The 63,721-nt window shown below is 64.5% G+C and overlaps 3 protein-coding genes across 48 annotated transcripts; 1 reads left to right on the top strand and 2 right to left on the bottom strand.

The window, feature by feature from the left end:
- TNNT3 (troponin T3, fast skeletal type) lies at window positions 6,611–25,650 on the bottom strand. Of its 42 annotated transcripts, XM_021081696.1 has the most exons (18): window positions 24,037–24,114; window positions 21,143–21,175; window positions 21,029–21,042; window positions 20,615–20,632; window positions 19,288–19,305; window positions 19,092–19,133; window positions 17,850–17,870; window positions 17,631–17,645; window positions 14,987–15,005; window positions 12,062–12,107; window positions 11,044–11,160; window positions 10,867–10,944; window positions 10,501–10,614; window positions 10,314–10,423; window positions 10,144–10,234; window positions 9,184–9,224; window positions 8,550–8,590; window positions 6,611–7,140 (listed from the first exon to the last, which is right to left on the bottom strand). In XM_021081696.1, exons 2-18 carry the CDS (start codon window positions 21,157–21,159, stop codon window positions 6,626–6,628), a joined length of 1,317 nt encoding a protein of 438 aa, XP_020937355.1. In that variant the 5' UTR covers window positions 21,160–21,175; window positions 24,037–24,114; the 3' UTR covers window positions 6,611–6,625.
- LOC110259216 (proline-rich protein 33-like) lies at window positions 25,795–31,552 on the top strand. Its single transcript, XM_021082606.1, has 2 exons — window positions 25,795–26,041; window positions 29,221–31,552. The coding sequence occupies exon 2, from the start codon at window positions 30,076–30,078 to the stop codon at window positions 30,613–30,615; it is 540 nt and encodes a 179-aa protein (XP_020938265.1). The 5' UTR covers window positions 25,795–26,041; window positions 29,221–30,075; the 3' UTR covers window positions 30,616–31,552.
- LSP1 (lymphocyte-specific protein 1) lies at window positions 27,585–61,519 on the bottom strand. Of its 5 annotated transcripts, none has more exons than XM_021082603.1 (11): window positions 61,295–61,519; window positions 37,865–38,002; window positions 36,602–36,763; window positions 34,771–34,945; window positions 34,358–34,447; window positions 34,099–34,142; window positions 33,890–33,971; window positions 32,604–32,738; window positions 32,231–32,308; window positions 32,016–32,118; window positions 27,585–28,193 (listed from the first exon to the last, which is right to left on the bottom strand). In XM_021082603.1, the coding sequence occupies exons 1-10, from the start codon at window positions 61,360–61,362 to the stop codon at window positions 32,029–32,031; spliced, it is 1,062 nt and encodes a 353-aa protein (XP_020938262.1). In that variant the 5' UTR covers window positions 61,363–61,519; the 3' UTR covers window positions 27,585–28,193; window positions 32,016–32,028. The 5 variants fall into 5 exon arrangements, with proteins under 5 accessions (XP_020938262.1, XP_020938259.1, XP_020938263.1 ...); XM_021082600.1 differs by having other exon boundaries at window positions 36,254–36,763; window positions 61,295–61,432; XM_021082604.1 differs by lacking the exon at window positions 61,295–61,519 and adding an exon at window positions 50,447–50,891.

The raw sequence follows: 63,721 nt of genomic DNA, 5'->3' as shown, positions 1-63,721 counted from the left end.
CTGCACCCCGAAGCCTGTGCAGGCTGGAGGGGACATCATTTGAAGGACCCTCTCTGACCCAGCAGGCAGGACCCTCACCTGGCACTCTTAACCAGCCCCTGTGCAGGGAAACCGAAGGGAATCGACTCCTGAATTCACATTTCCCAAATCTGAAAAGGGCCTCTGCATGGGATGGTCTATAGCGAGGACTGGTGGCCTCAAACTCACCTAGAAACGACCATCACACCTGGACGAGAAGAAGACAACAGCGGAGAGAGATGACCAACAATCCAGACCAGGTCTTTAAGACCCTTCTACGCACGCAGGTGTGCTGTTCACCCAAGGTCTCTCTCCCTGTCCAAAGGGAAAGGTACTGTTTTTGCGATACTTTGGCCCCATTGTTCAGGATGGAAAGAAAACTCTTTGATAAAGTTAAGCCACAAAATATAGCAATTGGGGATGTTCTAACCACCTGTTGCCTCTGTCATCAAATTCCTCGGTCAACACAAGATTGATGGAGGTCCCTCCGAATACCTGTCACCGACTTTTCAGATGTTCCTGATGTTACCACTCACCTAGACCAACTCCCTCTGGCCTAAGCTTTCAGGTTCAAATTCTTCAGCCTAGGAATGTGTTCCTCTACGGCCTGACATTCTTCTCTGTCCAAGCACAACTTGCCCTAGGACCCCACCCCACCCTGCTCTGTCCCTTACTTAATTAACACATGTCTTAAGGAGAAAAACACAAGTAAATTATCCCAGCTGCTCCGTGTCGAATAACACGCAGGTGGCTTTGGGGAAGGCTGCAGGAGAAATGACCCATGGCATAATATGTCTTAACCAAACTTCCAATTAATGAGGCCACCAATGAGAACACTCTGGGAGGGAACCCTCCGCTCCCCCAGGTTTTGTCTTCATGTGTCGGGTTGGAACGGATCTGTCTTCCCGAGGGCGGGCACATTAATGTTTTAGCACCTGGCAAGTAGATTTATGCTTACTGGGCCATTGTGTTACCCCACCGTCGGAACACAAGGAAAGAGATGGAGCTCCTTTCTCTCCCCAAGACAGAGTTGAGAGGCCCATGTCAGCAGGATGCCAACATACCTGGGGACAAACTCTCAGCAATCTCACTTCCTAGTGCAGGCGTCGATGCGAACAGAGAGATGATCAGAAATCTATCAGCAACTGGTGGCCAAATAGCTGAGGGGGCTGCAAAAAGCAGACACCCCTAAACTCAGCCCGTGTCGTGTGAGATAACAGGGTTACCTTAGATTTTCTGCCAGCTAAACAAGGAAGTATTTGTGGTACTGCTCACACTACTCATTGCACTTACCTCTGGAGGAGTCGGGACTCATCTAAAAAGAATTGCCCAAAAGGCAAGTTAGTTATGAAAAGTGAGAAAAACCGACCCTTTAAATGACCTGTTTAGTTGACACTCTTCAGGAATAAGCAATTTCTTCCACTCTGCTTTAACAGATGATTATTTTTTTCGGAACATGTGTTTATCATTCTTCTCCTAGCTATCAATCTACTCTTGACGTGTATTACTGCTTGCTCTACGTCTACTGCTACAAGCACATGTACAGTGTTTGTGCGAATTCTGTGTTGCTCATCAAACGTAGAGCCTGTGAAACATTTCTCTGTTCACATACCTCTGTGCTTGTTCATGATGTCTGATTAGTTTCCACCCAACCCGGATAACTAGGCAAATCGCTGTACACATGTAAACAAACAAACAAACCAAGGAGGCCTAGGGCAGAGGGACAAGATGGGCCCAGGGCAGAGAGCAACAACCTTGGCGTCAAGGGACACATATTTTGACCATCCACACTTTCCCCACAACCAAAGGGGTGGCATGAGGGCAGAAAGTTTCACATATTCAGATATGGGGAAATCATTCCAGCTTATACGTGAACTAAGTTGAATTTTATGCGAAGAAAAACAGCCTGTCTGTGGCCTACAAAACAGACATTGCACCTCTGCTTTAATCGTTGAAGAAAAGGGCGTATCGACCGAAGGAAAGAATGTCCAGGTCGACGATAAAGATCAATGCCTCCTCTTCTGGGGGCGCCCAGGCTGGTCCTCCGGTGATGATAAGACTCCCTTCGCAGACGCCAAGCCATCCCGAATCACTGTGGACGTGCTCATCAGTGTTTTCTCAGACCTTGAAGGAATGTCTCCCTGACTTGTTGGATGGTCTCTGTTCTGACAAGACGTAAAACCATGCTGAAAACCATGCTTGTCCAGAGCAGATCCTCGGAGTCATCTGAGGACAGCCATCTGAGAGGCTGTCTTCTGGGCTATCACCCTTACTTTGGCTCACATAAGCTATTCCTATTGCAGATTGCTTGAGTGTTTCTGCCAAGGTAATAACTGGGCAGCTGTTCCTTAGACACCGAGTGTTCCGTATCCATGAACTTTCCATCCAGTCACATCAGCAGCCTATGATGCCCATTGCCCTGGTCAAGTATCACTCACGGCCCTTTTCTTGTTCCATCACTCCCTCTGCATCTACTAGCTGCATTCTTCTGTAAAGACGAACTTTCCTTTCCCCCACTGACATCTGTAACCTGCTCACGTCACGGGTCTAAACTGCCCCTGTGGTGGCTCAAGTTTGTTTTCCCACTGCCACGGTCACAGTCACTCAGGTTCTCTTCGCCGTGAACTGACTTCCACTTCCCTGCTCACGTGCTTGCTTTCCTAATGGTCTCCGAAAATTTCTCATGCAGCTCTCCTTGGTGTCTAAGAGGGATTGGTTCCAGGAGCCTGTAGAGACAACAATCCAGGGTTGCTTATGTCTCTTATATAACACAGTGAAGAGTTTGCATATAACTTGTGCACATGCTTCTGTACACTTCAAAAAACTCTGCATTTTAAAAAAATACCTAATACAGTGCAAATGCTATGCATGTACTTGTGAATATGACGTCAGTTCTACATGAGTAGCAGCTGGCTTGCAGCAAAGGCAAGTTTTGCCTCTGAGGACCTCTTGGAAATTTTTTCAAGTGTTTTCAAGACTCATGTGTGGAGGGCCAACGGTACACACGGAATACTAATTCTTCATCAGTGATGTGTCTTACAAATATCTCCTCCCAAGAGACGGCTTGCATTTTCACGTGTGGCGACTTCTGATGCAGAGAAGTTTAATTTTTAAAAGATTGTATTCTGGTTGAATTTGATGCATCTTTTCTTTTATGATGTGTGGTGTGTATGCCTGGTTTAAGAACTTTTCCACGATAGAAGAGCGTTCTAATTCCTCTTCTAGTTTTTTTTTTTTTTTTTTTTTTTTTTTTCCTGAAAATCTAAGTATCCTCATTTTCAGGTTTCGGTCTTTAAACGACTGTGAATTGATTTGGTGGATGTGAAGGAGGACAGCACTTTGATTTGATTTTACCCTCAGTGGATACGCAGCTGTTTCAGCTGTAAAAGAATGTCGCCCAAGTTCTACCTACAACACGCCCTGAAAGGAATTCAGCACAAAGATCAGGAATGAGGCCCTCTGTGTTCTGGGAAAACAGGCAGAACAGGCCCTCAGATGGGTAGATGTTTTCAGGAGAAAATTTATGAACCCGGATTCTTGCTCTTCCCATACTTAGAAAAGCACTAAAATCATTAACCGAGATACCTGCTCCTCGTGACCAGCAGCTACTTTCCACTGAGCCGTGGGCTTGATTACACGTATCCCTTCACCCAAATCGTGTACATACACGATATACCCCACACCTCTTTGGAGCAGCTCCTCAGCACTGTCTGGGGGGCTGTCTCCCAGGCCAGCGTCCTTAGTAAGACCCCAATAAAAGGGACACTCCCAGCGCTCAAGCTGTGCATCTTCACGGCAGCCCACCCAGTCCACTCTTTCCCCTGCTATTCCTGGCACCTTGTCTGCCCCCCACATCCAGTCCCCCTGGGTGTGGGGCTTCACTCTCCTTTCTGTGTCCATCTAGGAGCTCGCATCCCAGCGGCTTAGACGCTGGCTCACACGGGAGGGTGGCGGGTAGGACAGATCCCCAACGTCTGTCTGTCTTCCAATACTCAGGCCCCTTTCCTTCCACGGGAATTTTAGAATCAGTGTCAGTTTGCATGTGAACCCATATTAGAGTGTGGGTGAGTGGCCTGGATTCGCGGATTGGTTCAGAGAGAATTCGCAGCCTCCTGTGGGGCACCGTTACCTCTCCAGTGATGTATGTAGATCTTCCACCATCGTTTTCAATAAAAGGATGTTGTGCTCTCTAGTTATCTTGCCTCCCTCTCGTTAGATTTATTCTTATCATAGGTTTTTTTACGTTTCTGTTGTAAATGGCATCTTTGAGCACGTCTCCTCACTTTCTTTCTCGTGCTCACACGCACCCGTCCTCCCTCTTATTAATTCTACAGGTTGAGAACTGCAGATTTTTCTGGGTTTCCTTATAGGCAATTATTCGGTTGGGAATAAAGGCAGTTTCTTTTAAGGGGCTAGTAGGCAAGAGACCAGGGAAGCTGACAAACCTTTACTCTTGATCTGAAAGATAACTTTCTAACCTTTCCCTCTTGGGATGACGCTTGCTGGAGGATTTTGAAAGATGCCTTTCTCAGGTGGAGAAACATGCCTTCTAGTCTCTGCTCACTAAGAATTCGTGGACTCTGTTCTGTGTCATCCAATCCCCCACCTTTAAACTCTGTGTCATGAATCACCGCTCCACTCGGTTTTCTAACAGGAAACTCCTTTGCACTAGATAGAACCCCCCGCCCCCAAAGAGTCCTGATGGGGGAACTTAAAAATCTTAGTATTTGGCGGGAGGGAGATGTTTAGTGGCTGGCTCAACATCTTTGAATGAACTGTCTGTTCAAGTTTCATACTTGAATGCGGTAATCCGCTTCCCCTGGACCCTGGGCCTCTTATCTGGCTTTCCCGAGCTTGCCGTGGCGTTGTCTGGGCTGCACCCTTACGGCTAATTCCATCTCTGCCGCAGTCCGGTGTTCTCTTTCCATTTCAAGGCAGCTAGCGCCTCCTCCCTTTCCTACCTGGTTTTCATGCCAGATGTCGGACTGTTTCAACATCCTTTTGAAGAACCAGTTTTTCACTTTGCTCCTCTCCCCTGTTAATTGCGGCTTCCTTTATGTCATCGTCTAATTCTCTTTTCCTAAGTACCCCGTGCTCCTCTTTCCCTCTGTTTTAGGTTTCTGTTCTTTTTCTACCACTCATCCTTCCTCTTCTTCCTCTTTTGTCTTCTCCTCCTCCGCCGCTTCCTTCTTCTCCTCCTCCTTCTCCTTCTCTTTCTCCCTCTTCTTCTTTTTGGCTGTGCCATGCCATGCAGAAGGTCCTGGGGCCGAGGATTCAGCCTGTGACCTGCGCCACAGCAGTGACGACGCTGGCTCTTAACCGCCCGCCCGCCAAGGAAGTCCTCCTCTCACTTCGTGAATCGGATGTTCAACGTGCTAGCAACCTGCCCCTTCCCCTTTCTGATGTGCGCGTTCGGGCCCCGGAGTTTCCCTGAGGTCTTGGGGCCTGAGTTCGGCCTGTGATGACGTGTTACCCCTCGGCGGCGCCTCCCGCCTCCCACCCCGGTCTCCGCCGAGGTCCCTCAACCACCTCGGGCTGAGAAGCTCCCTGCCTTGGGTCCCGGCGGGGCGGCAGAGGGCTGACCATGGGCTGGGACAGTCCTACGCGAGTTTGAAACTTGCTCTAGATCCGCATCTCCGTGCAGCCTCTTCTGCGATGCTTCTCACGCACCCTCTAGTTTGGAGGCGCCATGTTCTCCCGTCAGCCTGACGGCTCTGTTGGAGTCTCAAGTGTCTGTCCCGCTGCCTTTGTCTCTCCTGACCGACCTGTGACCACGAGACTTGCTCGAAAGTCGCCCAGACCTGCTCACTCCCTGCGTCTCCCCCGGTTGAGATTCAGCTCCCCTTGCCCCGCATCTGCCCCATCCTGATGGGAGAATCCCCCCCCACGTGTGCTCACGGCCTCTCCCCAGGGTGGCTTTCATCCCGACGGCTCCGTGCGGAGGGGCGGTGCTGGGAGCCACAGACCCCACCATCCGTTACGTGAGGGGTGCATCCTGGAACCCCTGCAGGAAAGCGTGTGCGCTGGGCTCAGAGTATTTACACCAACTGCAAACAGCTGTGCCACACGGGGTGGGGTGCAGGCATCTGTATGGATGTTTGTGGGGTGGGGGTATGTGAGAGGGCACAGGCCCTTGCGGCGTGGGGTGCCCACCGTGTGTGCGCATGTGCCGTCGGGGTCCGTGACCTTGTTGTCGCCCCCCCCAACCGTGGCAGACCAAACGGGGCTGGTCCCTACCTCCCCCCAGCTCTGCCGAGCCCTCCCGGGGGGCGGCTGCCGACTCGGGCGGCTTCCTCTGTGGATACTTGGCTGTGCGAGGCTCTATGTCTTGATCCAATTTTTGTGATTTATATTTTCCGTAATTCTGTTTGGTCAGGACTTGCAGACTTGCTACAGAGCGAGCACTGTGTTCTGGTATAATATAGAAAGAGCAGTCTGTGTGTGCTGGGCGGCTCTCTGGAACGTGCTTGTCCGCCCCTTTCCTGGGGCTGCGTGCACCCCTCCTGCTTCTGCCCCATTTCGGGGGGACGATTGTAAAGTGTCCCACTGTGCCTGGGCCTCCTCCCGGGCCCCCTGCAAAGGCCAAGCTCTTCTGCCCAAGCCGGCTTCAGAGCCGACCCGGGGCGGGGGCTGCTCCTGGGAGCCTCGACCCCGGCCAAGGTGGAGGGCTCAGTGGCATGTGGGCTTGTTGGATGGGGGCAGAAGGTTCGAGGGGTGAAAAGTTCCAGCGACAGAAGGGGAAGCCGCACGCAGAGCCGGCGGGGAGCCGGGGCCTGGCACCCGTGGCCCAGTAGAGCCACAGCCCGGGAGTCTCTGGACCTGACCCCCGGATGGGCGCCCAGTGGCCCCCGGGCTCCCAAGCTGCAGAGCAGCCACCGTGATGCTTCTGCCCTCGGGCAGCCGTCAGAGCCCCTCCCACCCAATGAGCCAGCACACATGTGGTAGAGGGGAGTCTGGTAGCTTTATTCACAGACCCCAGAAGGTGGGGAGCGAGGATAGAGACGCAGGGCTGCCGGGGCCAGATGCCACCGTGTGGGTCTCTGCCTCTGGGAATCTCTTCAGCCACGTTACTTCCACCTTCCGCCAACCTTGCCCTTGGGCGTCGTCCCGGCCTTCTTGCTGCTGTAAATGGGAAGCGAGTCGGTCTTGAGCCGGAGGCTGTCCGGGATCCTGGCCCCAAGGCCTTTGAACCTGAGTGGGCTGTGGGGAGGGCGAAGGCCCGGCCCCAGAAGCCCCGGCACACCCAGCTCCCATCCAGCAGCCATGACTCACCTGTACCTGCCCAACCGGGCTCGGGTGGCTTAGTGCCCAGGCAGTTAGTAAGCTTAAGGAGGGGCTGGGGGGGCCTGGTCCCCCCACCCCTACCCCACTGGGCGCAGGCGGCAGCGAGACCGCAGGACCTGAGCCTGCCAGCCGGCCGGGAAACCACCCTGAAGGCAGCTCTCTTCCCAGCTACTTTGTCTCGTGTCTGCTGCAGGGGAAGCTGGGCAGGGGGCTATTCTGGGCCCTTCCTCCAGGTCGTCAGTCCCAGCCCAATGGACTCGGGGCCCAGGAGGCCTCTATCCTGCTCTGGAGTTTCAGCCCCTTGGCCACTGGTTAGAATGGAACCCTAAGAGGTGGTGGCTTCAGGAGCCTGCCCCGCCTCTGAGGCCCTGTGCAGGCCAGTGAGCCAGGCAAGAGCTGGGTGCAGAGTTAGGGTGAGGGGCTCAGAGCTCTCTTGGGACAATTTTGGGCTGGAATAGGCCCTGCAGCTCCCCAGGCCTGGTGCGGGGGGCCATGGCCTACGTCCCTCAGCAGGAGCCAGCTGAGGCCCTGCCAGCCACACACACACACCCACACACGCATGCACACACGCACAACTGGCTGAATAGCCTGCTCCCAAAGGGGCCTGCAGAAACTCCTGCCCTGCACAGCGGAGCCCAGGAGGAGGGTGTCCCCTTCGCCAGCCCCGACTACCCTCCACGGAGGGTGTGCCAGCCCAGCCCACCAGGCTCGGAGACAAATTCCCAGAGCGGGTGGCCCCTGGGCACAGGCTCTCCGGGCCTCTTCCAGCAGCTGCTGCAGGGAGCCCCGGGGACCCTCAGAGGGCAGCCTACGGCAGACCCTTCGCTGCCCTGAGGAACTGTGATGTTCACCCAGTGATGTCACAGGGGCTGGGGACAAAACCCCGCCTCCCGACTCCTCTCCCTGGTCCCCTTTGAGGTGACATGGTGCTGGGACGTCCAGGAACCAAGACTGGCTTTGCTAGGCCACTCTAAAGGCAGCGCTGGCGCCCTCGCAGAGGCCCCCCCACCCCTCGAAACCTGCCGTCCTCCTGGGCTCTGGGCGGGGGTGAAAGGAGGCTGCGGGTCCAGGGCTGCAGGGCCCCCACACGCTGGCCCACGCGGCCGGCCGGTTAGTCTGGTTACTGCTCTGCTGAGGGCCGGCTGCCACCGGCACAGGCTAAGGTCGCCGGGCCCCTGGTGGGGTGGTGGCGGCCGACCCTTGGGGCCTTGTGCCCTGCACAGAGCAAGGGACACGGGGCTACTCACTGCTTCTGGGCCTGGTCGATGCGGCTTCTGAGGTTGATGATCTGCAAACGACACAGACGACTTACCTGCCGCGACCGCGCAGGACCAGGCTGGGTGGCGGGCGGCCTCCCGCGCCGCCGGCCCCTCAGCAGCCTTGGCGGGCTTGGTCCTCTTACTGTGTCCCGGATCCTCCGGGCACGTCCTCTGACTCCCTCGTGGTGGCCTGAGCCTGAGACCTGGGCTATGACACACAGCAGCCCTGGAGCTGGCCACTTACCTTCCTGCCTGCGCGGGGTGTGGGGCAGGGGGCACGGCGGAGGGGAGGCTTAGTACTCAGAGCCCCTGCCTCTGGTGGCCCCTGAGCTCAGAGCCCGCAGCCTCTGGCTCCCTGGCCCAGCTGCTCCCGCCTGCTGCCTGCCGGGGAGGCCAGGGAAGGCCAGGCCTGGCCCTCGCTGCCCACAAGGACAGCAGGTCAGCCTCAGAAGTCGCCGGCTGCGGGCAGGGGGGAGGAGGCGGGCGGGAGGAGAGGAGGGGGCCTCCGTGGGCTCCGTGCCCCCGGCCGCCGACACCCGCAACGACCCAGGTGTTCGCCATGCGAGAGGCCCACCGTGCGTGAACACTCAAGCCCGGTCCACGGTGGACTCTGGCTACTTACAACTTGGCTAGCATCTCCACTCTGGCCCGGACGTTCATGATCTAGAAAGACCAAGACGGTTACGGGGCTGGTGGGTGAGGCGGAGGCTCAGACGCCCTGGCCTGCACTGCGCTAGCCTGGGCCGGGGCCCTGCTGGGTCCCCTAACTCCCGGGGACCCTCCGGGGGCCGTGCACGGGTGTGTCAGGAGGCGGCGCGCCCTTGGCTCAACCCATGGACACAGTGGGGACGTCTGGCTCTGGGCCGTCAGGCTGCTTAGGGGGCCGGCCCTCCCAGGGCGCAACCGGCAGAGAGCAGTCCTGCCAGCTGTGTGGCCCTGCTGGCCGGCGGGTGCCCCTGGCGGCAGCCAGTCCTCCCTCAGTTATGGGAAATGGAGACGCAGAAGGACCAGGCAACTCGCCCTCGGGCCCCTGAGGAGGCATCAGGATTCACGCGGCTGTCGCACTGCTTGCCGGCACCCTCCGACTCGCTGGCCCGTAGGGGAAGCTGGAGGAGGCGCCCTGGGAGCAGAAAGTCCCTCCCCAGGGACCCTGGAGCAGCAGGAAGTGTGGGCACCACGCCTTTGCGTTGGCAAGGCAGGAGCGGGCCAGGTTTCAACAGGCCGATGAGTCCCCAGGACTGGCACCCACACCCCCAGGCTGGGGAGGACCCCCAGGGACAGAGTCTGCCCAGGGCTCTCGGACATCCCCGGCGCCCACCCCAGAGTGGGCATGGCCGGGGTGGGTGGGCAGAGCGGGCTCTGGGGAGGAACTTAGGGCCACTGGGTGGGTTCAGGACTCACACGGGCCTTCTAGGGCCCTGAGGACACTGGCCCGTGGCGCCCTCCCGCCGGCCCCGGGGCGGGGCTGAGGGGGAGGCCAGCCTGGAGGAGGCCCCGGCATGTTCCCGGCAGGCGGTGGGGGTCCCAGGGGCCTGGGGTGGGGGACCCCACTGGCAGGCGAGGCAGGAGGTGCCCCACTCACGTCGTATTTCTGGCGCTTCAGCTTCTCCCCGTACTCGAACTTGTCAATCTCCAGCTGGTACAGGGCGTCCCAGAGCTCCTTGGCCTTGTCCCTGGGGCCACAGAGGAGGTTGGGGGACGGGCCCGGGAGCAGCCAGCGCCCCCCCCCCGGGGGGGGGGCGGGGGCCTCACCTCAGCTTGTCCTCACTGAGGTGGTCGATGTTGAGGGGCTTCCTCCGCTCGGCCAGCACCTTCTTCTTCATCTCCCGGGCCGTCTGCTTCTTGCCTCGCTTCTGATCGGCCTGAGGGGACACAGCGGAGGGCGTCGCGCCAGCAGCCTGGGCCGTGGGGGGGCGGGGGGCCCGCAGCCCGCGCTCACCTTGGCCAGGTAGCTGCTGTAGTTGGCGCCCATGGAGGACAGCGCCTTCTTTTTCTTCAGGTCGTCCTCCGCCCTTCTCTTGGCTTCCTCCTCCTCCCGCCGGGCCTTCTCCTCCTGTGGAGACCCCCCCCCCGCCCCCGCGAGGCCTCAGGGATGCCCTGTCCCCTTCGGGGCCTGCCGGGCTTTGGCCCCTTCTGGAGGGTCCACGTCCTGGTTGGGTCTGCCCTCCCGCAGGGGTTCTGAGGGCCTGGGGCCCCGAGCCTGTGGCCCTGGGGACTGGCCAAGGTCAAGGGAGGGTCAGGAGAGGGAGGCCTGGGCCCCTGGAGTTTCTGGGGCTCAGGGTGGGGGGGTGGGCGCCGGCCTCACCGCCAGCCTGTTCTGGCGCTCCCGCTCCTTCTCAGCCCGGATCCTCTGCTGCTCGGCTCTCTCGGCACGGCGCTTCTCCTGTGGAGAGGGGGGGAAGCGGGTCAGCCTGGCCTTGCCAAGCCTGGCTGCCCCTACCAGTGCCCAGCAGCGCCCCCTCACCCAGGACTAGGGACTCACGATTCTCTCCTTGAGAGCGACCAGCTCCTCTTCCTCCTTCTTCCGAGCCTCGAAGTGGCTGTCGATGAGGGCCTGCAGCTCCATAAGGTCCTTATTCTGGCGCTTCTTCTGGATGTCCTGTGGGGGTGGGGGGACAGGCCCATCAAGCCCACCCTTCCTCTTGAACCCATTCCTCCTCAGGCTGCTGGCCCGCCTGTGCACCAGCAGGGAGCCCTCAGTTGAGTTGCTGCCTTTCTGGGGGCCAGGGGCTGCCTACTTCCTCAGCAGAAGGGCAGGAATGGCCCCCTAACCCCGGCCCTGGGTGAGTCCAGGCCATGCACAGCCCTGAGGTCGGTCGTCAGCACCCCTGGGATAGACCGGCTCTGATGTGGCCTTGTTGTCGTGCTCAGAGAAGCCCCACATGGGCCGGGCAGAGAAGAAACTGGGGGGCGAGACTGTGTCTTGAACATGGGTGAGTGGGTGAGTGGAGAAAGGGGGGGAGGAACAAAGTGAGGGGTGATGGATGGAGAAAAGGGTGCCTGTGTGGATGGATGGATGGATGGATGGATGGGTGGGTGGGTGGATGGATGGGTGGATGGATGGATGGGTGGGTGGGTGGATGATGGATGGGTGGATGGGTGGGTGGATGGATGGATGGACAGATGGGTGGGTGGATGGATGGGTGGATGGATGGATGGTTGGATAGGGTGGATAAGCAGGTGGAGAGAGGAAAACACAGAGGGTGGGTGCACAGATGGGTGGGTGGGTAGGTGGGTGGAGGAAAGCAGGGGTGCACGATGAGTGGGTGGGTATCTGGATGAGGGGTGGAGAGACAGGCGGAATGAATGGGGGAGGAGGGAGACAGATATCATTACTGGAGGAGCCCCCTGTGGTCCAGGAATGAATGAAAGCAGAATGCCTGGAACCAGGAAGCCCCACCTTGGGCTGCTCTGGAGGGGGCGGCCCTCTCAGGCTTAGTCTGGGGCCTGAAGGCGGGGGCTGGGGGGAGACCGCATAGGCCTGGGTCCCGTCAACTCACATCAAAGTCGACTTTCTCCCCTTCCGGGATCTTAGGAGCAGTGAGTCTGAAGCAGAGAGAGAGAGAGAGGCTCATGAGTGGGGGCACATGGGGATCCCACCGGGAGGGCTGGCCTGACCCCACCTGGCCTGGCCCTGAGCTGGCCCTCCAACCCTCTCGCCCTGGCACCAGTCTGAGAGTACATGGCCTGAACTTTGTTCCTGTCAGATGCATGACCCACTGTCCCCAAAGTGGCTTGACACCAGGAGAAGGTGTCAACCTCTTAGCACCCCTCTGTCTTGCAACTTCTGGACCTCACGAGGGCTGTTGCCCACCCATCTGTCCAGGAAGGGTAGCCTTGCCTTCCATCTCCGACAAATAAACACATGTGGCCAGGTCACACCAGAAGGCAGGGGGGTGACCGCAGGCCCCCCAGGGCCTTTGGCCTCTGCGGGCAGGAACAGCCATCTCGGATGACACTTTGCATTTCCCTGGCTCTGCTTTGATCTTTCTTTCTGGGGACCCAGAGGAAGGGGGCTGCACAGAGAGCAGCGTGAAGAAGAAACGAGACCCCTCCACCACCACCCCGCTGCCGCCGCCCATCTGGCTACAACAGCCACGGTCCCGCGCCCTCCCTCAGGACATCCCAGATGGAGCAAAGAGTTAAATCAACAACAACAATGTCTTAGAACAAGAAGAAAGCGGAGTTGAACGTGGACCAGGATGCTGGCGCGGGAAAGGGTTTTCTAAGCTCGGAAGGTCCTGAGCAGGGAGCGATGCGGCCAGATGACTCCATGCAAATGAAAAACTTATGTATGTGGAAAAAGGCACAACGTGAAGGGGGGAGAAAACCAGACTAGAAAAATATTTTCAGCAAATACAGAGAAGACTTATATCCTTATGCAAACCGATGATTAAAAAAACACAGAGACGCCTCCGCCGTTAGATAAATGGGCAAAGGGCATAAACCAGCAGCCCCCAGGAAGAAAGACCGGCAGTCAACACACGCGGGAAAGGCTCCCAAGCCATCAAAGGAATGCGAAGGCAAACAAGCCAGCGAGGCCATTTCTCATCCCTCTGTCAGTGGCCGCGATGTGCAGGCACGTCGCGGTCCCCGGCCATGCGGTGTGGAGACCGCGCTGGCGGCCCTCGTGGAAGCCGTTTGGCAGAGGCTGTCAAAAACCCTTAAGAATGCTCCCACTCTTTGACCCAGTAATTCCAGTTCTGGGAATGCGGCCTAAGGAAATAACCCGAAAGGCAGAAAATGCTTTCCACCAAGCATTATTTATGACAGTAAAATATTGGGGGGAGCCTTAATATCCTGCACTAGAGGAATGGTTAGGAAAATTAGGGTTTGTCCGATTGATGGAATATTATGTGGCCATTCAAAATATTTAAGAAGACTATGTAAAAACATGGAAAAATACTTAGGAACAGCGCTGCATTTCAAAAAAGCAGAATTCAAGGCTGTATAGACAGTACGATGTTTGAAAAACAGCTCAGCGTTTCAATCTTTTTTTTTTTTTTTTTCCGAGCCCTATGCATGGAAAAAGGGTAGGAAGAAATAAGCCTTTTTATTTCTCTCTACTCTTTTCCGCAGTCTGGCTGGCGGGGTGGGGGAGTTAGAGATGACTTTTTTTTTTTTTTTTTGGTTGGACTTTTATGTATTTTCCAAATTTTCTTTAATGAGGTGTTTTATTTTCATAATGAAAACACAAACATTTTTTTTAAACTAGAAAATATCTTGTGACCCGGCAGCTTTCTTTAAAATTGCTGAAAAATAAAGTCCCGGAGTCGGAAGGTGCTGGCTAACCCTCCGTCTATTTCCAGGCTTCTTCTGAGAATCCCTAGCGCTTCCCTCCGAGGGGGCAAAGCTGGACGTGCGCTGATGAGGCGTCTGGCTCTGTGGAGCTGAGGCAGCGCGAATGCCCCCCCCCCGGGGTGGGGGGCCCTGTGCTGGAACTCATCAGAAACAGAAAAGGCGGGACAGTCGGAATATGGCAAAAAAAATCCCTCAGGGAGTTCCCGTCGTGGCGCAGTGGTTAACGAATCCGACTAGGAACCATGAGGTTGCGGGTTCGGTCCCTGCCCTTGCTCAGTGGGTTAAGGATATGGCATGGCCGTGAGCTATGGTGTAGGTCGCAGATGCAGCTTGGATCTGGTGTTGCTGTGGCTGTGGTGTCGGCTGGCGGCTACAGCTCGGATTAGACCCCTAGCCTGGGAACCTCCATATGCCACAGAAGCAGCCCAAGAAAAGGCAAAAAGATGAAAAAAAAAAAAAAAAAATCCCTCACTTCCTCCTGAGTGGGTCAGATGAGGGAATGGGGCCCTTTGGAACTCCTGGGGCTCAGATGCCCTGGCACCGGGAAGGATCGGGGCTCGGGTCAAGGTTCTGTTCTGAAGTGGGTTTCGGGGTGAGACCCTCCCTCCCGTGGCCCCACTCCCACCTGTTTCGCACAGAGGGCCTGGGGGCTCCCTGGGCCTCCCTCTCTCTGCCCCGTCTCCCCACCTTCCCAACGTCCTTTCTCTACCCTTGGCCTCCTCCTGCAGGAAGCCCTCCTGGCCTGCACTGGATGGGCTGGGGCGGAGCCATGCCTGCCTGGACCCCAGAGTCATCTCTGTGCAGCCCCGGGGTAAAGCAGCAGGTGGTCTCTGACCCCACCTGGGGGGCTCTGGCTGCCCCTGTCACCCCATCGCACCACGTGCCTCATCAGAAGCTGGACTCTTGAACACCACAGCGAGGAGTGAGAAACGGCCGCTGTTTTGCAGGGGTCTGGGTCCCCGGGACCAACATGCTGCCTTCCTGTGGGGAGTGGTTCCCCCGGTGGACCCCACCCATTGAGACTGCCCTCTCAGTGTCTCCAAGCGTGGACTCCAGGCCTTGCCCTCTCACCCAGCGCCCGCCTGCCCACCAGGCATCCAGCCTTGCCCCCAGCCCATACTTACTTGGGTCTCGGCTTCTCCTCTGGGCAGCACAGCGCCGACGTGGGGAGGGGAGAGAGGCCAGGTGAGACGCCCGCTCCGGCCAGGATGGCCGCCTGCCCCTCCAGCGGAGCCCACCACCCACCCCTTCCCACCTGCCAGGGGCAAGAGGGTCTTGTCTGTGCTCCGGCCCACATGGGGCCAGGGGCCAGGAGGAAATGGAGACCAGAAGTCCAGCAGCCTCAGGGCCAAGGGGCAGGAGAGGAGGGAGGGGCAAAGACTGGGGCAGGGGAGTGTCCCCCTGCCCACTGACCCCCCCCGCCCCGGCGTCAGGCAGAAGCTGGGAGCGGGCAGTGCCAAGACCCACCGCGGAGCCTGCGCGAAGCAGCAAGGCCTGGGCCTTGGAGGCCTTGTGCGGGAGATGAGGAGGACAGACAGGTGGACGGGCGGCCACGGGAGAGGGATGAGAGCCCTGGAGACAGACCCCGGCAGGCCGGCCCTCTCATCTCAGGACGGTCCGGACACGGCCTGGAGCACTGCGAGCGGCCAGGGGCCCGGCCTTACCTGCCTCGTCCTCCTCCTCCTCCTCCTCCGCGTCTTCGGGGCATAAGCACACATGCAAGAGAAAAGCCAGCGAGGCTGCAGGGGAGCGTTGGGGGCGTGAGATGGGGCCACGGATGTGGGGCTGGGCGGGGGCCACCAGCCGAGGGACGCAGCTCGACCCCTCCTCCCCTGGCCGAGGGATGGCCGGGAAGCCACTGGGGACCCCAGCTGAAGGCCAGAGGATTTCTGTCTGGGGAGGAACTGGAGGGGCTGCGGGACCAGGAGGCCCCCCGGGGCTGGGGAGCCAGGAGGGCCTGTGGGTGCTAGTGGCGGGCTTCTTCAAGGCTTCCCCTGGGAGCAGGCAGTTCTGGGGACCTGAGACAGGGCTGGCCGATGACAGGTGGCCTGCGCAGGCTGCAGCTTCAGACCCGAGACCCCGCCCGCCTGGGCCAAGCGGGCCTCCCCTCTTGTGGGGGCTGCTCCCTCTGACTCTCCCAGCCTTCCTGGGCCCTGGACACAGCCCAGGGTGTGCAGCAGGCCTGGCAGTGCCTCGGCCCATCCCTCAGTGCCTGCTTGGGGCCCTGTGGTGGCGACGACAGGGCCGTCCACGTGCGAGGCCCTCGGCCGGTCTGAACCACGAGCGCCCCCACCCACCCTTGGGCTCACCCCAGGCCATCGGGGTGGGGAGGGCTCTTGGCAGGGTCTCCCCTCTGTCCTAAGCACCCCCAACAAGGGCTGCTTGGGTTTCAGGGGGGCCGGCCAGCTCCCCGGCACACGGTGGGGGCAGTCTGTGTGGGAGATGGAGGGGTGGGCGCTGTGGGCGTAGGTGCCCAGGAAGAGCGGGGGCAGGGCGGGGGCAGCGCCGCGGGCACAGGGGCCATGCGGTGAAGCTCCCGCAGGCAGCAGGCAAGTGGGCAGTGGCCTGGCATCCCCACCCTGTCTGCCTGTCTATCTGTCTGTCTGTCGGCCTCAGGGCTGGATCCAGGGCCACCTAAAGCCCTGGCCCGGACTCAGGTTCCTGTGAGGCCCGGTCCCCGGCGTCCACCCAGCATGTCCCTTCGGGCGAGACCAAAGTGGCCTCACTGAGGCCAGTGAAGGGGGGTCCTCTGGGGGCCACGCTCGGGATTCAGGCCCAGCCCCGAGGCCCCCCTGAAGCCCCTCAAGGCATGTGGATGCGAGGCCCTGACTGGAGCCTACAGCTCCCCCCCGCCCCAGAATGGCAGCAGCCCCGCTGTGCTGCGCGGAGGGCAGGCCCGCCGGGGGCACCACATGCTTGGGTGTGGCCAGCTCCAGCCCAGGCACGGGGGATTGCCCGGACCTGACAGAGTGCTGGTTGGCACGCAAGGCCCCTGGCTGTTCCGGGTCCCTGACGTGCCCACCTGGGCCTCAGCCTGACGCTCTGCTTCACCCCACTGGCCTCTCCAGCCCCCTCCTTCCCCCTCCCCCCACCCACTGGCTTTCTGGGGCAGAGAGGGGGCCACCCGCCCTGCCTCTGCTCTGCTCTCCACCCCGCCCTGCTGGATCCAGAGGGTCCCAGTGGACCCCAGCACAGCCTCTCAAGGCCTGCACCCTTCTCGGGCTCTACTCGACTCTGCAATTAGCCTCAAGGCTGGTGACCCTGTCTTCTGCCGGGAGCCCAGGAAGGGCCTTGTCCCCTCGTTCTGAGTGCTCGGCCCATACCCTGAGCCAGACTCCAGGCCTTTGCTGTCCCCAGACTGTCCCTAGCCGGTCCCCACCCTGTCCCTAACCTGTCCCTAGCCGGTCCCCACCCTGTTCCTAACCTGTCCCAGCCTGTCCCTAACCTGTCCAAGCCTGTCCCTAACCTGTCCCAGCCTGTCCCTACCCTGTCTCTAACCTGTCCCAGCCTGTCCCTAACCTGTCTCCAGCCTGTCCCCAGCCTGTTCCTAACCTGTCCCTAGCTGGTCCCCACCCTGTCTCTAACCTGTCCCAGCCTGTCCCTAACCTGTCCCCATCCTATCCCCAACCCGTCCCTAGCCTGTCTCCAGCCTGTCCCCAGTCTGTCCCCAGCCTGTCCCCAGCCCACAGGAACAGCGGCGAGTCATGCCAGCTGGGAGCAGGAAGCAGCGGCGTTCAGGCCGTGGGACGGGGCTGGGGGCCCGCGTACCTTCTTGAACTTCCTCTGCAGAAGCAGCACCGTGGGGGGAGGGGGAGAGAGAACCAGCCGTGAACTTGGGGCTGAGATGGGGGAGGCAGCAGGCCAGCAGAACACGCCGTGAGTGGGTTACGCGGGCCCTCTTGTTCCTTCTCAGCCAGGCTGCGGCTCACACTCACACTCACCACGTGTGCACACGCGCCCACACGAGACTGAAGTCATGGCACATACCTGGTTCATGAACTTCATGGACTAAGGAGGGCCATGGAACAAGAGGCAATGCCCAGGTCAGAGGTCAAAGGAGAAGGGATCCGAGGTTAATGGAAACAGCACGTCGCCACGGGCGGGTCAGTGGCCAGGCCGAGGGGTGGGCAGCGTGCGGGGAGTGAGCAAGACATGGTCAATGTCGGCCGGGGCAGCGTCCCCAGGCCTGTCCCTGCCTCGCACACAGGCTCTCCGGCCCAGGTCTTCCGTCCTGAGGCTCGTGCTGGTCTTGGGGCGCCAGGGTCCTGCCTTCCTCTGCTGCCTCCCGCTTGCCGGCTTCTTTGCCCCCCTCCAGGACTCCACGTGGCCCGGCGGGGTGGCCCGCGGGGCCTGGAGGGACAGGGCCTGTAGCCCAGGACTCGTGGCCCAGCCCCAGAGTGGGGGACACGCTGGCTTCTCTTCCTGGCCTGCGACCCCGGGCGCCAGCCCTCAGCTGCTCCGACCGCTGCTCCGAGCCTGGCCTTCTCCCCTCCCGCCGTCTACCCGGACCCCACGGGGGCAAGCTGGGGGGGGACTGGGAGGTGACGAGGACTCAGCTGGGGGCTGACGGGCCTGGCTGGGAGCACAGGCTGCAGGGGCTGTTCCACCGTCGCCCCTCGATCCCCTGAGGTCTGGTCTGGGGCCCCACCCGACCCTGCCGAGGCGTCGAGCACCTCGGGGCTTTTACCCACCCTGGGGTGGACGGCTGGCTCAGCAATGTCCCTGGGGACAGCTGGGTCAACATCCAGTCCAGCAGCCCCCCACTGACCCCCTCCCTGTGCTGGGGGGTGGGGACCCCTATCTGCAGCCCAGCCCCCCACTGACCCCCTCCCTGTGCTGGGGGTGGGGACCCCTATCTGCAGCCCAGCCCCCCACTGACCCCCTCCCTGTGCTGGGGGGTGGGGACCCCTATCTGCAGCCCAGCCCCCCACTGACCCCCTCCCTGTGCTGGGGGGTGGGGACCCCTATCTGCAGCCCAGCCCCCCACTGACCCCCTCCCTGTGCTGGGGGGTGGGGACCCCTATCTGCAGCCCAGCCCCTGTAGGGGTGGGTGCTGGCCCTCGAGGAGGCCCTCTCTGGTCAAGCATTGGCCACGGTTAGTGGGTTACGTTGGGGCCACATGGGGGGCCCCTTGGCTGGCTGGCACCCCACTGGCCCATCCTCCCCCACCCGGCGTGCCCAGCCAGCCCCGGGCCCCACATGGGCACCAGAAGTCCTGTGCCCTCATACCTTCTTCATGGACCTCATGGACTTCTGCAGGCGGGGGGGGCGCTGGGTGCGCGGGAGGCGGGAGGAGAGACAAGAGGTTAGTTGGGAGCACACACTGCACGTCCTTAGACGGGGTGGGGGCACGGGGCACCGGGAGGCTCTGTGGAGTCAGAGGGCTGGCCCGGGGTCCTGGGCCGGGGTCCCGGACCCCACTTACCTTCCTCCTGGGCCTCTTCTGAGGTGGCAGCCAAGGGAGCAGTAGGGAGGGAACGAAGACACACGTTAGGCTTAGAGGTTGGGGCTAGGAGTGGCAGGAAGGGGGCCCCTCGGGGGCAGAGGCAGCGGGCAGCCCAGGGACCAGGGGAGACTGGCCCTGCAGAGCCAGCCTGTAGGACCTGGGGCGGCTCGGGCCTGGGTGCTGCCTCTGCAGCAACTCGGCCAGGTCCTGGGGGCTCAGCCTGATGGGAGGCTCCCCTGACGGCAGGCTCTGTGCAGGGAGGGGCTCCCTAAGTCTGACTCTGAAGGTGACGGAGGTGAGGACAGAGGCCTTGTCCGTGGGTGACATAGAGGCCCAGCAGGAGGACATTGCGGGGACCCGCCCGGGCCACCACCTGCCCCAGGGAAGGGTGGCTCCTGGGACCAGATTTCCCGCCCCTCAGAAAGGAGTTATTCCACATTTTCAGCAGAAAGACATGTCTTGCTCACGTTGTTAGGGTAGCCAAGTGTTTTCAAAATATTGTCAAAACCTAGTGCTTAGAATGCCCCCAGGAGAGCCCTGCCGGCTGAGGTCTCCAGGCAGATGGCAGGGAACAGCCTGTGCCGCCTTCCAGGTAGGCTCCCACGCCTGCAGGCACGACCCCCAGCCTCCCACAGCCCCCAGGGGCCACGGAGGGGCCTCCAGACCCCCGAGGGTGACAGCTCCAACAGGAAGGGGGCGGGGGTGAGGATGAGAGACACACAGACGCAAGATACGGAGAGACACAGAGACCCAGAGAGAGACAGAGACACAGAAACAGAGACACAGAAAGGCAGAGACAGAGAGACTGAGAGACAGAGTGACAGAGAGAGGGAGACAGAGACACAGAGAGAGACACACAGAGACACAGAGAGAGACAGAGACACAGAGAGCAAGAGACAGAGACACAGAAAGGCCGAGACAGAGAGACAGACAGAGAGAGACAGACAGATGCAGGCAGGGCTCACACACCCAATCTTGTTATTGATGAGGTGAGAGTTTTCACGCCCAAACCCCAGCTTACGACACACACCACTGGACACACGATGAGACTATTATGTATAAATGATACATAATAAGACAAAAGTGTTAGTGCGGGATTAGTGAGTGTTTTCTATTAATCGACTAACGAGGTGGACCGTTAGGGGTGATGGCAACGGATTAATGAGGAGGAGGTGGACGTTAATTGGCGAGCCCCGGGGGGGCCTGAGGCCTGGGGGGCCAGGCTGGACGTGCGGCGCGGGGTGGGGGAGGGTGGCTTGGGGGAGCCCTGGGGCACAAGGGCACTTTCGGGGGCAGCCACAGTTACCTTCCTCCTCGTACTCTTCTGCAAGGGGGTAGAACAGAGGGAGGAGCAGTTAGAGGCCCCAGGGGCAGCCTGGAAGGGGAGGAGGTGGCGCCCCATCCCAGGCCGGGAGGAAGAAGGGGTTCTGGCGGTGACACGGCTTGCGGGGAGGGCGCGGATGCCCAGGTCCTGCCATGGGGTGCACAGCCTGCTGCCAGGCTGGGTGGTGGAGGGCGGGTGCGGACGGTCCTGGGCTCGGGGACCCGTCCTCGGAGGAGGGGCGTGGGGCAGGAGCAGGAAGCTCATCTACGGAGGGGTCCGTCGGTCTGGATGCAGCTCCCAGCGGGCCCCCAGGAGAGGTGCTGGCAGCAGCGGGAGGGCCTCCCACCTGGGTTTGCTGCCCAGAGGCTGATGCAGAGACGGGGCCTTCACACTTACCCTCGACGTGTTCTCTGTGGGGGAGAGAGGGGGTTAGGGGCTTTCTCTCAGCGGCTCCTCTGGCCTCTGAGCACGGCTGAGGTCCGGGGGGCACGGTGCGGGGCGGGTACTCACACTTCCTCGTCCGACATGGTGGGTGGATGGTCTCTGCGGGGAGGGGGGAGACCAGGACAGACTCAGGAGCAGCCCTGGCCGGGGTGCGGGGGGGCGCTGGGCTGGGGGGGTGCGGGCGCGTGGAGCTGGGCTGAGAGGGGCCGAGCGTGGACACGCCCGAGGGCCGGCTCTTGCCTTGGGTGGGCCCCGCCGCACAGGGGGCCTCCTCATCAGGCTGCCTCGTTTCCTCCACGGCTCCAGCCCCCACCAGCCCTCCTCGCCCCAGATCTGATCCCACTCGGCCCCCTCCCTGCCCTGGCTCCGGCCTGGGCCTTGGAAGCCGGGCCGGGAAGCTGGAAGGTCGAGGCGGGGCCGCCAGCCTCTCTAGAGCGTTCCCCAGGAGGGTCGTCCAGAAACACAGGCCGTCCAGGCCGCTCTGGACCCTGGAGCCGTCCTGCTGACGTTGCTCCAAGCCTCCGTCCTGGTGGTCTCTGCCCCTGGGCCTCGGGGCGGGGCGGGGGGAGGCTCGGGACGGGGAGGGGGGCTTCCCTCCTCTGACGGATGGTCTCCTGTGAGCACCCAGGTCCTCTTGTGGGGGTGCCCAGCGGTCCCCTCTGAAAAGGCTTCTTCCAGAATCCCAAGCGCACACGCGCCGTCCTCCCCCTCCCCCGACCCATCGGACGGTGGACGGAGCCCTAGCTCGGGGCGGGGTCTGGGCTGCTTCTCTGTGTGGTGCCCCCCGCGCCCCCGCCCCCCGTGCCCCTGCGAGGTGCTGGGCCCTGTGGATGCTCGCACTTTGTCGCCGTCTGTGGGGAAGCTCCGTGCCTGGGCCTGGCCGCACGTGTCCAGGCGTGGCTGACGCCGGGCCAGCGGCTCAAGCACTGCGATGCGTGAGCTGGCCACCGTGCCTGAGGCGGCCGGTGCCTGGGAAGGCTCCGAGCAGCTGCGTCAGAATGTGGGCCAGGGCTGGAAACGCAGAGCTCAGGACAAGAGGCTACAGCTCACTTGAAGACAATAGTTATGGCCCCTCCTGGGAGCTTTGCGTAAGAAAAACACAAGTTCATCACCTAAAGATGCATTCACGTCGCATTGCTAAGGTGGGAACAGTTTTCCGAAGCCTCTGTCAAGAATGTTAATTTTCCCAGAGCAATTTAAGCTCCGTGCAAAATTAAGCAACGGATCTCTGCTGACCCCTCCGGGAAGCCAAGCAGCCCGTTCCCATCCTAAACTCTCTCCCTGCGCCGCTGCTGCCCCCCCCCCAAGTTACAGCCTCCTGCTGGTCTGTAGTCGGGGTCTCCTGTCCCGTGCGTGGCCCAGACCCTCCTGGTGGGCCTGCCCCTGGACCCTGGCTCCCGACCCACCCCGCCCAGGCCACTCTCACTAGATGCCCCCGCCTCCCGCCCCACCCAGGCAGCCGGGGAGGGTCTGGAAGAGCCCAGGCCTCGCCCTCCCATGCCCACCTCTCCCCCTGGCAGGCCTGACACCTGTCAGCCGCCTTGAGAGGGGGTGGCCATGGCCTGAGTCCAGGGGTGGGTTATTTTTAAGGAGCCAGCAGCAGCTGAGGAGGCCAGGAATAGGCGCCGAAATCAGCCAAGACACCTCTGCCCAGAAATCCAAGACGGTGGCAGGGGGGCTGGGAGGGCAGCAGCCTGCTCAGGTCTCAGCCACCCCCTTCTCTCCCCTGCCCCCCACCCCACAGGTCTCCTGCGCCCCTGAGCTTCCCTGTCTTGCCCCGTCTTCTGGGCCAGAGTCCAAGGGGGCACACGGGCGGCCCCCACACCCCAGGCAGGTGCCCCTTCCCTCCCCAAAGGGAAGCTGAAGCCCCTCTGGGTTCCTCTGCCCCCCAAGCCCTCAGTGCCCCCGCCTTCCATCCGTCCCTCATCGTCGTTGGGGAGGTGCCCTGGGTGGGCTCGGCTTGGGGGCAGGGAGGCATTTCAACAGCTGAGAAGGCCACCAGCTGTCCATTGAATGTTCTGCCCTCAGAGGTCACCACTCCTTGGGGACACTCCCCCCTCCCTTGCTTCCCAAGATGGGGGCGGGAGGCAGGGGGCCCGGTCGCTCTCTTGCCCTGGCCCCTGACGGCATTCCGTGACCCCGGCCCCTATCCCATCTGGCAGTGGCTCCTTGCCCGTCTCCTCCCAGGATGGTCATGGGCACCCAGGGCGGGCACCCTGGGAGCTGCCCAGGGAGGGCGCCCTGTCCTGTGATGTCAGATCCAGGGGCTCGGGCAGGGCGGGCGGGGCCTCCCGGGAGCACGTGCTTCTCCCGCCCAGGCAGAGGTGGGCTCCCCACCGCTCCTTCAGTCTTGCCCCCAGCCCAGGCCCCGTCCACTCTTGTCCTTGACCTCTAGACACCACCCCAAGTCTGCTGGGGTCCCAGCCACCCCTCCCCAGAGACCCGCTCCTGTGGGGGATCCGGCCAGCCCCATCTTAGTCTTTACAAATGGTGGCCTTGGAGGCAACGGCCCCGGGCGTCTGGGAGACGCGGACCGAGGCGCCCTCAATTTAGTCCAGTCCCGTGAAAAGGCCAAGCCAGCTACGGGGCCGCCTGCAGCGGGCGGCCTCAAAGCCCTGGGCAGTGCCCTTCCTGGCCTCCTCCCTCGCCTCTCTCCAGCCGTCTGCCATGGGACGGGCCTTCTCGTCCTGGGCCTTCCAGGGACCCCGCCTTCCTCCTCCGGGTCGGCGCTGGCCCTGTGTTCTGGCCTGGGGCAGCTGCTCCCACGTGCCAGGCATCACCCCACAATGCCAGCACCCCAGACCTTTGGGACCTGGGGTGGCTCCCTGGGTTCCCCAAGATGCTGTGCTTAGAGTGGAGAGGCGTGGCGTCCTGGAACAGGGTCCACCCTGGGACCCCGGGCCGCGCCCAGGCCAGCCCGCACACGGTGGGCCCCGGGGGCTGCTCGCAGCTGCACTGACCTGGGGCTGGTTCTGGAGAAACGGGCAGGAGCTCCCTGTGGACAGGACCGGCTCAGGCACTGCCCGCTCGGCCGCTCGCCCTCATGTTATAGTGACATTCGATCTTTGCTGGCAGCCCATTGGCCAGGGGCTGGATGGCTGGGCGCGTGGGGTGGGCAGAAGGGGGCCGTGCCATGAGGCCCCTTACCAAGTATAGGAATAGCAGAGGAGGAGGCCCAAGGAGGAGGATGGCTCGACGTGTCTGGAGGAGGCGAAGGCTGCCCTCCTCCCTGGGAAGTGTCAGCTGCTATTTTTAACGCCCCCCCCCCGACAGTGGGCACATCCCTGACAGGCTGAGGAGGGGCAGGGAGGTGTTGGGTGGCCCTGGGGGTGCAGCCCAGCTCTCTCCTTGGGCCTGGCTGGTGTGGGGTCCTCAGAGGCAGCTGCCCCCACCCCTCTGAGGGGGTCTGCCCAGGAAAGGGGTCCGCCCAGCCAGGCTGCATCCTACGCGCCCCAGGGCCCCGGCCACCCATCAGAGGGAGCGGCCCCAGGTCGCCGAGACCCCCATGGAATGGAGAACCCTGCGAGTCCCAGCCAGGCCCTCTGAGTCCCACTTAGTAGCCAGACCTGGTTCCTGGGTGATGACGCTGGGACAGGAGCATAAACGAGCAAGAAAATTGAAAGCCAAGTCTGATGGCTGGATACCTGGCCTCCCCCCAGTGGAGCTGCTTCCAACACCAGGGGCCACACCTCTTCGGTCGGCCTGGGAGCTCCCTGTTTGGGGGTCCAGACCCTGCTGGCCTCTCTTGCCCCCAGGCGGGGTCCGAGTGCTGCCCACTGCCCACTGTGTGCCAGGGAGCTCAGTCTTTCTTTCCATAGGAATACAGGTGCCACCATCCAACCAGCAGACACCTCACCCAGGGCTTCCCATGGTCCCTGCGCTTCCAGGGAGGCCAGGAGCCCCTGCAGCCGCACCCTTTGGGTGAGGGAGACTGGGCAGCCCACACCATCCTCAGACCTGGAAGGTTCCAGGTGAGGTGCTGGCCGAGCATGGATAGTGGGTCCATGGACTGGCCTGATGCAGAGCCACAGCAGGTGGGCAGGGCGCAGGACAGGGGTCAGTCCTGGGGACTCTGGCGACTCCAGGCCCGGGTTATCGGAATGGCTGGCTCGCCTCCCAACCCCAGCTCCCCCTTCCCAGTCTCTGCGCCTGCTCTGGGCCCTCAGAAGCTTCTGGAAGGTTTCCCCTGGCACCTCGGCCAATTTCCACAGGTCAGAGATAAGGCCAGAGGGACCCCAGGTAGGCAGGGCGTGCCTGCCGTCACACAGCAGAGGAGGCAGGGCCCTGGGCAGGACAGAGCTCCCAGCCCGCCTCCCTGGGCTCCAGGCTGTTCCTGCCTTCCTGCACCTGTCCTCCCATCCTGGGCCTCGGTGGGAACAGGTCTGGGGGGGCCACATGCAACCCCGATCCTCGGCCAACTCTGACCAACTTCCTGTCCAGGGAAGTAGAGACACTTCTGAAAAGGGCCCCGAGCAGCTCCTGGGCTGTCGCTCCTTTCGCGCTGTTGACGGAGGACCGCCACCCACCCCCAGGCCCAGTCCTGCAACATACGGATGCAGGTACACAGGTGGGCCAAGCCCAGCAGGCAGCTTCTGGCCTGGGGAGCCCTGGGCGAGCCCAGCCCGCTGCCTGTGGATGTCACGCTCCTGGGGGCTGCTGGTCGCACCCCGCCCAGGCCCACGGTGTTCTTGGGGGCTGCGCCCACGGCTGGCACTCAAGAGGCCCTGCAGTGGCCCCGCTCGGCCAGCAGAGGAGGGTGGCTGCCTGCTCAGTGGCTTCGGCCTCTGGCAGGTGCTCTCCCCTGAGTGGGCCAAGCCAGAGAGAGGGCACTGAGGTCAGAGCGGGGCAGGTTTTATTTCGGGCATCGGCGACCTCTCCCCTCGGGGCACCAGGCCCGCGGTGCGACCGGACAGCATCGAGCCGGTGCTGCTGGACGGGCCACCGGCTGCGGAAGGCCTGCGACAGGTAATCCATACCCCGGTCCACCTGGCCTGGCTGGACTGAGGTGGGGGGAGAGGGGGGCAGGGCAGGAGCCTCCCCAGGGGCCGGAGGGGGTCCAGCCTGGCTGAGGGTGGGCACTGAGCTCAACCCCAGGAAGGGTTCGAGGGCTGACTGGTCAGGGCCTCTTCCCAGGGATCGGGGCTGGGGGGGGCTTCTCAGGTCTGCAGAGCTGAAGGGAGCCACAGAGCAAGGAGGCGGCCACGGGGGACCAGCCTCCAGAGTCTTGACTCCGGGTTTCTGCGGGGGGACCCCCAGGGTGGTGGGGGAGGGCAGGGGCCCCTCAGTCTGGGTGTGCATGGCGAGGGGTGGCAGGGTCCAGGGACCTTGAACCTCGCCTGGTATCCCTGAGCTGACCCGGGCACCGGTGCTGGTGCCAGCCTGAGCTCCACGGCTCGGGCTCTGCCAGGCCGCAGATAGAAGCTGCTGGCGCAGCACTTTGAGGGTGAGCCTCTCCCAGCCCCACGCAGCTGCCACCACACTCGCCCTGCGAGCTCCTGCAGGGCTGATCAATCACCTGCCGGCTCTGTAAGGGATGGGCATTCAGTGCCCGGAGCCGGGGAGCAGGTGGGCGTCTGGCAGGGGCCCTCAGGCACCCTGGCAGGTGGCAGAGGCCCCTCTGGGCCTCTGCAGTGGCCAGGCCCCGACCCTCAGGTTCTGCAAGGCAGGGGCGGGATATCACAGCAGAGGACACAAACCCTCGGTCCTGGTCCCCGAGGCCAGGCTGGGAGCCGGGGACACTGAGAGGGGCTGGGGTGGCTCAGAGCTGCGTCACTGGCACCACCACACCCACACCTGCCCCCCGCCAGGGCCGTCCAGCCTGGTGGCAGCTCACCTCCCAGCCATGGACCACGTGGCTGTCTCTGCCTGCTGCCCTCAGCTGATGTCCCACTCAGCCAGGTGGGAGTGTGAGAAGACCTGCCCCCGGGGAGATGCGCCCCTGCTGGCAGAGTGGCCCTGGACACACCCCCGAGGTGGGCCACAGTGGACACAAGCTGCCCAGCTGGCTCTCCCCTTCTGGAGGCAGGCAGATGGCCCTTTCAGAAGCCGGGTTCTGAGCGGGCCCAGGTCGAGAACGCCAGGGGCCCGGGGGGGGGGGCCTGCTTTTGGGAGGGGGTGCCCCGACCCTGAGGGCAGCGGGGCCTGTCCACAGGCGGAAAGAGGAGGGCGGACTGGGGACGACGGCCCGGCTCCCCCCAGCACGCGGCCCACCCACCGGCCGCACGTCCACGCTCTCCGCGTGCTCGCGGCCACGGCCTGGTCCCTGCCAGCCGCCCCCTCGACAGCCCTCTGCCCACCGCCCACGCCGTGCCTTGGTCCGACTGCCTGTCCGTGACCTTCGCCCGCCGTCCTCCTCTCCCCCACCCGCTCCCGTCTCCCCACCACCCTCCCATCCATCCCCACCCTCCGCCCGTCTCCCTGAGCACCTGGCGCAGGATGAGAGTGACTCCACGGGGGGTCTCGTCCCCGAGGGTGCACAGTCTAGCGCCCAGATCAGAAGTGCACACTGTTCCAGGGTCTGTAGGGTTTATAATGGGCCTGGCGTGGGGGCGAGGGCCACAGACATCCTGGCAGAGAACAGAAACCCCCCGTCACTTGCACCCCAACCACACACCTCGGACCCCAGAGTCTCACACACAGGGGCCCCTGGACAGGGCAGAGGCCCGGGCCGCCCACTGTATAGGAGGAATGGCCCCCACAGGTGACCCCAGAGCCAGCATGTGGAGACACATGGAGGTTTACTGCGCAGATTGGAGGGGCCGTAAGCGGGCGGGCGGGCGGGGCGGGGGGGCAGCACAGAGGTTGGTGGCTCTTGACCCGGAGGCCCCGGCACGTGCCCTCCCGGGGGGCTCGTGGCTTCTTCTCTGGGGGCCGCCCCTTAGCGACCGGCAGTCAGGGTTCCTTCCTTTCCTGCGCTGCGAGAGGGTGAGGCTGGGAGTCCAGGAGCGAGAGGTGGCCGTGGTGGCGGCTGTCGGTGGGTGGCGTGGGTGGACTGGGCGGGCTGTGAGAAGCAGCAGAGCAGAGCTGGGGGCGTCTGGCCAGCCCCGCTCCTAGGCGCGTGGATCCGGAGTGAGGTGGTGCCGCCAGCCTGCCCGTGGTACCAGCGGTCTCCAGAAAGCTGGAACACAGGCATGGTGGGGGGGGGGTTAGGCTCTCATCCGAGGAGGGTCCTGGTCTCTCTGGGTCCGCCACCAGCCTGGAAGCCTGCCTCCTGCCCTGGTGCCCCAGTGCCGGGCCCTGCTGGGGACGCAGGGTGCAGAGACACTGCCCACCACCAGTTTCCCTGCTAGCCTGGCAGCCCCCCAGGCTAGACCCAGGGTCCCCGCTGCTCCTGGGGTTGCGGCCCCCCCAGGGGTGGCTGCCGCCCGGAGCGAGGCCCACAGTCCCCTCGGGCCCCTCCACAGGCAGATCGGCCCCTGCCTGACAGGGCCGGCCCCCACGGCCGCAGCCCCAGGCCCCTCCTCCCCCGACCGCCGGCCCCGGCTCGGCCCAGCCACCATCTGTCAACGTCCTTGCAAGCACGTGGCGCCCAGAAACCAGGGCGTGTGGCCTGGCCAGGACCACCCTGCCAGGATGTCTGCGGGAACCTCCCACTTAGCGGAGCTCAGCGAAAACCGCTCCCGCCTCCCCCCCATCTACCTCTGATGATGCAGCCCCAGCCCCCAGCCCCTGGCCGCCCCCTCGCCGCTGGCCCGCAGCGGACGCGCCTGTGGTCAGGCCGGCGACGGCCAGGCGGCCCTCACGTTTGCGGCAGGCGCTCTTCCTGTCCTCGCGGGCGGCCGGCCCAGCACGTGCCTCCCACTTGGCGCTCGCCCGTGGGTCTCCGGGCCGGCTCGGCGCACATCGGGGCCTGGAGCCGGGTGCCAGCCCTGGCCTGTCACCCGCCAGGCGCCTCGGGCCTCGGTGGCTCATTTCTAAACTGGGCGATGGCGGAGCTGCCCCCGACCGTTGAGGACGCAGACCTAGCATGCACCTCGCAGGGGCCAAGCGCTCGGGGGCCGGGCTCCTGGGGCGGGGATCCTGAGGGTCAGGCTGCGGCCCCGCTGGGCCTTGGACCCCTGCCCCCCAAGGGGGCCGTGTGCCCCCCGTGGGGAGGCGGCCTGGGGGGGAGGAGGGCTGGGCTCACGCTGTCCCTCTCGCCCTAGGGCGCAGTGATGCTCATCTCGGCCGCCTCCGTGGCCCCTGAGACGGCGGGCCCGGGCCCCCAGGGCTCCCCCGGGCCCCCCCGCCCCTGCTGCCCAAGCCTGGGAAGGACAACTTGCGTCTGCAGAAGCTCCTGAGGAAGGCGGCCCGGAAGAGGATGGGCAGGGCTGGGCCCGCTGCCCCTCCCGCGGCCTTCCGCACCGCCCTGTCCCCCGTGAGCGAGGCCAGCCACGACCCGGAGACCCCAGCCCCATGCCCAGCCCAGGCCCCGCAAGCGGAGGCCCCCCTGCCCCGCTCCCCCACACCCCGTCATCCACCACGTGGCCTCGCCCCTGCAGAGGTCCACCTTCTCCTTCAGCCTCACCGAGCGCAGGAGCCTGGCTTCTCACTTCAAGGCCGGGGGGCCCCAGCACGCGGCCCCGGCCCCAGAACCCTCCCGGTCCCCCAGCGGCCTCACCCAGGTGCTGGCCCCCGCCGCGAGGGGCACCCACATCAGCCAGGTGCACATCCGGCTGGCGCCATCCCCGCAGGCCCGGACTCCTGAGCTCCCCCAGACGGCCCTGGATGGGGGGCTCGGCGGTCGGGACCAAGACAACGACGCCCCGTGCCCTCCTGGGGCTCAGGCCCTGATCCCAGTGGCCCACATCCGCCCACTGCCCGTCGGGGCCCAGGCTGCCAGTCCCTGCCCTGAGGCGCCCCCTGTGCCCAGGCCGCCGCCCGGCTTCCAGGCCTCGGTGCCCAGAGAGGCCAGCACCCGGGTGGTGGTGCCCATCGCCCCCACTTACCGCTCTCCAGGACCCTCGCCAGACCGGCTGGCCCCTGCGGCCCCTGAAGCAGGGCGCCTGGAGGAGGCCCCCATGGCTGACCCTGCTGCTGAAGCCGAACAGGTCTCCAGCCCCCACGGGGCCTCGGCCCGTGCCCCACCGTCAGGCCCCCACCCATGCCCTGTTCCCAAAGTGGCGCCCAAGCCCTGGCTGAGCGGCTGGACGCGCCTCAAGAAGCAGCTGCTAGAGGAGGCGAAGGAGCCCTCCTTCCTGGGGCCGGAGCAGAGCCCCCCAGGGCCCCCACACCAGAGCCCAGGACCCGCGGAGCAGGGGGTAATGGCCCCTCCCAGACCGGCACCCCGGCCTCCCGCCTCCCGGGCCTCCAGAATGTGGGACGCGGTGCTGTACCGTATGTCGGTGGCCGAGTCCCGTGGCGCCCAGGCGGGGCCCAGGGATGGGGCGAGCACCCCGGGCGGCCTCGGCCGCCTGCCCTTCCTCTGTCGGCCGCGCTTCAACGCCCGGAAGCTGCAGGAGGCGGCCTCCCGGCCCCCGCCTGTGATCCACCCTATCCTGGACCTAAGCCCCCAGCCCAAGAACTTCAACCGGACGGCAGCAGGCTGGAGGCTCCAGTGAACAGACGGGGAGACCCCCAGGGCGCAGTACGGTGGGGTGGACAGAAGAGGGGCTGAGGGTCCAGCTGGGAAGCCACGCCGTTGAAGAGGGCCCCGGGGCCAGACAGAGGCTGTGGGGAGCCGGGGTGGGGCGGGCTGGGCAGATGGAGGCCTGAAGGGTGGTCACAGCAGGTGGGAGGTGGCAGGAGCAGGTGGGGTTGAGGGGGAGCTGGGTGTGTCAGCAGGACAGGCTGAGAGGAGCCTGTGGAGGTGTGGGGCAGGGGGTGCTTGTGGGGTGAACCCCTGGGGAGTCGGGAAGGACATGAGTCTCCCTGCGGCAGGGAACGGGGTCCTTAACCTTGTGGGGCAGGGCCAGCCAGTGTCTCTGCTTGGGCTGGGGGCAGGGGTGCTGGAGGCGGTCCCCAGAGGGGCCACCCCTCGGGAGGGCCCGCCTGGGTCCAGGGAAGCTGCAGGCAGGGAGCAGCTTTGAGTCCTGACACTTGACAGGGGAGGATTCCGGGGCCCCCTCCCTTCTGCCAAGAAAGACTGCAGGTGACAGGGAGCTGTGCAGAGCGGGGCGATGGGAGAGGGGTGGGGTCTCCGTGTCGGCCGGGGCCGGGCTTCGGGGTGTGAAATGAGGGGTATCAGAGAACAGCCCAGCTGAGGGGACAGGGAGGGGCTGTGGCCTGGCCGGGGTGGTCAAGGGGACCCTGGGCCTCATGCAGCTTTGGGGGCCCCCATCTGCACCCGGCTGGGGTCGGACTCAGGACGAGCGCCAGGGCTGTGACGGGGCCAGCTGCCACGTGAGAGGGCCACGGAGGCGCTGGGGAAACTCTGGCCGCAGCCCCTGGGAGCAGGACTCGGGAGGGGAAGAAGGGGCTGAGGGTCCAGCTGCCCTGCCCAGGACGTTCTGGGGCTGTAAATGGATTTTAATAAAAGTGTGTATCGTCGCGGCCGTAGGTCACCTTTCCGACTCTTCGCCAGGAGACGAGACGGGTGGGGGACAAAGGAGAAGCTCCCCTTTGGGACGGCTGGGCCAGACAAGGTTCTAGCCCCTCTCAGACCCTCAGCACACCGCCAGGCAGCGCCCGAGCTCCCAGGCCTCCCTGCTGCCCCCTTCCTCCAGCACCGTCCCCACAGGGGCTGGGACACCCTCACCTGGCTTAGGAGCCCAGATGGGACCTTGGGGCCTCTTCCTGGAAGGATGCCTGAGCTTCCCATGGGGCTGGGAGGGGCTGGAGCCGGGGAAGGGGCCCGAGTCAGGGCAGGAGGGCAGGCCGGGCGGCGGAGGCAGGCTCTGGGCAGCTCCGAGGCTGGGCCTTCGGCCTCATGGGCCGCCCGCAGCCCCGTTTCGGCCGCCACATGCCCAGCGGCCAGTTTCACACACAACACCTCCTGCCCCAGCCGCTGGCCCGGACTCACCGAGAAGGGCCACTTAGGGCACGGAGCCTTCGTCCACAAGCACCTTCTCGTACTTCCCGTGTCCGGCGGCCACGAATTTGTACCTCTTCCCAGATGGGGTGCTCTGGGGGGCGTGGGGGCCGGGAGGGAAGGTGAGGGCCGGGGGCAGCGGACGGCCCCTCTGCTCTCACACCGGGACCCCCGACCCCCCTGGCAGGAACCGCTCTCCGACCTACCTTAACCGTCGACGAAGTCTTGGGGCCCCCTTTCTGCTCCCAGAGGCTCTTCTTGCTCATGTCTCCAGCAACAATATCCTGGGGCAGAAGAGGGCCAGGTCATGGGCAGAGCCCTGACCCGGCGGCTCGGAGCCCTGGGCGCTTCTGCCAGCCTCGCAGGGCCAGGGGCCCAAGGCCTGCCCACCTGCCTCCTTGGGTGAGAGCCCCGAGGACGAGGTGGGACAGGGAAGGCCAGGCCACCACACAGCCCTCTGCAGGGCCGGCCCGGCGGACCTGGCCTCGTGCCCAGCACTCGGCCTGCCCACCGTTCAGCCTGACAGTCTCAGGGCAGCCTCCCCAGGGCACTCAGCTCTGCCCCAGGATGGGGTCCTACCTTGCAGGAGGGGGGCTTGGCGGCGGACTGAGCCTGCACCTCGCCCGTCTCCCACCGGCTCTTGGTGCTCGCCACGGCCATGCTGGGCAGCTCAATAGACGGCTGGCGGGTCAGCTTGTGGGCCCGGCCAGCAGTCTGCAGAGGAGACAGAGCCCAGGACCACCTTACTGGACAGCCACATGGAACACATCTGAGAGGCCTGAGTGAGACCCTCCAGCCCACAGATGACACCCTCTGTACTGTGTTCCCCCAGGAGGGAAGGGAGGGCTGCAAGCTTGCAGAAGAAAATGGGGCTTCCTCCATCCGGGCAACTTGCGAAAGTCCCCTTATTCTGGAGAGCACAGGTGAGATGGTGGGGTACGAGAGGCATGCTGCTCATGGCACAGGGCTGGAGGAGCAGCAGGGCAGGTGGAAGGGTGTTGGTTGAAAGGAGCAGTGTTGGTTGTAGAGAGAAACATCAGCTGAACAAAGAAATATTGGTTGGATGGAGGGGTATTGGTTGGATGGAGGAGGCGCTGGTTGGATGGAGGAGGTGTTGGTTGGATGGAGGGGTGTTGGTTGGATGGAGGAGGCGCTGGTTGGATGGAGGAGGTGCTGGTTGGATGGAGGGGTGTTGGTTGGATGGAGGAGGTGCTGGTTGGATGGAGGGAGTGCTGGTTGGATGGAGGGGTGTTGGTTGGATGGAGGAGGTGCTGGTTGGATGGAGGGGTGTTGGTTGGATGGAGGAGGTGCTGGTTGGATGGAGGAGGTGCTGGTTGGATGCAGGGAGTGCTGGTTGGATGGAGGAGGCGCTGGTTGGATGCAGGGAGTGTTGGTTGGATGCAGGGAGTGCTGGTTGGATGGAGGAGGTGCTGGTTGGATGGAGGGGTGTTGGTTGGATGCAGGGAGTGCTGGTTGGATGGAGGAGGCGCTGGTTGGATGCAGGGAGTGCTGGTTGGATGCAGGGAGTGCTGGTTGGATGGAGGAGGTGCTGGTTGGATGCAGGGAGTGCTGGTTGGATGGAGGAGGTGCTGGTTGGATGGAGGGGTGTTGGTTGGATGCAGGGAGTGCTGGTTGGATGGAGGAGGCGCTGGTTGGATAGAAGGAGTGCTGGTTGGATGGAGGAGGTGCTGGTTGGATGCAGGGAGTGCTGGTTGGATGGAGGAGTGTTGGTTGGATGCAGGGGTGTTGGATGGAAGACTGTGTATGGACAGCAACTGGTTGGCTGTAGGGACGCTGCTTGGATGGAGCAATGGCTGCATGACAGGAGGAGGGGGGGCCCTGCGGAGGAGAAGCGACCTACACACCTCGATGGCCTGGGTGTATTGCTCCAGGCGCCCGTCAATCTTGGAGATGGGCAGGGCTGGCTGGGACTTCTTCACACTGTTGCTGGAAGATAGGAGAAGGGTCATGGTTCACAGCCTCTCACTCAGCTTCCGCGCCCATCGGTGCGCTCTCTCGGGCACCCAGATCTCCACTTTTCGGGGTCCCCTCGCCGGGACGCAGTCAGACATACCTCTTCTGAATGGAGCGGTGCAGGGACTCGGTTCTGTCGATGAGCTGGGGGGTGGGGGGTGGGCAGAGACGGAGCCTTGGAAGCCAGAGCAAGATCCACAGCCCCCGCCCCCAGCTGCCCCCACCCACCCGTGCCATGGCCTGGCTTATTCATTGCACAGGGCTCTGCCCAGCAAGAGCTGCCCGGGGGCCCTCCCTGGGGCTGCCGCAGGCCGTGGGTCTGGGGAAGAGGGAAGACAAGGCTTTGGGACTTAACCTACTTTGGTGCTGGGGCTCAGGGGAGGGGAGCCCGGTGCGGTCCCCTCCAAGACAGAGGGGCTGGGGGTCCGGGGCTGCTGGCATCTCTGGGGCTAGAACAGAACACCTGGTGTTGTGGCATCTGGACGAGCACGCCTTTAGCGTCCCTCCTGCCTCCCCGGAGCCTCTTAGAGGAAATGCTTCCCCCCCTTCCCCGGGCCTCACTCAGGCCCCTTCCAGCCCCAACAAGCTCTGCTTCTGGAATTCTCTGCAGTAGGGACAGAGAGTCCAGGGACGCATCACTCCACCACGAGGGCCACCCACCCCACCGCCCCGAGTGTTCTGCGGGTGGGGTGCTGGGCTCCCCCCGTGCTGGCCCCACGTGGCCCACAGCGCGTGCTGGCAGGAGAGACAGAACCAGCCTGGGGCCGCTGACCTGCACGTCCCCCTCCTCTGTCTCTGCCAGGCCTGGGCTGCCCTGCACGGGTCCCGCGGGGCCTCTGGGCTCTGAGGCCTCTGATCCCAGCTCTTCCTGAAGCTCTGAGTCGGGGCTCAGGCACAGCTCCTCCAGACACACCCGGGCTGGGCTCCCACAGACGTGCTGGCCGGGCCTGTGCGGGGAGAGGGGGCAACCCCAAGGGTCACTTGATTGTCTGGTTCTGTTTCCAAGCCTTGGCTTCCCCCGTCTGTAGGACGGGGCAGTCAGACAACTTGAGCTTCCTCTTTGGGGAAGGGACCCAAGGACCTCAGAGCCCCCCTCCGTCCCTGGGGTCTCTTGGCGAGCAGTGCCCACTGCCCCATTGCTTCTCTGGACAGAGGGCCCCCACCCACCGCGGCACATCTGTCTCAGGCCCTGGGACAAGCCCCAGCCAGTGTCTGGCTCGTGGGGGTCCACCTGCTGGCTGGTCCCCGAGCCTGCCTGGGCTCCCTGTTCCTGCTCTACCCCGTGTGGGGGTGGTGTGGGGGCTGGTCCGCAGGAGGCCAGGGGACTGGCAGGGGTCAGAGCTAGGACCGCAGCCCCAAGCAGAGGGGCTGATAGGCCGGAGGTGGGGGCGGGAGGCCAGCTGCTGGCAGTCTGCACGGTTCTGCGTCTGGGCAGGACTGAGCCTGGAGAAGAAGATGGGAAATCCTCGCATTTTCCATGATTTCAGGCCCCTTGGTGTCCGTGCCAGCCAAGACCCAGACCCACCACCCAAGGTGGGCCGGGGTCCGAGCCAGCAGCAGGCACACAGAGGGCCCATTCAGCCGTGGCGGTGGGGACGCATGGCCAGGCAGGTGCGGGGGGCAGGGAGGCCTGTCCGGAGCAGGTGGGTCCACAGAAGAGCTACAGTGCCCCCTGCTGTCGGGCGGCCAGCTGGGGACAAAGGGAACAGGGCTGGCAGGGCTGCGGCCACCCCAACACCAGTGGACGGGCCCGTGCTGATCCCAGGCCTATCTCAGAAATGCAGAGGGGGTGCCTGGACCCCCCAGAGGCAGACGGGGGAAACGGAGGCCTGGAGGCGGAGGGCAGAGGGCAGCGCCAGGGCCTGGCTGTGCGGCTGGCCGGGGGTGGGGGTGCTGCTGGCGGGATGGGAAGCGGTGAGGTCGGTCGCAAGGGTCTTCGCTAGAGCCTGGGGCTGCTTAGGGGCCTCGGAGGGGAGAGGTTTGGGTTGGTGACACTCACAGCCACAGGGTCTCCACGCTTGGAGCTCCTGAGCAGAGCTGGGGCTCTGGCCACAGTGGGCGGCGGGGGTGGGGGTGGGGGGCTGGAGAAGGGCCGGCAGGGTGCAGAGACCCTCGGAGGGGGTGGGGTGAGGCTCTGGGAGCAGCCCCCAGCCCCAGACCCCTCCCCCTCCGGGCCCGCCCTGGTTCAGGCGTCTGCACATCTGGAAAGCTTGTCCCCCCCCAAGGCCGACACGGGGCCACACATCTGGAAATACCTGCTCCCCTCCGTGGGAATGGAGCTGGGCCGCCCCGAGGGAGGAAGGGGCGGCGGCGGCGGCAGCGGCGGCGGCGGGCCGAGCGCCTCCCTGACGTCAGCGGGCTGCAGATGTGTGCTGATGTAGCAGCCCCCTGGCCGCCACAGCTGGTCTGGAAGGGGCCCGGGGCCCTGGGGAGCCCAGGAATGAGAGCCCTCCCCACCCCGCCCGCCGTCTCGTGCTCTTCCTCCTGCCCCCTCAGCCAGGGGGCACTTCGGGGGGCTGCGGGGAGGGGGAGCCCAGGGCGTTGGGGGGACCCCGTCCGGGGCCTGGAGAGAGCCCCCGCCTCCACTCCGGCCCCCCACTTGCCTGTCCTCCTCCTGCTCCCCTTCCGGACTCTCGCCCTGAAGGGGGTCCCCGCTGTCCGAGGTCTCCCCGGGCCCCCAGGGCTGCCGCCGCTGCTCCGGCTTCTGGGACCAGTCGCCGAAACCTTCATCCTCATCCAGCTCGGGGGCGTCGGGGGGCTTCAGGCTGAGGCCGAAGGGGAGGCAGGCTCTCAGGGCCGGGCTGGCCCCGCAGGGCAGGGGGCCCTCCCTCCCGTCCACACCCTGGGCGCAGACCCTGGGCTCCAAGTGTGGGAGACCCTGTCTGCCACAGGAGCAGCACCCCAGGGCTGGGCTGAGTGTCCCCGTGACACAAAGTCCCTGAGGTCAAGACTCTGCCACACCCTATCAAGCCAGGGCCCCCCGAGAACAGGGCTACTTCTGCCCCCTCGGTCTGGGGCTCCCCAGGGGCTGGTCTGGGCCTCCCCCTCAGTCTAAGGCCCTCCCAAAGCTGGGCCAGGCCTTCCCCCTCAGTCTAGGGCCCCCCAAGGGCTGGTCTGGGCCTCCCCCCTCAGCCTAGGGCCCTCCCAAAGCTGGGCTAGGGCTCCCCCCTCAGTCTGGGGCTCCCCAAAGACGGCTATGCCCCCTCCCTCGGTCTAGGGTCCTGCCACCCCAGCTGAGCGACCAGGGTTCTGGCCCCCAGGCTCCGTCTCCGACCCTGTCCCGCACTGCAGGCCTGTGGTCCTGGCCTGGAGGTCCCTGCCTGCACCCCCAGCCCCTGCCTGCTAGGCCAGGCACCTGGCCCAAGGGGCCTTGACCGCTACAGCACCCCACTCCACCCAGAGCTGCTGACTCGGAGAAAATGGAACCAAACGAGGCCGGGAGGAGGGGGCGTTATTGGAAAAACAGCCCAGCCGCAGCGGCCTCCTGGGCCCCCGGAGGGAGCGAGCCGGCCCTCGGCCCGCCAAGTTGGACGTGGCCACAGTGAGTCACCGGCAGCAAAGGACTAGGGCAGGGGGCTTGGGGGCCAGGGCCTCACAGCTGCACTCAGAGTCTCTCCAAGCAAGGGGGACCCTGCCTGGGGACCAAAGCCCGATCAGGACCCCAGGAGGCCGGCCGGCATGCAGCAGCTGCAGGCATCTCAGGCCGGGGGTCCAGCAGACTCCCCTGGCCCCCGGGGCCGTGACGACCCTCACCCCCACCTGCCCCTGCTCCGGGGCTGGGCCCCCACCCCGCCTCATTGGCTCTGGGGCTTCCTGAACCCCCTGCCCAGGCGTGCGGGGCAGGCCGGCCAGCGGGGTCGGCTCACAGCTTCTCCTGCTCCTGCTGCTCCGGGCCCGGGCCGCCTTCATCCTCGTCCTGGCCCTGAAGCTGCCTGTCCCTCTCGCGCCGGCGCCGCTCCCGGGCGGCCTCCTCCTCATCCTCCAGGCTCCACTGAGCGGCGAGCCTGCGGGACATGGGACGCCGTCACACCAGGGCCCGCCGCCCGCTTCCCTGTCCACACACGCCTCGCGGGGCCTCTGTTTCCCCGATTTAAAGCAGAGGTCATGAGAGCGGGTTGTGATGTGGCCCTCGAGCCAGGGAGGTCCCAGGGCTCCACAGTGTCTGGACGTCCTGTGCCTCCTGGTGACAAGGGGCTCTAGGGTCAGGCCAGCAAAACCCCAGAATGGTGGACCCCCCAGCCTCCTGTCGCAGCCCGGCTCCCTGGACCACCTCAGGGTCAGGGATCCAGTCCCTGTAGCTCTGGCTGCAGGCAGGACCCCAGAGGCCAGAAAGAGAGGCTGGAATGGCGGTGGCTACGGACACTGGTCAGCTGGTGTCACTCGGCCTACAAGTCAAGTGGCTGCAGCCTTGGCCACGGGGCACTGGTGGCCTGGGGTGGGGTCAGGCCAGAGGTGGCCCAGCTGGGCAGTCTCCCTCTATAGCCTGACCACCCCGGCCAAGGCCCTGCTTCCTGCCCCCTGGAGCGCAGCCCATGGCAGGGGGTGGCCCCATGAACATAGAGAGGAGCAGCCCTCAGCCAGACCCACATGGCTCACCCAACGCCAGCTGCCACCCCCTCTGCGCAGCGTCCCTGGGCTGCACCTGCCATGGGGAGCCTGAGACTGCAGCGCAGGGCACGGAGAGCTTCCTCCCTCAGCACGTGCGGCACCCACACTTCTCGAGGGTCCGTGCTGGGGCTCTACAGGTCGACCCAAGACCGAGGGTCCAGGGCCTGGCCACCCTGGGCCACCAGTGTCCCTCAGGCACCGCAGACCTCGGCCCGTCGGCCGAGCCCGGCTCCCCCAGCTCTCCCAGAGCGCAAGAGAGGGTCCTGGGCCTCCGCGGCTGCAGCGCCCACTGCCCCAAGCTGGGGTCTCAGCCGCTTCCGGCGGGTGTCCGCCGCCTGACCCCGCAGCCCGCTCCTTCAGGCCCCAGCCCCTGGCCAGGGTGGGCCGGCTCTGTGGTCTCGCGGTCCTGCCAGCACATGATCTAATCTCTCCAAGGTCTCCTCGGAGCCTCTCAGACAGAAGCCAGGCCCCTGCACAGCCCCAGCGCGAGGCCCGCTCCCCCCGCAGCCACAGGGGACTCCAGCCACGCACACAAGCTGCCTGCTCAGACCCCCGCACCCCCGGGCTGCCGCCCCCATCTCCGAAGTGCCTTCCACTCCCCCCGCCCTCTGTGCCCCAAGGAGCCACTCCACCTACACCGGGCTGGCATCACGCGGGAGCAGCCTGGCCTCCCACTCCAGGCCTGCAGTGGGGGCTGGGGGGCCACGACCTCTGTGGGGAGGGAAGAGCCTGGGGTGATCTGGGGGCTGTTGGGATCTTCCCGCCGCAGGCACCACCAGTGCCTGCACACGGAGGGCGGGGCCCAGCAGGGCTGAGGGGACCTCGGTGCCGGTCCCGGCTGTGAGTGGAAAGACGGCGCCACGGGCACCCATGCAGGCGTCGCCTCCCCTCACTCCCGTGTTCAAGCGGCACACGCCCACGGGTGTGCTCATGTGGGGGTATTTGGGGATTTGGGCCAATGTCTGGTGCTGGGTCTGTGTGGGTGGGCCCAGGCGGGGGGGTGCCTGTGGGCCCAGGTGAGGGGTGCCTGTGGGCCCAGGCGGGGGGTGCCTGTGAGCCCAGGTGAGGGTGCCTGTGGGCCCAGGTGGGCAGTGCCCGTGAGCCCAGGCGGGGGGTGCCTGTGGGCCCAGGTGTGTGCCCTGGGCCAGGAGGGCCTCTCTCAGGACTATTGCTCCTATTGCCCGGATGCCCGCAAGCCCTGGGGACTCTGCACAGGCACAGCGGAGGGCAGAGACCACACTGCCCAGTCACCCCACCGTGTGTCCCGGGCACCACAGTCCCGCGCAGGCCAGGCCTCAACTCCAGGCCCACGACACCCAGCCGGCCTCCCCTGCGCACACGCGTGCACATGGGGCAGGAATGCGCACGGGTAGTACACGCTTCCCCCTGAGTGTGACCCTCGGGTCATGCCGGCACACATGCCGCACGTGGGTCCCAACACCCCCCCCACCAGGCACGCTCGTGCACACGCACATGCACACAGATGTCCACGTGCCCGGCAGGCTCAGAAGGGGGAGGGGGCGAGGGCAAGAGGGCTGCGGCCAGGGTGCCCCCGCGCCAGGCGGTCTGTTTTCCTGCCACCGGCCCGACAACGGCCCTGGCTCGGGGCCAAGGCGTAGGCTTTCTGAGACGATCCCCGAGGAGCCAGCCCCTCTGAGGGTCACCCTGAGCCCTCGCGGCAGGGGGGTGGCGGGCAGCGCGGGGGTGCCGGGGAGGGGTCTCCCCACAGCGCCACGCCGGCCCCACCCCGCCCCAGCGCCCCCGGCCCAGGCGCCGGCTCAGCCCCTTCCCCCGGGCCTCCTCCCTTCCCGCCGCTGCCCCAGGATGTGACTCATGTGTGGCCCTCCTGGCCCCTCCCATGACCTCACCCCGCACTGTTCCACAGCTGGGTTTCGTTCTGGGAACCGAGAGGGGGGCGGCTCTCCCGGGGTGGGGTGGGGGCCTCTGGCCTGGGAAAGGCGCCCCGGCCAGCGGCCCAGACCCCTTGGCACGCTCGGCGGGGCTGTCAGGATGCTGGCGTCGGCCGCCCGCCCGTGGCCCTGGCTCAGCCCGCGTGCAGCTGCGAGGGATTTGCTGTTCCTGCACAGATGCAATTATCTCTTTCCTGCGTCTGCTCTGGCTCCGGGCGCGCCCAGGGCTCAGCCCGAGGGGCTGCGGAGTGGGGCTCTGCCCCCAGTGTCACGCTCCAGCGCGGGGCCTCCCCCCAAGCCCTGCGCCAGGGCCAGGGCGCGCAGACCCCAAAGGGGTCCCTTTCCTGAGCAGGGGTCTCCAAGGCCAGCGGCTGCCCTGCGTGCCCTGGCGGCCACGTCCACCACTCCCAGCCCCCTCTTCCCTTCCTCGGCAGCCCCCGTCTCCACCGAGGCTCCAATGGTGCCAGTCCTGGGCCCGGCCCCGCCCTCCCAGCTGTCCGACCTCCTTCCTCCCCTGCCCGCCTGGCGGCTCCAGAAGGTGCCTCAAGCCTCCGTCCCATCTCAACTCTGCCCCCTGCAGGCAGCTCCCAGGAGCCCCACCTGCCTCTCGGCCCTAAAGCTTGGCTCAGAGCCCTGGGAAGAGCTTGGGGGCTCAGCTGGGGGCCGGGGCCCAAGGCAGGAGGGCCAGGCCAGGCCCCACGTGGGGAACTCTCCCTTTCGGCCCCCAGGGCGCCCTCCTGGTCACGGTCCCCTGCAACCGCCAGGGTATGGGGTGTCCCGGCCCGCCCCATGCCCGGGGGACTGACAGGCGGAGGTGAACGCCTGCAGAGCGACCAGCCCTCAAGGGAGCAGGGAGCTTGAGAAGGCACAGGGCGTGGGGGACTCGGGCCACAGAGAGGCCACTCGGCCTGGCTTCCAGGGTTGATGGCACAGTACACATCCCCGGCCGCTCGCTGAGAGCACCCCCCCAACCTCCCCTTTCCCTCGCCCCCGCGCAGGGCCTCGGCCCGCTGGGCTCAGGAAAGGGCACCACCCATGCCCCACAACTCGAGGGGTGCCCCTCGATGGTGGATCTGTGGTGGCGCCAGCGTGCTGGCTGTCACTCACCCTGGCAGAGCGGCTGCTGGGGAGGCAGCTGTGAGGGCTGAGCCAGCAGCACAAAGATAGCCCTGAGCGAGCAGGTGGGTGGGGGCGGCAGGGGCTGTGCACGCTGCCCCTGGCAGGGGTGGGGGCCCCAAGCGGCAGCTGCGGGGAACCTGGCCCCCCACCCTCCTGACTGCCCTGGCGCAGGTCCAGCCCCCTCCTGCCCACTCCCGCCCCTCCAGCAACACTTTCCTGGTGTGTCTGTGCCCTGCCGGGCCTTGGGGGAGACACCCCACAGGGCAAGCTGTCCAGGGAAGCTCAGGAGACCACCTCGCACTGGCGTCTGAAAGATGAGCAAGGGTCTGTGGGAGGGACCCCAGAGGCTGAGGGCAAGAGCAAAGGAACGGCCACTGGGCAGGAGAGCTCAGAGAGGCCACGGCCAGGGAGGGGGCCCTGGACAGGTGCCTGGGTCCCTTGGGGGCAGCCCTGGCCAGCCCACGCCAGCACAGGGGCTGTCAGGTCAGCATTTGAGAAGAAGGCCCAGCAGGGACATGGAGAAGGTGTGGGGGGGTGTAGGGGTGGGAAGAAGCCACAGGCCAGGGACACTGCTGTGGGCAAAAGGACAGGCCCTCAGAATGCCCCCCGGAGAGGTGCAGCCTGGGAGGGGGTGCAGAGAGCAGGTGCACAGGGACCTTGAGGATACAGCCGGTAGGGAGGAACTGCAGTGGGGAGGGGCCGCGGCGAACTCAGAAGGAACAGCCCCTGAGGGAGCAGCGGGGATGGGAGGGAAAGGCTGGGGGGCACCAAGCCCCAGGGGCTCCGGGTCTCCCTCCCTCCTGCCCCCCCCAACAAGGCGCCTCCAGGGAGAGGGAGCACAGAGCTTGTAGCCTCCGCTGGGGGCCTGGGGTCCCACCCGTGCTGGGGTACCAGCTGTCACTCCCAGGGGCAGCACCAGGGGGCAGGACTCAGGGGCCTAGGGCTGGCATTAGGTCCCGGGACGGCTCAGTGCAGAGACCAAGCCGTGGGCTACAGGGACCCTGAGGGTTCCAGGCAGGGCCGGGGGAGACTGGGGGGACCTGGGGTATGGAGCCCCTCGTCATCCCCGGAGGTCAGAGGAGGAGCTCCGCAGGGGCGGGGCACAGAGGGGCGGGAGGACCAGCTGGAGGCGGAACTGCCCCGCCCGCCAGGCTGGCTGTCAGTCACCCTGGAGGGGGCGGGCCCAACACCCGGGAGGGCGGGGCCGGAAGCAGCCCAGCCCCTGCCAGGGAGGAGAGGCTGGTGCCCAGCCAGGCTGAGGCCCTGGCCCGTCTGTCAGGCCCTCCTCCTTCCCAGAGTGCCACCTCAGGCCCAGCCTCAGCCTAGCTGGGAAAACTCGGCAGGCGGAGAACTGAGACCCCCCCACAGCCTCAGCCCAGCTCGGCTCCCGCTTCCCCATGGCGGGCGCTGCTGGCAGACCTGTGTCCCCAAGAAGGAGCTGAAGTCCCATCAGGGGCAGGCCTGGCCCTCACCCCACACCATGTCCCTCTTGGCCCGTGGGCAGGTCACATCTGGGAAGCCTCCCTGGATGAGGGTGCCTCTGCCTGCAAAGCGGACTTTCCCCACAACCTCAGAGAAGGCACCCTTGGGGCGCAGGCTGGCCCTGAGCGGGGGGAGGAGGCTCCGAGCAGCCTGCGCCCCCAGGGCACCGGGTCCAGAGCTCAGGGGAGGGGCACAGCCGCAGCCTCAGGAGCCCACGTCTGGCAGGAGAGCCAGCCCTGGAAGGATGCCACGTGCCACGTGCCCCGAGGCCAGAGCACCCCAGGGCAGCCAGGAGAAGAAGGGCTGAGCATCCTTCCCAAGCCAGGGCTGGGGCTCCCCAGCCCCCAGGCAGGGGAGGGGGCCCTGTGGCCCGGGCAGGGGACTTCCAGGAACGGGCTGGAGCGGGTGCTCTTCGCCCACAGGGCCGTTAGCCCGGAGCCCCAGCCAGCACGGTTTTCTGCCCCGGGCGGAGCCTCTGCAGGAGGGGCCACCCTGGTCATCCCACACCGGGGCAGCACTGGAGGGCCTCTCATTCTGGGGGAGCCCCTCACTGCCCCACCCAGAGCCCCCAAGACCAGGACCCACTTCTCCACAACCCCCCAGCCGCAGGGGCAGCCTCTGCCTCGGCATTCCAGCCACCGGGGGCTCCCGGGCCCAGCCCCTGCCCTTGTCTCCTCGGGGCCTTCACCCCACTGGCCCCGGCGGCCACGTCTGCCGCTCCAGACCCCACTCGGCCCGGGACGGCCCACTGCCCACCTCGGGGCCAACTTGGCACCCCCTTCACAGCTGAGAGACGGTGGGATGCTACATGCCTGAGGTCCCCCCGCCCGGGGAAGGGGAGGCAGGGAGACCACACCCACCGGATCACCATCCCAGCCTCCCTCCCGGGGCCTGCTCCCCAGATGACACCCCGGTATCGGCCCCCTGCCCCATAACCTCCCAGCCAGCACAGGTTTGTTCCCGCTCCCCCCTGCCTGGGGTAACCCCCATCCTTGCTGCTCCTCCGCCCCCAGGGCCTCCGTCTCCCCCCCCCCCCCGCCCCGTCCTCTCCCCACTCCTTGCCAGCACTGTATTTTGTCGGGTGCTAGGGACCCACAGATGAGAGGGTTTTCCTCCCAGGCCTCAGAGATCTTAGAAGCTGCCAAGAAAACCAGCTCTGACCCTATGGGGTGGCTCGAGGGCCACAGAAAAGGACCCTTATTCGAAGCTTCGCTGCCCCCTGCCCAGAGGGAGGAGGGATGTGGTGGAGAGGCAGGGGCAGCAAATCCGCAGCCTGGGAGACTTGGTGAGGGGACCGGGGCCAGGGTGGGGGTGGGGGACAGAGGTGACAGCGACGGAGCTGGGACCCCTCCCTTCTCCCTCCATCCTCCCCCAGCCCACATGCCAAGTCCGCCCCCTCCTGGGCGACCCACAGTCCAGCGCCTCCCACGCAGGCGCACCCTGATCTCCCGCCCCCCACCTTGGGGGGTGGGAGGGCATCTGTTCCCTCGGACCCGTCCCCTACATCCTGCTCCAGACCCGCCCGGCCCCACACCTGCTCCAACCCCCTTCCTCTGGAGCTGCTGCCTGCTTTCCCGGCGCTGCCCACACGTCGCCCGCCCCGTGGGAGCCGCCGGGACCAGAGGAGCGAGACCTCAGCCTGGACTCCGGGTGGGGCCACTTCCCTCCCTTGGTACCGCTGCCCGCTGTGCGGTGCCCGGCCCTTGGCTCCTGCGCCATCCTCGTCCCGGTCCTGGGACGAAGCGGCTGCCTCAGGACCCACGCAGCTAGGGGACAGCGGGCTCTGCACGCTGCTCAGGGCGGCCGCAGCGCAGGCCTGCCCATCACACCTCTGGCCCCAAAGGCGCCCCGGCTGGTTGGGCAGCCAGCCAGGTGGGAAGGGTGTCGCGACGGCGGTCCCTGCCACCCACGTGCTCACGCGCCGGCAAACGGCTCTGGCCTAGGGGAGTCCAGGAAGGTCCTCCCGGGGGCGTCAGCCCCTCTTACACCCTCCCCTGCGGAGCCCTGAGCCCTGGGCCTTGGAGACCTGCCGAGACTGGGACGGGGGGCCCCTGGGCCCCTGAGCCACACTCTCAGGCTTCCCCTTGCTCCTCAAGGCTGGGTCCCCAGAGCGGGGTCCAGAGCCGAGCCTGACGTCCCTCTGCCCAGCCCAGCCCCTCCCTCTGCTGGGTGTCCTACCTCTTGCGACGTGCTCCACGGTCAGTACCTCGCCTTGTCACCGAGGCTCTTCTATTTCCGCCCCCATTTGCTCAGGCCAGCCTGCCGGGCCAGGCTCGGGCAGGTGAGACGTCAAGGCCTTGGGGTTCGTCCTGCCTGCTGGATGCCAGCATGGCTGTGGCCCGTGCCAGCCCTGTGCTCGCCGTTCGCCCCTCTGCCCCACGCACCTCACACGAGGGTCTTGCCTTTCTCTTCCAAGTCACGGACCCCAAGTGGGCCAAGTGCCGAGGCAGCCCGGGAGAACTCCGGGGAGCCCCCGCTCCATCCTTCAGCTCAGGGAGTCACATCAGCGTGCCCACCCCTCTGCTGACACATGGCACGCCCGGGGCTGAGCCCCCCATGACTGGACAAGGGCTGACCACACAGCACTCCCACCAAGCTGCAGCCCTGGCTGCATCTCCAGGTCCGGCCCAGTCCCTTCTTGGCGCTGGACGGCCCTCCAGGGGGGCCGATCGCTCCCTCGCCCGGCTGGGACTGCCTGGCACGGTCCTCGGAGCGCTCACGAGGCCAGGCTTTGGCACGCTCCGGGACACGCGACTGGTGGCTGGCACCGGCTGCGGCCTCTGCCATCCCCTCCCCTCTCCTCCTGCGCCGGCCCCGGCTCCACCTCCCACTCCTGAAGGCCCCTTGCATGGCTCTGCCCAGGTCGGTGCCAGAGCCGCTCTCCTCCCAAGTCCAGTCCAGGGTCTGCGCATCGTTCAAACTCGCGCCTGCCCACCTGGGCAGGAGGTGCAGCCTGGTGCTTGAACACCTGTCCGTCAGCTCCTGGCTCCACCCCCCCCACCCAGAGAGAGCGCCCCAGGCCCCCAAGGGCAGGTGCGGCGGGACCCTCTGCCTAAAGTCTCCACTCCATTGCTGCTGGAGCCCCAGGTGCCCTGCTTGGCCCCCAACCCCTCCCCTGAAGACCCCAACCCTGCAGGACTGGTCGTTCTGGGAGTGCAGGGGCTCTGCCACTGAACCGGCCCTAATTCAGTCTTCACTGTGCCACCCTGGCCACGCACCCTCTGACTCTGCAGATCCCGGCTTTCCCCCCCGGGGGGGGTGGTGCTGGAGGTGCTGTGCTCCCAGATAACCCACAAGCTGTGATCAGGAGGCCCCTGCCCTGGTCTTCTGCCCCCCGCCCCCCGAGGTCTCAGCCCAGAGCTGGGATCCGGACAGAAAACAGCCCCACTTGCGGGGCAAAGTGACCCGCTCCAGCCAGCACGTGACTTCTCACGGTCCTCCCTCGTCACTGCTTCCATGAGGAGGCGACGCTCAGAGGCACAGGGTCTCACTGGGGGCTCCCCCGGGCCCAGCAGACACGGCCGGGGTTCCAAGCCCACGGCCCTGAGATCAGGGTGGGAAACAAAGCAGTGGTCCACGGGACCCCATCCCGAAGGCCCAGCCCAGGGCGGGGATGCCCCCCCCAGGCCCCGAGCCTCCTCCCCTGCTGAGTTCCCCACTTTCTAAGCTTCTCTCTCCTCCTTCCTCCTCTCAGCCGCCTGCCTCTCCCACCTTCCCAGGGGGGCCTGGGGCAGTCGCTGGGCAGGGTGGCCCCCGCCTCCCATATTCAGTGCCCACCCCACCTGGCCCTGGGTGCCCTTCCCTCCCTTGCAGCTGGAGGGTCCTGAGGCCCCTCGAGCATCCCCGCCTCCTGCCTCATCCACCCCTGCTCTGTTGCATCTCCCTCCTCTTGACCGTGGCCCTGTGCCCCTGCCGCCCATCCCGGCCTGTGCCCACCTGTCCTCTTTCGCTTTGGGGAGGTCCCTCTGCCCCTCACCCTCTCCACTCCCGCTCCCTCCTCCCACCTCCACCTGGTAGGACACACCCCAGCCAAGAGCCTGGGGACCTGCCGGGCACATGCCCAACTGCGCAGTCTCACCTCCACAAGCCTGAGGACCCCCTGCCTGCGGTGGGCAGCTGCCGTTCCACCCATCCCCAGCCTGCACGACTTCTGATCCCACTCCGTGCCCAGGGCCAAGGCCCCACACCCTTCTCCCTGCCCCTCGAAGCCACCCGGCTTCTCACCCCTGGCTACCAACCTGTGCTGAGCCACTCTGAGCCCGATGAGTATTCCTGGGAGCCGCGTCCCCTCCAGCCATCCCTCGGGGCTGGGGGCAACAGGGCACCCTCCTGAGGCTCCGGCAGGGGCAGGCGCACCAGTCCCAGGTGCCTGGTGCACCCTGGCCCCTGCTCGCTGGCCACTCTGTCCCACTCTGGTTTGCGGGCTGGGGCTGGAGCCTGGCCTGAACCTCAGCGCTCTGGGCTCTGGCCCTGACACCCTGCCCAGGGGGCTGGGCCACTTGGTCCCTGTACCCCCTGCTGCCGGCCTGCCCGGGGTTCCCAGGGCAGCACCCACTCCAAAAAGCAGACCACCCAATCCCATGGCAGCACCGCCTACCAGACACCCAGCCCTGCCCGGGCAGGGCTACCCCACCCCCGGATGCCGGGCCTTGGGTGGGCCTGAGGCAGCCACGCCCCTCGGACACTGTGGTTTGCAGGCCTGGCTTCCACAGCCCCCTCAGGCCAGCCCGGCAGGCAGCCGGTCCCACCCCGGGCCCTGCTGGCCACGCCGAGGTGCCCAGAGGCCTCCCTGGAGTGGCTGCCCAGGGTGGGAGGGCTGGGCACAGAACTTGCCTGTGTCCGAGGTGGACGTGCATTGAGATGGGTGGGCAGAGGGCTCTGCTGGCCTCCAGAGTGTCTCCTGGGGGGCCCAGAGCCCCCTTGCACTGCACCAGCTCGGCCCCCACCTTCCAAGGCCAGGCCCTCAGAGACGGTGTGACCGGGCAAGTGGCACAGAGGCCAGGCACCTTCTGGAAGTGAGGGGGCCCAGGGACCCCTCACTGGACCCGACTATCCCTAACCCTGGCCGGGTGGGAGAGGGGCCTGGGGAGAGCAGCGAACCCCCCAGGGGCAGCAGGAGGGGTGGGGAAGTGCCCCCCAGCCCCCTGGGGGGCGCAGAGCTCGGCAGGAGGAGGGGTCAGCCAGGCTGCGGGCCTGCCAGGGCAAAGCCTCCTGCAGCATCTGGGTGTCCCCATGGCCGCGGCACCAGTGGGTCCAGACAGGCGAGGAACACCGGTGGGCAGGCGGGTCGAGTCTGCTCCTGGCCCCAAGGTGTCTTTAATTGCTTGAACTGGATTCAATCTATACCCGGTAGGGAATTCAATCTAGACCCTCGGGCACCTGTCACAGAGAAGACCATGCTCTCTGCCGCCCCCCCCCCAGGTGAGGGACTGGGACCAAGGGGGCCAGGGCGAGGGGTGGGGTCCCCACTCCCAAGGGGACGTGGGCCGAGTCATAGCCTGAGTGATCTTCTGTCCCTGGTTGGGGACAAGGAGCTGGCAGACCCCTGAGGCTCAGGGGAGAGTGTGGCAGGAAGCTGTGTCCCTTGGTGGCGTGTGGGACGTGGAACCCGCCCGCCCCGGGTCAGAAGTTGGAAGGGTTGTGTCAGGAGCATCACCGTGCCTGCTGACAGGGACAGACAGACACTCCCTTGCCCCCTGCCCCGCCCCCCATGGCGGGAGTTCCCAGGGATGCTTCCTTCTGTCCCTGTGCTGGCCAGCCACCTGCAGGCCCACCTGCCCCTGCCCAGGCCCTCAGGGAACACCCAAGCCCATCCCCACCCTCGGAGCCTGTTGTGCCCTCCGAGCCCTGGTGGTGCCTCCAGTGTGCCCCCTGCTCGCCTGGGGCACTGGGTTTGGGGAGCGAGCCAAAGCCACACCTGGACGGATGTTTGGGACAAGGGCACTGGCGCAGCCAGGCCCTGGGGCTCCCCGCCGTCCCCAGAGAGTTCGGCAGCTCCCCCCGTGGCCTCAGTTTCCCCGTTTGGCGCTGGTGACGCTGGGGATGGACCCAGCGACTCCTGGGAGGACACGCCCCTGCTGGTGGGGACCAGAAGTTCCCGGTGACTCCCGTGGCCCTAGGTGAGAAGCACAGGGCGGGGGGCAGAGCCAGGAGAGGACGGGTGTGAAGCCCAGGAGACGACACACGGGGTTGGCCTTACCAGCGGGCAGAGCCGGGCTGCTAGGGGCCCCGCCCAGCCCAGCAGGGCCCCTCAAACCCTCTCACTGGTCCTGACCTGGAGTCCCAGCCCTTGGGCCAGGGTAGGCAGGGGGAGAGCCATCATTCTGCGTCTGCGGGGACCCAGTGAGCCGGAGCTGGGTGAGCCCGGGGCTGCCCTCGCTCTCCCCCAGAAGGCCGCGGGGCCACCTGCACAGCTGGCCCCTCCCCTCCCAGAACCAGGGCGGGGGTCGACCTGGGGTGTGGAGGGAGGCCCTGCACCTCCAGGAGCTGGCGGTCTGCTCGGCACCTGCCCTGCCATCAGAGGAGGCAGGAAGCAGGCTTGCAGGCCTGGCGGGAGCCGAGGCAGGCTCCATGGAGGAGGCGGTGTTTCAGCTGCACCTGTGATGTCTGGAAGGGCGGCCGGGGAGGAAGGGAGTTGCAGGTGGCTCAGAAGGAGGCGGTGAGGGGCCCGGCCACGGCCCTGCGGCTCTGCTCTCTCCACGACGCTGTGACTCAGGTGCCGCCACACCCCACCTCACAGGGGAGGAAACTGAAGCCCAGAAAGCACATCCCGAGGCCCGAGGATGCAGGAGCCGGGAGAGCATTCCGGCAAGGCCTGACTCCGGGCCCCAGAGCGCGCGTGGCCCGCAGCGCCTTGCGCAATGGGCTGGCGAATGTGGTGGCCGAGTCCAGTTTCATCGTCTGTAAAGTAAGGGGTGACTGGAAGGTCCCCAAGAGCCAGCGGGACCAGAGGAGGCCTCGGAAGCCGTGAGGAGGATGCACTTTCAACAGGGGACCACAGGGTAGGGCAGAGGCCAGGGCCAGGGAAAGGTCCTCCGGCAGAGCGGCCGCTGCCTGAGGCCTGGCCGTGCAGGTGGGCGAGGAGGACATGTGCCCGGGGCACAGAGGAGGGGACAGGCCCGCACCCACGCACGTGCGCACGCCGGGTGGCCTGGCGCACCCCTCACCCTGCCCGCAGCCACTGTGCCACAGAGCCACGGGGCTGGGGCCCGGCTCCTGGGAAAGACTCGAGGAGCCCAGCGCCCGGGGCAGCCCAGCTCGCCGTGCCAGTCCTCCGTGGGCAGCGCCCTGCCCGGCCCTCCGTGCCCCAGCCTGGGCGGAGGGACCTACCTCAGGAGGCTCTCCAGGCCCTGTTTGCTAGAATTCCTTCTCAGGAGCGCCGGGCTGCTCATCATGCCGGCGGCCGCCCGCCTGGCTGGCGACCTGGCCTGACCCCAGCCCCGGGGACGCTGCGGCCGCTTCTTCAAAGGCTGCTGCCCGCGGCCTGTGTGGCCGGCCGCCTCCCACGGCTCCTCCTGCCTCTGGGACCCTCGCCCCCTTCCTCTCTGCCTCCTCTCCCGGCCACGTCCCTCCTGGCTCGGTCTCTCCCGTCTGGCCGGCTGGCCTCTGGCTCTGCCACCCCTGTCTCCTCTGTCTGCTCCGTCCTGGCCCCTGTGGCCGCTGGGGGTCCCCTGGGATGGCTCCCACGGGCTGCCCCCAGGCTGCCCGAGTGCCCCTCTGTCCCTGTCTCTCGGCCCCTCTCCTCCTCAGGACGCCTAGCAGCTGCTCCCCGTTGGTTCCCCCCCAGCCCCCTCTCCGCCCCCCGCTCCTCCACCCCCTCCCCGCCTCTGAGACTAGTAAAACGTCAGAGAGAAAACCCTCGCCCTGCATGCAGCCCAGCAGCCTGGGGGCTTAGCAGGACCTCGGAGGGAGGCTGTGATGGGCAGCTGGCCGCCCCTCCCTCCTCTCTCCGCCGCCCCCCTCCCCTGCCCTCGCCACCTTGGCCGCCCTCCCTGCCTCGGGCTCCTCCCTCCCCCTGCCGCCCATCTCCATCCGCCCGCTGGGTGCCTGGTCCCCACATCTCCCTCCCCAGGCCTGCCCGCCTCTCCCCATGCTGGGCCCTGGCCTGGCCCCGCTCCGGCATCTCCCCGGCCCTGCCCGGAGGGGTCCCACCTTCAGCCCCTCTCTCTTGTCTTTCCCTCTGTCTCTATCTCTGCCTCCCTCCTTCCCTCCCCCTCCCCCTCCCCCTCCCCTCCCTCCCTCCTCTCCCTCCTCCCTCTCCCTCCTCCTTCTCCACTTTCCCTTTGTTTCTTTCCAGCCCTCTGCTCCTGTAGTCCCCCCAAGGCGGAGGCCAGGGCACCCCAGGAATCCTCTCTGCTGCCCTCCCCAATCCCTGCCAGCCTGCCCGCAAGGTCCGAGCCCCAAGGCCCCGAGAGGCAGAGGTGACCCCAGGCTCTCCCGTTGGTATCGGAGAGCCATGCTCCCAAAAAGTGGCCAGTGGGACAAGGTCAGCGCGGTGCCCTGACCGCCCCCTGCCCCGAGCTCTGGCCAGAGCCCTGGAAGGAGCAGCCCAGCCCATGGTTCCTCTGGTTGGGCTCAGTCGCCCCCGTGACTCACTGGAGAACACCGAGGCTAGTGGCCTGGATGAGGGAGGGAGCAGACCGGACGCGGGCTGGCCGGGAGTCACCCAGCACCAGCTCCAGACTGAGCCGTCCTACGTCCAGGAGGTCCCCAGGCTCACTGATGCTCACGACTGCCCTGGGAGGCAGACGCCACTGTACCCGTGTCTGCCACGGGGAAACCGAAGCTCAGACTGGGGCCCAAGTTCGGACAGCCAGCGCTGGCAGAGCTAGAACCAGCCTGTTCTGCTGCCTGCCAGCTGCCCCAGCACTGGCCCAGCTGCCACCCTCACTCCCATTCCGTAGAGGAATGGCCCGCTCGCATCCCCAGCTAGTCTGACCTTAGGCTGTGCCAGGAGGTCAGGGCCGGGAAGCACCTGGGGATGGGAGCGGACGAAGGCGAGGTTATGACCAGACATCGAGGGGGCGGACACGGGGGTCAGTCCCCGTGTGAAGGCGGTGAGTACTGGAGGTGGCGGCAACCATGGGAAAAGTCCATACGGCCCACAGGTCCACAGGGTCCCGGGGGGTGGCTGGCTGGCTGGCGAGGACTTTGTGGGGGTCAGGCGCAGACTCCCCCCAAACATATCAGGCTGCATCCCACGGCCAGTCTAGAGGGGAGCCCACAGCTTCCTCCTCCCCTGCACAACCCAGGGGGAGCCAGGGAATGTGGGGTGCGCCTCACAAGGCCCTTGCGCCCACTGCGCATCCTCAGCCTCCAGCCAGCACTGCAGAGACGGTGGGAGTCTGGCGGAAGGAGGGAGGAGGGCGGCAGGGCCAGGCCCCGGGCTGAGCGGATCCCCCAGGGGAAGGAAGGCTTCGACCTGCCCATCTCGGTGCCTCGTGCTCTTAGTTCTGGAATCCCAGTCACCGACAGCCAGGAGCGAAATGTGCCAAGGTGTATTCAGTTCAAAAGAAGGAGAAATACTTCCACAGGGGAGAGGGCTGCCTCAGGATGGCAGAAGTTCCCCGTCTCTAAGAACTTAAAATAGAATCGCACAATTTTTTATCGGAAACTGATGGGTCGGAGGCAGCAAGAAGAGAGCTTTAATGCGGTGGCCAGGATTCACAGTTTCACAACGAAGGCATGTCCTAACAGGAACAATAGGGTCGAGTATCTGATGTCATCTCCACTTCTACTTGTCCGTACATCTTCCACCCATGCATCCCTCATCCATCATCCATTCTCCATCCATCCATCCCCTATCCATCCAAACAGGCGCCATTCTCCATCCATCCATCCAACCTCCATCATCCGTCCATCCATCCAGCTTCCATTCTCCATCCATCCATCATCCATCCATCCATCCATACACACACACATACATCCGACCCACCTCATCCATCATCTATCCATCCATCCAGCTTCCATCCTCTGCCTATCATCCACCCATCTATCCATCCATCCATCCATCCAACAAGCCTCCACCCTCCATCCATCCACCCATCCTATCTCCGTCCTCCATCCATCATCCATCCATCCATCCAACGTCTATCCTCCACCTATCATCTATCCGTGTATCCATCCATCCATCATCCATCTACCCATCTATCTATTCATCCATCTGTCATCCATCCATCGGTCTGTCCATCTATCCATCCATCATCCATCTGTCCATCCATCCATCTGTCCATCCAGACATCTATCCATCTATCCATCCAACCTCCATCCTCCATCCATCATCTATCCATACATCCAACTTCCATTCTCCATCTATCATCCATCCATCCATCATCCATCCTCCTTCTTCTGTATACAGTCATCTGTCTTTCCATATGTCAACTATCAATGCACCAATTTCTCGATATACATCCATTCAATTATCATGTAAACAATAAATTCTTCCATCAGTTCATTCAGTCCATTCAAGCATCCATCAATACATATACACCCATGCCCATCCCTCCCTCTTTACATCTCTTCATTGAGAAAATATCCACCCACCCACTCATCTATCCCTCCATCCAACATCCATCCATTTATTTAAATGTCTTAATGCATGTAAAACATGTAAAACACTTACGTCCATCCATCCTAAACATCATAACTACATAACATATGTTAATTACTATTATCTATGTATTCATCAATTTGTAGATCTATCTGCCCAGGTGTCCAGCCAGTAGTGAACTAGTTACTCACTCTTGAATCCATCCTTCTATCTCTCCAAACGTTGTACTATCTCTACATCCAAACATTTTACAATGTATCCTTCCCATTCTTACCTCCATTTATATATATGCCTGTCCATCCATCCGTGTATCCACCCATCTTCCCACCTAGAGAGTCAGGCATCCAATTGTGCATGAATACATATGTTTGTCCTGCCATGTACATATTTGTCTATCATCTGCCTTGAAGGCCATCCAAATGAGTTAATACTTAAAACAATTGTTGGAACACAGTAAAATATCAATAAGTGTTAGTTACTATTATTTTCATCCATCTATTCACTCATCCATGCCTCATCTAACCAACTACATATTTATTCATCTATCTATTTATCTTTACATATTTGTCAACTTTTTTTTCTTTGTTGGCTGCCCCATGTCACATGGAGTTCTCAGGCCAGAGATCAGATCCTAGCCACAGTGGTGAGACACTGCAGCTGCAGCAATGCCAGATCCTTAACCCAATGTGCCAGTCTGGTTATCGAGGCTGCATCCCAGCTCCAGAGACGTTGCCAATTCCACTGCACCACAGCAGGAACTCCACTTCTCTCTATCTTTTTTCAACACATATATTGAACATTTACTGTATTCACTTTTTAAGCACTGGAGTTCAGAATTAACAGTCTCTGTTCTCACAATGATATTTCGTAGGTACGAAAAAGCCCAAATATATGCTATAATGTATGACATGAAATTTCCTTGCTATCTTTCTGTTCCTCTGTCCCTTTCCATATCTGCCCACCGGTTCACCTAACAATCTACCCATTATCCATATCCGTCTATATGCACATCTATCCTGAAAACCTTCTACTCATCTGTCCAGTCATCTACCTGTCTACATTCCATTTATCTACCCATCCACTACTCCATCCTTCCACTCCATGTGTCCATCCACCTATCCACCCACCCATCAGTCATCCACCAATCCATTCACTCATGTATCTACCCGCCCTCCCATACACTCAGTAATCCACCCATTCATCCACTCATCATCCATCCATCCACCTATTCACTCGTCCATCCGTCTACCCAACCATCCACCCATCTTTTCACTCATCCATCCATCTATCCATTCACCCATTCATTCACCCATCATTCATCATCTATCCACCACCCATACACTCATGGATCTACCCATTCCTTGATTCATCATCCATCCATTCATCTATTCACTCACCCATGCACTCATCAATCCACCCATCCATCTACCCAATCATCCACCCATCTTCTCCCTCATCCATCCATCCATCCATCCATCCATCCTCCAATTATCCATTCGTCCATTCATCTACAAGCCATTCATCTACCCATCCATCCATATATCTACCCATTATCCATCCACCCATTCACTCATCAACCATCTATCCACCCACCCATCCATTCACTAATCCATACATCAACTCCTCCATCTAATCACAACCTATTCATCCATCCATCATCCAGTTGTTCCCGCTTCCTACCTTTCTTCATCTATTTTTCTTCCATTCATGCTTGTCTCTCTTATTGAGTCTTTCATTTTCTTTTTCTTTTTTTGTGACATAGTTTATAAGCATGTGGCTGAAGAAGAGAACAGACCCTCTCTCCAGTAGGTCCGCTGCCCCAACAGAACTTAAATAGAGGCTGGAGAGGGAGGGGTCTGTCTTCTTGTTCAGACATTCTCAACACACACACACAGGCACACTCACAGAACAGCTGTATCCCAATAAAAGGTGCAACAAGAAGTGAGACCCCACAGGGCTGGCGTGTAGGATGGGGTCAGGGTTGGGGGTCTCAGTGGCTCCTGGGTGACTCTGAATAAAGCAGTGTTTCTGAGCCCTCCTCTGTCTTACGTGTGCCTCAGTCCAGCAAAGGGAGAGGGGCCACGGTGGGTACAGTGATGACACTTGGATCTTGGGAGGGGCTGGGACCAGCAGAAAGGCTGAAAACTTCTCTCCAAATCCCTCTGGGGTCAGCTGACCAGATCCATTTGTTCCAAGTCCCATTCATCTTTTGGGAGAGGAGGAGAGGGTAAGTAGGCAGCCTCGGGTTAGCTCAGAAAGGAAACCATCAACAGAACAGGTTCTGTCTAGGGAGGAGGGGGCACGGGCACCTTTGGAGCGAGGGGCTCATGTTTTTCCCTGGGAGCAGGAAGGAGCAGCATCTGAGATCCCACCTGCCAGGCATAGAGCAGGGATCCCTCCTGGTCCTCACCCATATCCTGTGCAACGGCTGGGGAAGCCAAGGCTCCAGAACCCACCACCACTACCCGCTGCTTACTGTCACGCCCCACCCCCCTGCCAGCTGTGCTGCTGATCTCTGCATGCCTCCCCTCCCCCAAGCTGACCCCCTCCAGGCCCCGACCAGAGGTCTGAGTCCCTCCCACTCCTGCAGGGCAAGTGGCTGCCTCGGAGGGGAACACAGGCTGCTCCTGCCTTCCCAAGAGAGCCCCTCCCTGCTGGCCAATGCGACAGACATGCTCCTCCCGCCATCCCACCAGCTCCCAGATTCCCAGCTCGGCGGCAGTTAGCTGATGGAGTGTGGACAGACAGGCCTGGCCTCAGGAAAAGGCCAGGCCTTCCTCTCTCACCGCACCCCCGACCTCACCATCTACCCCTGTCTGGCACTGCAGGGCGCGCTGGCTGGGCAATATCAGGAGGCATGACTTTCTCAATCCCCTCATCTAGAGACTCCACACCCTCACAGGCCCCCGCCTGCCCCTCTCTGCAGGCCCCCAGTGCTGGGGAAGGAGCGGGGGCTGGGCTGACTTCCCTGGCCCTGCGCCGCCCCCCCCCCCTCCCCGCCCCGTGCTCTCTGCCTGCTCTCCAAGCTCTCCAGTTCTGACGTGTGATCAAGTTGAGTCTGACTGTCTACCCTGGGGGCACTCAGGGTTTGGAGAGGTTTGGGAACTCCCCCCGCTGGCTGTCTTGTGGCCCAGGACCCCCAATCTCCAAGAAGGCCTCTTCAGGAGCCCCTGAAAAGGGGACCCCCAGCTTCAAAGGGCAGGGGCCTGGGAGAGAAGCTGAGGTCTCCTTTCTAGGCCCCATGGGGGGACCAGCTCATGCTGGCCAGGCCGAGTCCCATTTCTGCTCTGGGGACAGTCCCTAGGGACATCTTCTGATCTTTGCCCCATTTGGCAGGGGGGAGCCTCGAGAAGGGCATTCTTCCCCTTCAGGGGGACCTCAGAGAGCAGTGGTGCGTGGGGTTACTGAGTGCCTGTAAGGGGCAGCCCAGCCACCCAGAGTCCTTGCAGGGTCCCCAGGGGCCTGTGCTCCCCAAAGAGAGCCCTTGCTGGGAAGCAGGGAGAAGAAGCCCCAGGCCCAAAGCCAGCAGCCTCCAGCAAGTTTGGCCCTTACGCGTCTGCCCTTGGAGGCACCTGCCTCAGGCTGAGCCACGAGAACCCTGGTCTGAAGCGGCTGGCGTGAGGCCTGGGCGCTGAGCGCCCGTGACGGTGCCCACAGAGTGCCAAGGCCTCGGGCCAGGCAGAGTCGCCCCAGGAGCACTAGGCCAGGTGTGGCAGGTGCAGCAGCCACACGCTCATGCCCTGGACTCGGTGCCCGACGCCTCCTCCCCTGCACTCAGAGCCAGGAGAACAAAGGCAACACCCCGCCCCACCCTTGCGGGCCCCTCTGGTCTCTGCCTGTCGCTCAGGCACCCTCTGAGGGATGCCGAGGCAGAGGCAGGCCGGGGCTCCGGGGAGGAGCAGGCAGCACTGCCCCCACCCACAGTGCCACCCTGCCTGGGGCCCGCCCGTTCCGGCCCCAAGACCCTCCTGGTCCTGCCCGTTTTATGCTCCAGGACTGTTTTATGAGGACGCAGATGGGGACCCGGAAGGGAAGGGGGTGGGGACGCAGGGAAGGGTTTCTGCTTCCCTCCCGAGTGAGCGAGGGGGGGGGGGGGCCTATAGCCACCTCCCCTCCCCCGCAGGGGGGGGCTGCGACGGGTCCAGATGGCGGGGGCAGGAGAAGGCGCAGGAGGAAGGCATCCATCATCTGGGCTGAGCTGAGCGCCTCCTCTCCCGGGGACATTTCCGGGCGCCCGAGACCCCCGACCTGAGGGAGGGGAGATGAGGCCCACCTGGGTGTCCAGAGGCCTGACCTGGCTCTGACTGCCACGTCCGGGCCTGGACCCCATGCAGGGCTGGGGAAGGAACCCCAGGGTGTGGCCCCAACCCCTCCGCCCCATCAGCCTGCTGCCTGGTTTTGCCTGGCTCACCCTCCTAAGTGGACTTGGGCACTGCCCACAGCTCCAGGGCCGCATGCCCGGCTACACCAGGTGGTGCTGGAGCTGCCGGAGAACAAGAGGCCAGAAGGGCCACCGGGTGCCTGGCTGCATGGGGGGGTCCAACCTGAGGGTTTTGCCCCTCCCATCCCAGGCTCCTGGCGCCCGTGGCGCCCTCAGCGGGGCGGGAAGAGAGCGTTTCCCAGGGTGTGCAGGTCTCTGGGCCGGCTCCGTCCCTGCCTCCAGCTGCCAGCTGCCCGCAGCCCACGGGGACCTGCGGCCTCTCTCGAAGTTCCTGGAGCTAGAGGGCAAGGCCGAGAGAGCCTGCAGGGACAGACCGCCCAGGAAGGGACCCTGCTCGGGGTGGCCCTGCAAGCTGTCCCTGCCCTGCCCTCCCCTTAGCTCCACATACGAGCAGTGATGGAGGCGGTGTCACCTGGAACAGGGGCCTGGGCCTGCCTGGTAGGCAGTGGGGGACAGGGAGACCCTGCTCACCTGGTCCCACCCCAGTCAGGGTCACCGGGGGCCCCGCGGCCCAGGCCTCCCCCAACCCCCGGGTTGGGGGGAGAGGACTAGGGCTCCAGTGGCAGCAGCAAAGGGGGCTGGGGAGTGGCCACCCGGGAGGGGGGTAGCCTGGGAAAGGGGTGGGGCAGCCAGGTCAGTGGAGGAAGGGCCTGTGAGGAGTCTGCAATGATTCTGGCACCTTCCAGAACTGGGAAGAGCTGGGAAGGCCAGACCCTGGGGGGGAGGCTAGGTCAGCCTGGCCGTCCTGGGGCGGTAATTGGCTGCTCTGTGGGGAATGGTCCACGCGTGGGAGGACATGGTCGGGCAGCTTCGCGGAGAGGGGGGGTCCTGGCCCAGCAGGGAGGGGCTGGGCTGCGGCCAGGGAGGCCGGGCCTCTGGCCAGCCTGTCTGCAGGTGGCAGCAAGACTTCTGCATATGGTACTAATGCAGGGAAGACCCAGCAGGGCTCTGGGGGGGGGGGGTCAGGGTGCCTGGGGGCATCCGAGGGCCTGGGGCAGTCTGAGGGGCTGGCCCACCTGGCCAGGTGGAGGGGCACAGCCTGCCCTGGGTCCGGAGACCCAGACGCGTCCGCCCCCCTCCTGCCCCGGGGCAGCGTGCCCAGGGCTGGGGTGGGTGTCCTGGGCTCCACGCCAGCCCCAGTAGGCCCTGCTCATTCCTGGCCGTCTCGGGGGCCCCAGGTGGGACTTCCCAGGCCGCAGGTCCCTGCCTGGGCATCGGGGATGTCTCCCCCACCTTTCTACCCAGGAAATTCCCCACTTCTCTTAGTCACCTTGTGAAACGAGAACCCTGCCCGCCCTGGGTCTCAGTTTCATTCTGAAAGGTCAGTGCCGCGCCCCGCACCGTGGGGTGAGGTCGGGGTGTAGGGGGGAGGCACCAGGCTCCAGGGGCCAGGGGTGCATCTGGCCGGCTCTCCAGGCAAGCTCCAGACGCACCCTGCAGGTGCAGCCCGAGCCCCCAGGACAGGCACCAGCCACCCGCCTGGACCTGGGCTGGTGACCGTGCCTGCCACCGCCTGCTCTGTCTCCTGGGCATGTGCGACAGCTGGTAGGGGTGGGGGCAAGGATGCGGCCAAGGCAGGGGAAGGCCTGGCCAGGCTCCTCAAGTCGTGCCCTATTATGGGCAGGAAATGACTGGAGGGGCCCAGGGCTCAGACGGCGCTGACGTGAGGCGCCATTTCTGAGCAAGGACACAGCTGTTGCCCAGTCACCTGCTGCACATGAAGTGACCTGCCTGCCTGGGAGGACGAGGCCACCTCCTTGGGGCCCACAGCCCGGCCGTGCTGCCCTCCCTCCCACTCAGCCCCCGACAACCCTTAGGGGGCACACTCAGCCCAACCAAACCCCAACTGCCCAGCCGCTGCCCGGCCTCCCCCTCCCCGGCACTCAGCCCTGCATCCCCCACACCAGTGCCCCACAGGGGATACAGCAAGAAGAGGGCCTCCCACCCCAGCCTCTCACACGCACGCAGGCACACACACAGCACACACGCAGGGACACAGGCACACAGAGCCATGCACACAGGGACACACACAGCACACACAGAGGCACACACATGTGCACACACAGAGGCACACACACACACACCCCTCCCCCCGCAGGCACCTGCATCCTTCCCCTAGACATCACAGAGTCAAGGACCTCCGGCAGAAGAGCTGGGGTCAGAATCCACTTTTCAAGTCAACTCCGAGGCTGTGCGGAGCCCTCCCCACATGGCCGCTCAGGCGGGGGTCCTGGTGCGTCCCCCCTCCCCCAGCAGCAGCTCTGGGGCAGGTGGGAGTCGGCCCTGGGTGGCCCGTCTCCATCCTGTGGGTGTCTCACCCCTCCCTCCGGTCTTGGGGCCCCTGCTGCTTCCCTTCCATCGCCTGGGCAGCAGCGCCCCCGTCCTGCTCCGGGGCCGGCGGCCTCTCTCTCCAGAGGGCTCCACATCCCTGTCACGACATCTGTCCATCCCCAAGTCCAGCTCCGCCCAGGGCGAGGCTCAGCCTGGGCACCTGCCCATCGCCAGCCCTTCCTCCAGCCAGAGACCGGTCCCTCTGCCCCTGCACAGGCTCGCAGAGGCTTCCCGAGGAGGCCTGGGTCACACAGTTTCTCTGCCCAGCTCTGGCCGTGGCCACACAGGTGACCCTTTTCACTGGCCACCCACACATGGCCTCAGCTGATGTCCACTCGCGTCCCGCAGCCGACCAGCTGTGCCCGCCCGCGCTCCGCGCCTGCCCTCCTCCTCGGCCTCCGCCCTCACTGCTGGGAGGGCAGCCTGGGGGAGGGGCCAGCTGGGCCCCAAGCACAGGCTTTGAGGGTCCCGAGGCCACGGGTCTGCTCTTGGCCAGGCTTCCCCAGCTTCAGCCCTGTCTGCCCAAGGCCTGGCCTCTTCCCCGGGTGTCCAGGCTGTGTCCTGGGCTCCCTACCAGGCGTCCCGGCCTCTTTGTCCTGGGTGTGCACCCCACTAGCTGGTGGGGAGCCCGGCCTCTCCCAGGGAGGCCCAGATGCAGGGGCAGACAGAGGAGACCTCTCCCCGGCCTGGGGTGAGACAGGGTGCCAAGACGGGGCCCTGCAGCCTGCGTGCCTCCCCTGAGCCCCTGGGGTGCCGTCGAGGGACCTCTGGTTTGCGCATCCCTCCCCCGCCCCCAGGGTAATTACAGAGACCGCGGCAGAAGGCGGCCTGCCCGAGGCCTGGCCGAGGGCCTTACCCTGAGCCTTCTTCCACCAGCAGCTCCTGCTGCTCCTCAGAGTCGGGGTGGCTGGGCGCCTCCGCCATGGGCTCGGCGTCCGGCGGGCCTCGGCCTTGCGTGTGCACTGCGGCTCGCGGCGCTTCCTGGGGCGGCGGGCCGGGCCCCACCCCCAGCAGGTTTCACTTCCCTCTTCCGCAGCAGGTTGACGTTTGGACCATCTTGGGGCTTGGGCTGGGGTGTTGTTTTCTAATCTGTTGCTGCAACAGGAGAGGAAAAAAAAAAACAAAAAACCAGCCATCAGGAAGCATTAGGCAAGTCGCCGGGGCCTGGAGGGCAGAGAGGGACCTTACAGAGGCAGGGTTGGGGGACCCGCACCGCGAGCCCCCCCACGCTCCTCCAGGGTCCCTGTGGCCCCAGCCTCAGAGTCCACCCGTGTGAAGCAGGTAGAGTCCCAAGCACAGGACACTGTCTTGGCCCCATAGCCTCAGCATTAAGCATGGCGGCCTCCCCAGTGGCGGTGTTCTGGGAGGGCTCCCCAGGCGGTGGGCGGGTACCCAGCCCCCCTCGCAGGTCCCTGCTCTCTGGGCGATTTCTGGGGCCCAGCATGAGCAGCCCCCCACCTGCAGGCCTCACCTCCATTCTTAGCGCTCTCTTTACTCTTTGCAACTGTTGGGGTCCCTGGCCTTTCCTCTGTCCCTCGACTTTGCCACCCCCCGCCCCCTGCCCCCTGCCCCCTGCCATGCTCAAGCAGCTCAGAACTGACCACACGGGTGGTTGGTCCCCAGGCTCTGGAGGGCAGGGGCCCAGGAGCTCCCCAGGAGGCACCAGCAGGATGGGGGACAGATGGAGGCCATTTCGTGCTGCGTGGCCCCCCACTCTGGGAGCGGCCGGACCAGGGGCTGGGAAATCGGGAAGGGGAGATGGGCCGTTGGGGGGCCAGAACCCAAAGCTGGGGGCCCTGAGTTGTCACCCTTAATTCAAGCTGGGGGCAGCCGTGGAAGTAGCAAGATGCAGGTTAATACCCAGGCACATGAGCAGGGAAGGGGGAGGCCGGCCAGCCTGCCAAGCCCTGGCCCGCAGTGGGCCTGAGGCCACCCGGAAGGAGGCCCTGAGGCCCAGGGCAGTTTGTCCATCAGGATGAGCCCCACCTGGGGACAAGCCGACCTGGGAGGTGACAAGCCCCTCTTCCCTGACCACAGGCACCAAGGAGCCTTCGGCTCACCCTGCAGGAGAAGCTTGGACGGCCAGGCCAGGCTGCATCCAGGCCACAGAGGGGCCCCTCGGGCCTTGTCCCATGAGCTCGGGTTTGCTGCCCCTTCTACGGTTCCTCGGGCCACCCGCTGTCCAGCTCGGACATGGGGTTGGACGTCCAGCCGGGCGGGGCCGGCATCTCCAGGCATCCGGTCAGCGGGTGCGACCTGGGTCCACCTGCCGTCCAGGACCGTCCTCTGGCTTTGGGTGAGGTCAGCCCAGCATCACAGCTGGGAAGTTCCGGGGCCTCACGGGGTGGGGGAGAACAGGCAGGGGCTGGGTGGGCTGGGTGGCCTGGGTGCCCCCGCCCCACGGGTGAGGCCCCGTGTGAGACGAAAATTGGGGACCTCTGGTTCAGAAGCTATTAGGAATTCCAAGAGGGAGTCAGTGGGGCCTGAAGCCAGGTGTGGGGCCTTCCAGGCCCGCAGAGCAGGCTCTGCCTGAAGGGTAAACTCCGAGGCCCTGGACGGGCCTCGAAGGCCTAGCCCGCCCGGCCAAGCACCTTTCCGCTCTCCTCCTGAGCCCTGCAGACGCCCGCCTGATCCCGGGCTCGAAGCCGCGCCTCTCTCCCCGGGCCCATGGTCACATCCTCCCAGACCCAGAAGCCCCTGGTCCTCCTGTTATGAGTGAACTGTGTTCCCCAAACGCACAGGCTGTCCCATCGCCTCAGAACGCAACCTTATTTGGAAACAGGGGTCGAGGCAGAAGTCCCGAGGGGAGACGAGGCCACTGGGTGGACCCTGAGCCGGCGTGACTGCCGCGCTTATGAAAAGGGGAAACCTGGAGACAGACGTGCGTGCGGGAGACGCCGCGGGAGGATGGAGGCAAGATGGGGCGGTGCTTCTGCAAACCAAAGATCCCCAGGAAACCACCAGAAGCCGGGGGAGGGGCCCGGAGCGGCCTCTCCCTCCTGCGACACCTGGGCCCACTTCCGGCCTCCAGGGCCGCGAGGCCTGAGCAGCGGCTGTTCCAACCGGCCGTCTGTGGGGCTTTGCTGTGGCTGCCCCGTGACCCTGAAACCCTCCCTCCTGCTGTGGGTCCTGCAAAGAGCCAAAGAGTTGGGGATGCCCGTTCTCCAAGAGCACAGATGGCAGCGTGTGGCGGCCACGCCCCAGGGAGCTCCAGGGGACCCGAGGGCCCCAGGGAGCTCAGATGCAGCTCGCATGGTCACCCCGGGGCTCCCCCCTCATCCTC

The sequence above is a fragment of the Sus scrofa genome, chromosome 2 (genome assembly GCF_000003025.6).
Source record: "Sus scrofa isolate TJ Tabasco breed Duroc chromosome 2, Sscrofa11.1, whole genome shotgun sequence".
NCBI lineage: Eukaryota > Metazoa > Chordata > Mammalia > Artiodactyla > Suidae > Sus > Sus scrofa.
This window is presented reverse-complemented; position numbering and strand designations above follow the sequence as displayed.

What these genes read in the sequence shown, in the direction of transcription:
- TNNT3 (XM_021081696.1), bottom strand. An exon ending in CCATGAGGTCCATGAAGAAG is followed by an intron (nt 17,871 to 19,091) that starts GTATGAGGGCAC and finishes GGCCCTCCTTAG; the next exon opens with TCCATGAAGTTCATGAACCA. An exon ending in GGGAGAAAGTCGACTTTGAT is followed by an intron (nt 11,161 to 12,061) that starts GTGAGTTGACGG and finishes CCACCCCCACAG; the next exon opens with GACATCCAGAAGAAGCGCCA.
- LOC110259216 (XM_021082606.1), top strand. Translation starts at nt 30,076, where the DNA reads ATGGCTGACCCTGCTGCTGAAGCCGAACAGGTCTCCAGCCCCCACGGG.
- LSP1 (XM_021082600.1), bottom strand. Translation starts at nt 61,362, where the DNA reads ATGGCGGAGGCGCCCAGCCACCCCGACTCTGAGGAGCAGCAGGAGCTG. An exon ending in CAGAGGAGGGGGACGTGCAG is followed by an intron (nt 34,448 to 34,770) that starts GTCAGCGGCCCC and finishes GTTCTGTTCTAG; the next exon opens with CCCCAGAGATGCCAGCAGCC. An exon ending in AATACACCCAGGCCATCGAG is followed by an intron (nt 32,739 to 33,889) that starts GTGTGTAGGTCG and finishes TCTCCTCTGCAG; the next exon opens with ACTGCTGGCCGGGCCCACAA.